Source organism: Amphiura filiformis, chromosome 8 (genome assembly GCF_039555335.1).
Source record: "Amphiura filiformis chromosome 8, Afil_fr2py, whole genome shotgun sequence".
NCBI lineage: Eukaryota > Metazoa > Echinodermata > Ophiuroidea > Amphilepidida > Amphiuridae > Amphiura > Amphiura filiformis.
In genome coordinates, this window is record NC_092635.1 from 45138767 (window position 1) to 45210855 (window position 72089).

Sequence of the window (72089 nt, forward strand, 5' to 3'; positions counted from 1 at the left end):
CAAATATGAATAACAACTAATGTTATTTATCAAAATATCCCTCAATTGGGGATCATACTATGTCACATGCCCCCTTCTCTAAGAATGGAACGGTGTTTCCATCAGTAGATTTGTTCTGGGCAGATTAAAGTTGAAAACGACAAGTTACAAAAAGTCAATGTGTGACATCAAGTTCAGGCGATTATCATTTTCAAGGCATTATTTTAAACATGCAAAGTTCTGTAGAAAATTCTATAACATCAGTGTCAAAATATTCACATAAAAAAAGTACAATTCTGTGTTCACAGTCTGAATGCAGCTGGTCTCATCTGTGGCGTCCATAGCAACCATAGTAAGTTATGCCCTTGTAAATATGGGTCATCCAAAGTTAACTGAACAACTTCTGTGTTCAAAGAAATCCTGTAGTTACAGTCATGGTGTCTTGTTACAAAGACATAAAATATTTCTGGAAATGTCCAAATTTGGCTCTGTTGCCATGGAAATCTGCCTGGTCAAAATGACCTTTGCTCTCGGTTCAGCTACAGTTTGTTGCAATACAAGCTAAATAGATATATGTGTATTAGCATTTTACACATAAACTGGGTTGTAGTACATGTAATCAGGATACGCAAGTTATGTATGTACAAACAATTTGAAGTTGACTGGAACAGTTTTTGTCATTCAGCATGTCCCCATATAGGATATATAATATGGAATATATAGTCATAGTTCATAGTTCATAGTTCTCTGGAGGAAAATCTGGCAGAGATGTTTTTATAAGCAGCATAAATACCGGGCATAAATATAGCTCAGGTAAATCAGCATAGTTCCTAACTGGAACTTAAAGTTATCTCATTCAAATCAGAGTAATGCATTGTTTCTTTTCATGCCTAACGTATAAACGGCATGGCATTAGAATTACCTTCTTCCCCTTGCAAACTGCAAGCAAGTTATCCATTAGTAAATATAATATAACAATCAAATGGTGCTTATTAAATACTCAAATTTAAATTGTGATGTATAAATACACATCACTAATTCTTTAATGTTCAATTTATTTCATCTAGGCAATATTGGTAGCCTCAATGTTGCTTATAGTTTCATTCATCATAGGTAATTTCTTGTTTTATTGTTAATACAGTTATACTGGTTTCCTTGAAACATAATCTTGAGGTTCAATAAACCAAATTCTAAATTAAAACATTACTATGTTTCTTTAATTTTTTTTTTTTTAAATAATTAAAGTCAGTCTGTTACTTTGTTTCTTAATTACTTTCCATTGGAACACTATGTCCAAGATGTTTCATGAGATCAAATTTTTTAATATTGCTCTGAATTTTCTCAAAATTGTCATAACAAACCAGATCGTGATATGAAATTAACATCAAATTTTGCAAACTTCTAGTGCAGTGGTCATTATTTAGTGCAGGTGCAGCAAATCATAAATAGTCGTCCTGACTATTGTGAAAAACAAAACCATCACGTCACCAATAAGTCGAACCTCGACCCTAGTCCTTAGTGATGAAACAGTGTATCCAATTGGAGATACCAAAATGACCATCTTACAAACCTATATCTGAAGCATATCTATGCAATATCTTAACGTATATGTCTAGCTTAAATCATAAGTGGTTTGTGCATTCAATCTTTGCTTCAGCATTTTTAATATTTTGAAATATCCAAACTCACAGGTACGTCCTGCCAAGGTAAAGTAACTGACTTGGGCCTATTTAATATTTTCATTAGATCAGGCATACTTTGGCTTTTTATTCTTATTTTGTTGAGCTGGCGGTTTATAGTGCCCTTATTCTGCTCTAAATTCTTTTGTCATATCATTATAATATATAATTTTGCTTTTTGGTCTAGCTCTTAAAAGTTATTCAATAACATTCCTAGGCAATTTTAACAGCCTGAAATGTTGTTTCTGCATAAATCTTTCTTTCTTTAAAACATTCTTCTTGAGGTTCTATAAATCATTTATACAAAATCCATTGAATGGTCTCATTTTTCTAGAATCGAAGTGAGTTTGTTATTCATTAATGTTTACTTCCAATTGGAACACTGTCCCAATTATTTACTTTGATTTTGCATGAAATCAATGTTATGTTTTCACTCAAAATATCACAACTCGAACCAGATCATGAATTTAGATCAACATCAAATTTTTCATAACTTCTAGAACCGACTTATCTGTGGTCAAAAGTGCCTGTACAGCATCATCACATAGTCGTCTAGACTATAGTGAAAACAACGGAACCAAATCCAAGACCACCATTTGTTCTATGTCTGAAGCATATCTATGCGATATCATGATGTTTACATAAAAATCGCAAGTGGTTTTTGCATTAAATATTTTTGTTTAAACCTCGTCAATTGATATTTAGATATGTCCAAACTAGCAGGTTATACATCCTGCCAAAATTAAACTTACAAAATTAAAAATACTAAAACACAACCGTGTCTTTGTGGCAAATTTTAGTGCCTTTTTTTGCGAATCTTAATATATGCAGGGCAAGTCCTATTGCCTGTGCAGCAAATCTTTAGCGCCTTTGTGGCAACTCTTTAATGCCTTTGTGGCAAATCTTTAATGCCTTTGTGGCAATTTTTTGTGCCTTTGTGGCGAATCTTAATATGCAGGACAAGTCATATTGCCTGTGCAACAAATCTTTATTGCCTTTGTGGCAAATCTTGAATGCCTTTGTGGCAAATCTTTAGTGCCTTTGGGGCAAATTTTAGGGCCTTTGTGGCGAATCTTAATATATGCAGGGCAAGTCATATTGCCTGTGCAACAAATCATTAGTGCCTTTCTGGCAAATCTTTAGTGCCTTTATGGCGAATCTTAATATGCAGGGCAAGTCATATTGCCTGTGCAACAAATCATTAGTGCCTTTGTGGCAAATCTTTGGTGCCTTTTCTAGCTTTTTCTGACAAATCTTTAGTGCCTTTGTGGCAAATCTTAGTGCCTTTGTGTCAAATCTTATGCAGGGCAAGTTATATTACCTGTGCAACAAATCTTTAGTGCATGCCTTTGTGGCAAATCTTTAGTGCCTTTGTGGCAAATTTTAGTACATGCCGGGCAAGTCGTGTTGCCTGCGCAGTACATCTTAAAGTGAAAGTATTACCAGAGGTTACTTAAAACAAACTATCAATTTAAATTTCCTATTTAAATTGCACCATATGTCTGTTACATTATTATTACATATGGACACTTACCCTTAGTTGCTTGGGTCAGTCAGTTCTTCCTCTGCACTTTATCTTCAAAGTATCTTCTTTTCCGTGGCTACTATGTAAGAGAGTCGTAGCACCGAATCTTAATGTTTCTTCTTTTCCATAATTTGTTTTAACTTTTCCGCTGCCTCCATGTGACAAAGTTGTAGCAGCGTAAATGTTTCATCTTTAACATAATATCTTCTTTGGCTTTTCCGCTGCCTCCATGTAACGAAGTGGTGGCGTGGCAGTAATACAAAAGTGCACTCATTCTGATGTAGTTCAATCATTAAGCGTAACTCATTTATTTCTTCATATTGGCTTTATACATTTCGATGGCGTTTAAATATCTTTATCGACCACCTCAGACAGGTGGTCTCTGAGTCCTGATGTAAAGTAGACTAAAGATGGAGAGGATTAAGTCTCTCCATATACATACAATTATGGAAGGAATCATAATTAATCTCATCCAATAGGAATCTTTCTAACAGTAATTGGTACTAAACTTTCCTGACCAATCACAAACTTCCAAGTAGGTTTAGATATCAACTTTCAACCAATCATATGTCTGGTATGATTCAGATCACCAATAAAGTGGGTGGTGTCCCTTGAGATGGTCTAAATCCTGGAAAGGCTTGGCCAAGAAGGGACTAAATTAATAATATTTTGACATGTTATTTCCTTGGCCAAAACCACATTTATGATTATTTAGCCAAATAGTCGGAAAGCAGGATCTATTTGGCCCTTACTTTTGAACATACCATCTGTCGTGGCGGACATGGTCATTTTAGGAATGTATCTCCTCACTTTAATGTGTGAGAAGTTCCACTTTCTCACCCCAGAATTTTAACTCTGTACAAGGGTGAGCTTTTACTTTCTCTTTATATCTTAATATCTGGTGTTATCAATTTGTATACTGTTTAGTATACATTTATAATTAAAACTAAATACCTAAATATGAACATTTTATAAATAGTGAACAAATATGAATAACAACTAATGTTATTTATCAAAATATCCCTCAATTGGGGATCATACTATGTCACAGTGTGATACGCATAACTTTTTGAGTAGTTTAGGATGACTATATTGACGCCCTCTGTTGGTCACCGTTACATTTAGATTAATTACTCATTGCTTTGTCAAAACTACATTAATGTTTTATCCTTGCTTTCTTACCCTGCGGGGCCATTATATATTGGAACTCCATTGGAACTCCATGCAAGTCCTCACTATGAGAGTTTCCGACCTCAGCCCTGCCGGGCTTGCGGCCTCGATGTTTTTGTTGATACTAGGGCCCCAATATCAACAAAAAACATCAAGGCCGCAAGTCCGGCAGGGCCAAGGCTAGAAATATAATGGCCTCGCAGGGCAAGAAAGCAAGAAGTGACCTTAATCATATTAAAGTAGTTTTGAGAAAGCACGTTAGGTTATAGAGTGTTCATTCAAATTAGCCACATCACAAACCACTTTGAGCGTCGCCCGCCTTGGAATTACATAGAAGGTGTGTGTGCTTGCGACCAAATTGGGTTACCTCAAGCACCACTTTGGGCTGTGTAATAGCAATGGTACCAGCAGCAACTGTCGGGTCAGTTACCAATTTAATGGCAGAACCCTTTTGTTCGAAATAATGGTACCACTTTTATGAGTGCGTTACGTAATATATTGTTTCACCATGTTTATGTAACGTCCTTGATCGTCAGAAGATTGATAATAATCTTTATCCATGTTATCAGTGGGATGAGACGGAATCTTACGTTCAACGATAAATATAATCCTAACCAACGTGTCACTGATGTTTCGATACCGTCCACCCACTAGAAAAGATAAATCGGTTTTGTTTTGTTTTTTTGTTTGTTTTTTTGGGTTTTTTTGTTGTTTATTGTTTGTTTGTTCAGTGTTTTTTTGATTACTTGGACAGCTTACAAATTACACACATTTTAGTTTTAAGCTCTCTTATCATAATAATCAAAACAGCAAACACTTTTGCCAGTCCAAGGTGCTTTATAACCGGCGCGTAGCCTGAGGAGGGTTGAAAAAAGGTCGATTACCAAAGTAACAATGTTACGTGAATACCGAAAAAGACCAAATTAGCTCAAGTAATTACAAAATAATTTCGTTTATCGTTTTTTTTTTTTTTTTTTTGTTTTTTTTCTTTTTTACTTGTTTTTCTTGGTTGAAATGAAAATGATAAACGATCATAGTAGGCCTTATATTCGTTGGGGTTAAAAAATAAATTACGAAAAAGGATTGGCCGGTCATATACACGGACCTAAGAAGCCAATTAGCAGTGTTTTCTAATGCTCCTTTCTCTCTTGTTCGTGCTTTGTATACAAAACACTGCTGGTTGGCTTCAACTGAACAAACAAACAATAACCAGGAGGGTGAAAGTTAATAGGAACAATGCCGGAAACTACGTCACGCTATTGTTCGACCTAGGCTACATCATTTTTAACGCATGCGTGTTCGTCAATACAGCTTTAGTCTCCTCCACCTTCGCAACACGGTACGTGGAGTGACTGGAATCACATTGACGGCGGAGGAGAATACTAGCTGGTCAGAGAGTTTAATTCTATCAAGCATATAATACCTGAACAATCACCGTCATTTCATCGATTTACTACAAAATATATTGTATACTCAAAATATAATTTTAAAATTGTAAACCTGTTAACTTATATATTTGTGTACTGAAGTATATTGACACGTAAATAAAATCATGTTGAAGACAAAATGGCCACTAATCCGCCTATTGTCTAGACCTAGGCTACATCTTCCGGTTTGGTTATGTAACCTAGGATGCTTATCCCTTTGTATCCCTGCAATAACATGCAGTCAAGTTAGCTCAATCGATAAGCCGTTCGACTGTGGTGCGATAGGTTGTGGGTTCGACCCTGGCGGTACCTAGTACGCTCTCGTGGAAAAATTGAGTTAGCTTGAAATTCCCCTGGACAAGCAACTTACTGCTAATTTGTCTCGTATTAACCCGTACGAAACTCGGGGAGCTGATCCTGGTCGTGAAGGTTATTTGTGGAATGTCTAGGCTGTGCGCTCTTGAAGTAGCAAAGTCCCTGATTTGTTGTTTAATGGTTTATGGAATGATGTGGTCAGCGACAACCTGTAAAGTGTGCTGAGGCTTGTGGATCAACGTCTAGGCGTTGTGCCTTGCGTAGCGCACTATAAATCACTGCGGGTTGTTTTTATTCAATTGTATAACATTTGTCTGTTCTTTGCCATTGAAAAATAAAACACGAAAAATAAAGAATAAAGGTGGGAAAGCTTCAAGAAAGAGATGAAAGAAATACGTTGGATCTCATTTTTCATGAAAACATTTATTATCTTAATTCATATTACACAACAATAATCGAGTATTAATTACTGCTTTTAAAATCATTTTTTACTGCTAATGTCTTCCCCGTGTCATTTTGGACAAGATTAATTACTCCTGCTTTGTCAAAACTACATTAAGGTTTTCTCCATTAGTTGGAAGTCCTCACTATGGGAGTTTCCGGCCTCAGCCATCTCTCTGTTTCCCTTTTTTCTCCTCTTATTTAATTTGATTTAGTTACACGTTCTAAACTACACCGATATACTCTACATTATAATCCGTATACGAAAAAATATAATTTATTATTTCTTATTTTACAAACTTATAGAGATCTGTAAGTGTAACAATACATCTTTATTTGAATACATAATGCCTATACAACATCTTAAAATAAATATCGAAGGTCTATATTACAATATCAACCTATGGCAGATGCCAAAATAATAGACTGCCCAGCAAACACAAAACATTTTACAGAAAACGATTAAATGTCGGGTTATATAAATGATATAAAAAAAACCGTTTTAATAACATTCAAAAATCATTTTTGAAAAATTGCTGCAAAACATTTTAAACAAAATGTTATTTAAAGGGGCATTTCGTGATCCACAGCCTCATCCCCCCACTTTTCTCAAAAAAAGTTGAGATTTTTATATCACTGGAAACCTCTGGCTACACAATGTTTATGTACAAAATATTTCTTGCAGATTAATTCGTTTTGCAAAGATATCGTGAAATTTGAATTTCGTTCTGGTGCACCAGAACGAAATTACAACGCATTGTCTATGGAGCAGTGTAATACACATAATCATGCATAACTCGCAAACGCAAAATCGGAATCAACTGAAATTTTGGGAATAGGCTTTTTTCGTGGATATGTACTGAAAAATGTCATAAAAAGAGGATGCTAGGATGATAGTAGGATCACGAAACACTCCTTTAAGTGTTAACAAAATATATTTCAAAAATGTTTGCCCAGAATGTTTTATAATAACGTTCTTAAACATTTTCAGGACTTTTATATAACCCCACATTTAAATGCTATTAAACGTTTTTGAATAAACGTTTTAAGAACATTTTTAAGTTTACTGGGTGTGCAATGAAATAAAAGTAACCAAATTTACTTTTTCATAATGACACAATTTTAATATTAACATTTTAAACAAAATAACTGTGGTGCACACCGCAAAAATAAAAGACCGTGTGAAATCAATTAAAATAGGCTTTGTATAATGCGGGATAGTGATTCATCGCTTGACTTGATTGAATTGGAATCAAACGGATCGCTATTCGGCGTTTTGTCAAACTCATAATGATAATATTATGTTTGAAATGGCCAGATTTTCCAAAAAGAAGTGGAATCTTTAATAACACAAGGGGTGAAATTCAAAGAGATGTTATTTTATTGTTGCTTGACAAGAATTTATCTTTATGGGGAACCTTTGTCGTCAAACAGAATAATGCGTCAATATATCGTCCGAAATAGCTGGAACTGACATGACTGCGTCAAACTTCAGCAAATGACATATTACATGTAACACTGTCCGCCGTTTTATAGTGACTCTCCTCTTTTAATCGTATCTACATAAATCTTCATTTCTCAAACAAAGAACTCTTCATCTCAAATTTTAAAAATAAGTAGTAAGTGTATCGGCTCAGCAATGTGATATTCGAGTTGTCGTGTGTCGGATTTTAAACAGCGAATTCACACCTTCCTAAATTGGCTTTTAATTTTGAAACTTATACTCGTAGGTCCTAAATCTTGGCTCTGGATATTGTTACGAGTAGTAAGAATAGTAACATTTTAAAGACTAAAAGTCTTGTCAAATTTGGAAATATCGACTGAACATTCAGCTTTTAGGTTACTGTAATTTTAATACGATTTTGTTAGCGACAATGAGTTTGTAGTTTACAGTTCTGGCAATCTTACTGCCTTGCCCCTTTCGTAAAATTATAGCACATATCATAGTTTACAGTAGGCTTTGCATATAGCAAATCGTCCTTCTAGATTAATATCGTCCTTCTAGATTCCAGAAACTTTTCACAAGTAAATAACATTAGAGTTTAATGCAACCGACTTCATAAGATATGTAAAAATACAAAGATATTACAAAATGTTGCAGTTGACCTTTCACATTTTTATAAGGTTTTAAGAACAACTCCTCAAATTGGGAACACATAAATGCAAGGAATATTCTCTTCGTCTACCGTGACAAATTGTGAAATTGATGGATCGTGCAGATGAGAGCAATGATGTTATAATGTTTTTCAGTAAGATAGTCAGGTGCTTAAGTAATGAAAATGACACATTAACCACTTTAAAAATATTTGAAAATACATTAGGAAGTACTATTAAATTTGATGACCATGGTGACGCTACAGATGGTGCTTGTACAAGTACTTCAGATTTCACACCACCAAATAGTATATATGGTTGTGCGCCCTTGAATTTCACTTCTCAGAAAAACCCATTGATTCTGAATTTAAGCATTAAAATGAGCAGAAATTTGCATAATTTTAGCCAAATTTGGATTGGTCATGATTGGTAATATTAATTCCTGCAAGTGTACCACAGATGGGAGAGATCGAATAACTTTTAATGATTTTAAGCAGCCTTTTCTTTACAGAAACACCGGCATGGTTTTGCCTGAAAAATAGGAAATTCCCAGACATCGTAGACTTTGAGGGCCAGTCGTAAAAAATAATGACGGGCAAGCTATATTTTTCCCAACCAGAGGGATCAGGCAAGGGCTGATTTCAACCATCATAGCTGTCGCTTAAAACTGAGTCGCTCCTGTGAAGAAAAAATGACGTTTTCTTAAGGCAAATTTAGCACATATCTCTATGGGACTCTGATTTGGTGGTGTGAGATCATATGTGTGGGATTTTTTTATCTTAAGTAAAAACCCAATATCAAATAATTTCCTGAAACTTAATTTTACTTTTGAAACAGAAATGACAAAAATGATCTGTCTTTTAAATGAATGGACAGTCTCTGTTTTATGTTATTTATTAATAGATACTTCGTCTTTACTTGGTCCAGTAAACACAAAAACGTTTAAAAAACAACGCGTTATGGTTAGTATGGGCGGCCATGAGGGCCAAAAGGGTCTCAAAATCACACACGGGTCTCAAAAGTACAATAAGGTCTCAAAAACACACAAAGGTCTCAGAAATAAACACACAATAAGGTCTCAAACGTATGATAAGGTCTCAAAAACACATAAAGGTCTCAGAAATAAACACACAATAAGGTCTCAAAAGTATAATAAGGTCTTAAAAACAGAGAAAGGTCTCAGAAACAAACACACAACAAGGTCTCAATAGTACAATAAGGTCTCAAAAATAGAGAAAGGTCTCAAATACAGAGAAAGGTCTCAAAAACTCAAAAACAGAAAAAGGTTTCAAAAACAGAGGAAAGTCTCAAAAACAGAGAAAGGTCTCAAAAACAGAGAAAGGTCTCAAAAACAGAAAGGTCTCAAATACAGAGAAAGGTCTCAAAAACAGAGAAAGGTCTCAAAAACAGAAAAAGGTCTAAGGTCTCAAAAACACGTTATGGTCTCAAAAACACGTTATGGTCTCAAAAACACGTTATGGTCTCAAAACACGTTATGGTCTCAAAAACACGTTATGGTCTCAAAAACACGTTATGGTCTCAAAAACACGTTATGGTCTCAAAACACGTTATGGTCTCAAAAACACGTTACGGTCTCAAAAACACATTATGGTCTCAAAAACACGTTATGGTCTCAAAAACACGTTATGGTCTCAAAAACACATTATGGTCTCAAAAATACGTCAAGGTCTCAAACCAGGTATTACAACCGACCGGTCTCAAATACAGAGAAAGGTCTCAAAAATAGAGAAAGGTCTCATAATCAAAGAAAGGTCACAAAAACAGAGAAAGGTCTCAAAAACAGAGAAAGGTCTCTAAAACAGAAAAGGTCTCAAAAACAGTGAAAGGTCTCACAAACAGAAAAAGGTCTCAAAAACTCAGAGAAAGGTCTCAAAAACAGAGAAAGGTCTCAAATACAGAGAAAGGTCTCAAAAACAGAGAAAGGTCTCAAAAACAGGGAAAGGTCTCAAATACAGAGAAAGGTCTCAAACACAGAATGGTCTCAAAAACAGAGAAAGGTCTCAAAATAGAGAAAGGTCTCAGAGACATATACCTCAGAGACATAGACTGCACATAACGGTCGGTTGACTTTGTAATACCTGATTTGAGACCTAGACGTGTTTTTGAGACATGAACGTGTTTTGACACCCTTTTGGCACACACGGCCGCCCATAGTATTCTCGGCGTTGACCCTTTTGACCCCGGCGGCCGCGCCGTGAGTGCCAAAAGGGTCTCAAAAGTACGTCTTGGTCTCAAAAACACATCTTGGTCTCAAAAACACGTCTAGGTCTCAAATCAGGTATTACAACCGACCGTGTATATGCAGTACCGCATACAGTACTGCAACATCCGCTTGCAGTCCCGCATGGGGAACTGCAATATTTTTGGTGTATTTCCGTATGGGGAACTGCAATATGTTTGGTGTATTTCCGCATGGGGAAATGCAATTTTTGGTACATTTCCGAATTGGATGTATTAATCAAAAGGTTAAGTCAAATGGCTACGTGCTTTGACATGCAGTTAAAAGGGCATTTCGTGATCCACAGCCTCATCCCCCACTTTTCAAAAAAAGGTTGAGATTTTTATACCATTGGGAACTTTTGGCTACATAATGTTTATGTACTAAATATTTCTTGCAGATTAATTCATTTAGCAAAAATATCGTGACATGAAAAATTTGAATTTTGTTCTGGTACCGGTATACCAGATCGAAATTACAACAGTGGCCTATGGAGCAGTGTAATACACATAATCATGCATAACTCGCAAACGCAAAATCGGATTGAAATTTTGTGAATAAGCTTTTTTCGTGGATATCTACTGAAAAATGTCATAAAAAAGGATGTTAGGATCACATGCTAAATTAAGTTACTAAGCTCGTCACAATATAGGCCCTATGATACTTATTGGGTTAGATGGTTTGTTAATATCTACACCACATTTCGCCATACTGCATTTTAGAAACGCTTGCTGTTAGAATAAGAAAATTTTTAATTGTAATTATTGTACATTCTAGGGAAGCGTGGTTACCTTTTAAAATAACCGAGTGAGAGGGTTTTCAAGAAAATATTTTTCCTGTCAAAACTGAAGCATCCTCTGTATAAAAGAAAATATGAATATTAACTGCACATCATATATAACGATTCGTGATACCCAATTGTGGCACATTTGATGTCGTTTTATGAGGCAGAGAATTTTATTTCAATTTTATATACGCCAAAATATTTTTTTAATTGAGCGAGAATGGCGATAGAAAAAACGTTGAAAATTCCATGTATAAATTACATTAGACCCAACCAATGATAACTGTTTCGTTTTTATGGTAATCTAATCTTTTATTTCCTGAAATAAAATTAGGGGTCTAATGTGGATTAATTGTGTAATTGATGAAAACATCGACGTGTATAAAAGAAGCTACAAGAAAAATGGTAGGCCACGCCACATTGATAATCTACGCTTTTAGTATAGGCCTACGGCGAGTTCGTAGCGCACGTGTGAATCAAAATCGATTATACTATTGTGCGTGTATAGCCTCATTCCTATTTCTGTATATAAAACACGCAGTTATCAACAATTGAGCGCTATTAATACACATTAATGTTTTTAAACAAATAAAATTCCAAAATATGGTACGTTTTCTGTATTTGCTTGTCACGTGGTATCTTGAAGTAATGAAGTTGCGATTATATTTTTAAATTTTCATCATGACACCATCAAGCCTTGATAGCCGAGCGGTCTAAGGCGCTGGTGTCGGACTGACGGGGTTTCGGACTGGGGTCTACACAGAGAGCTATACAAGGTTTGAGAAGTGTTCTTAGTCAATTTTGGGGTGCTGATTCAGAATCTATGATTTTTAGGAATAAATTCAGTACAAATAGAATTATTAGCTCTAAATCATAAGTGCTTTATATAAATGACAAGAAGTAATGCTCTTTAGCTGTAAGTTTAGAGGGCTTGTCACAGTTCCCTCAGGCCCGTAGTACGCAGGATTTTTTTGGAGGTGCTGATTTTGAGAAAGTGCACTTTTTTCAGGGGGGGTGATATTGTGAAAAGTGGAATTTTCACCTTTTTTGGCTAAAAATGCGTTAAAAAACCTGATTTTTTTTTGCTTGCTATGCTCACAAAAATGTGATATTTTGGTACTTTGTGTATACTTGTGCAAATTTGGGGGTGAAGGTGTGGTCGCACCCCTCCCCACTCCCCCATGTACAGGCCTGAGTTCCCAAGGTCAAAAGAGCTAAATTTGTTATGATTCTTGTAATTCCTTGTTGATATTCCTTAAATCAATTAAAAAGTGACAGACAAACAACCCAACTTTTAATGTTAATTATGCATATTCAAAATAATACGGGCACTGCTAGTAAAATTGGATAATTTTAAACAACAAATGTATTAATAATTCTAAAAATGTAACACATGCTTTAGGTTTTACAACTTTGTGTATTTTTGTTTGAATCATACATGTATACTGACCACATGTTGGAATACTTGTGTGTGTTTAGAAAAATAAAGTGACTATAAATAAGAATACAATTTGACATGTATCTATGTGTTTGTTTTCATGGTGACTGGTGTAAGGGCTGATCAATATTAGACAAGTTAATTGTTGAGCTTTTTTAATGGCAAGGGGTGAAACAAGAAAAAAAACAAATTTATAAGGAAAACAATTTTAAGCAAAATATGTCAATGTTTTTGAGCTGAAAACAATTCATAAATTGCCTCAAAATATTCTCTTTGTGATGCTTTTTATCTTTCACATTTACCCCTTGCACAAAGAAGACTAAAACAGGTATTGATTTTTGCCAAAAACTGAGGGTTTCAGTGAAGTTTTTTTTTTGATGAGGGGAGGTGCAAGTTGTTTTGAAAATGTCCAAATTAGTGAATGCAATGCTGCTGAATTCAAATAAAACTCAATTTTTGAATAAGATTCATCCTCCACAGTGATATACCAACATGGATATGGGGTGGACCCTGAGTGATCCCATGTTCCAAATACCTGGACAAAATTGATAAATCTTCTCAATAGACCCATTTCATACTAAATTTCTATTCAATTCATTTACACCTCTATAGGCGCCTGAACTTGTCAGGGGTGGTGCAATAAATTGTACCCCCGGGGCCGGGGTGGTGAATTATAGGGGGGGGGGACGCAAAGCAATTTTGGCATGTCAAAGGGGGGAGCATTTTTTGGCAGGTCGAAAGGGCGGGTCAAGTAATTTTGACAGGTCGAAAGTGTGGGGAGGGGGAGCAAGCAATTTTTGGCACATATATTTTGGGCAACGTTTCTATATTACACCCTAAAAGGTGTAGGAAAACGTTAGGAACGTGTTCAAATATGCAACATTTCTTTTCAATCGCATTATATGATAAGACTTTTTAAGTCCAACTTGTAATTTTGTAAGAAATTTGGACAAAACTTTTGGCCAAATCTAACACAAATTGTCTAACACAAATTGTCTTAGTTTTTACAACTTACAACCGCAAGCAATTTGAGAAACATTTTGGCTGCAGTGATGCAAAGTTGGTCTATTTTTCAAAAGAAATTAAGAAAATTTTGAGAACAAAATGACCCATCCATAGGCCTATATACCGAAATTCCCCATGCGGAAATACACCAAAAATAATGCAGTTCCCCATGCGGAACTGCACATCCCGACCTGCATCGCCGCATGCGGAAATGCAAACTGGGATATGTAGTTCCTCATGTGCGTGAGAGTGCGTGACGGAATGTGTAGTTTCGCCTGCTGATGTGTGCAGTATAGTACTGCATGCGGTACTGCACATATAACGGTCGGTTGTAATACCTGGTTTGAGACCTTGACGTATTTTTGAGACCATAATGTGTTTTTGAGACCATAACGTGTTTTTGAGACCATAACGTGTTTTTGAGACCATAATGTGTTTTGAGACCATAACTTGTTTTTGAGACCATAACGTGTTTTGAGACCATAACGTGTTTTTGAGACCATAACGTGTTTTTGAGACCATAACGTGTTTTTGAGACCATAGCGTGTTTTTGAGACCATAATGTGTTTTTGAGACCATAACGTGTTTTTGAGACCATAACGTGTTTTGAGACCATAACGTGTTTTTGAGACCATAACGTGTTTTTGAGACCATAACGTGTTTTTGAGACCATAACGTGTTTTTGAGACCTTAACGTGTTTTTGAGACCTTTTTCTGTTTTTGAGACCTTTCTCTGTTTTTGAGACCTTTCTCTGTTTTTGAGACCTTTCTCTGTTTTTGAGACCTTTCTCTGTATTTGAGACCTTTCTCTGTTTTGAGACCTTTCTCTTTTTGAGACCTTTCTCTGTGTTTGAGACCATTCTCTGTATTTGAGACCTTTCTCTGTTTTTGAGACCTTTCTCTGTTTTTGAGACCTTTCTCTGTTTTTGAGACCTTTCTCTGTATTTGAGACCTTTCTCTGTTTTTGAGACCTTTCTCTGTTTTTGAGACCTTTCTCTGTTTTTGATACCTTTCTCTGTATTTGAGACCTTTCTCTGTAATTGAGACCTTTCTCTGTATTTGAGACCTTTCTCTGTATTTGAGACCTGTCTGTTTTTGAGACCTTTCTCTGTTTTTGAGACCTTTCTCTGTATTTGAGACCTTTCCCTGTTTCTGAGACCTTATTATACTATTGAGACATTGTTGTGTGTTTGTTTCTGAGACCTTTCTCTGTTTTTGACACCGTATTGTGCTATTGAGACATTACTGTGTGTTTATTTCTGAGACCTTTGTGTGTTTTTGAGACCTTATTGTACTTTTGAGACCCTTGTGTAGTTTTGAGACCCTTTTGGCCCTCACGGCCGCCCATAGGTTTGGGTCAAAATGTTTTAATAACATTTAAATGTCGAGTTATACAAATTTTAAAAATATTGTCAAAACGTTATCGTAAAAGATTTTTTGGCAAAGATTTTTGAAAATTATTTTGTCAACACTGAATAACATTATGTTTAGAATGTTTTACATTAGGTTTTCAAAAAATGTTTCCTGAATATTATTTAATCGCTTTTCATATTCTTTATTGCATTCTATGGGAGGGGAGGGTATCATTTGAAAATAATTTGTCAGTGTTCATGTATCTATGAGGAAAAATGACACTCTCTAAAATGTAGACGAGTGAAATTCGTCCACTCTTTTGCATGGATTGCCTACTTTACTTGTAATATGTCCAGCACCAAAATAGACCCTCCCTCGGGTCCATGGAGAACGACTGGTAATGTAGATTACATAGCATTAAAAATCAACCCAAATCAGCGCTCAGTGGACTTTCGCGTTCACTTATAATACGAGTATATTTCTATATTGCTGCATGGTTGACTGTGGTGGGTGTAATTAGTGGCGTCGATTTGTGGATGAAGAGGAATGGGTTTTTGGCATTGAAGAAAATAAGGGGGGTTACAGGACTTTTCATATTTTTTCATAGGGCATTATGTAATTATTTATTGTTACATTATCCAGAGATGGAACCGAACCGAGACTGGGGGCCAGTCTAGCACCAAAATTGCTTCGCTAGCCCAAGATCGCAGCAGTTGGAGAATGCTTGTAGTCGCCTGCTCCACAGCAAACTGATGATCTACAGTGAATTTCACTACTTCTTTCTTTCCAAAGTAAATTTTGCTCTTTCCAGAATGAATTTCACTCTTACTTATTTTGTACTTTTATCATTTTACTCCATTAAGGCGATCACTGCAGGCAATCTAGAGTGTGAGTTATCTCTCTGTCACTCAACCCGGCATTTAAATGTTATTAAAACGTTTTGAATTTTAACATTTTAAGGGGGTACTACACCCCTCGATAAATTTGTGTCTATTTTTGCATTTTTCTAAAAAATAATAACACAGTGGTAACAAAAGTTATGTATATTATTGGGGCAAGGAATCCAATTACTACACTGGAATTTCTGTGACCCAGAACAAGCGGTTTGTTATTTATGATCAGAAATAAGGTACCGCTAGGATGTACCTCGTTTCCTATCATATATACTGAACCGCTTGTCTTGAGTCACTGAAATGTCAGTGTAGTAATTGGATCCCTTGCCCCAATAATATACATAACTTTTGTTACCAGTGTGTAATTATTTTTTGAGAAAAATGCAAAAATAGTCACAAATTTACCACATGGGTGTAGTACCCCCTTAAGAACATTTTTGTGTTTGCTGGGTAAGCATAATTATGTCGCACATTAGAATTGAATTATAGCCGCATACATTCCTTTAATGTTCATTTAATCTTCATTTAATCTTCAAAATAAAATAAAAAGCCTCACGTTTATGCCCAACAGTAATTATAATTTAATTATCAATTAACACCTGTCTACTGTAACGTCATTATTTTGTACTGTTTATGATGTAGGTCACAATTTTATTTACGATAAAAGAAGATGAAACTTAACGTGAAAAGTGCTGATAAAGCATTTGTGACCTGTTACCACGAACCCGACCACGAAATGAGCATAAAGTCGCCACTTGGTAGTTTCGAAACGCCCTGGCTAATGAGTTGGTATTCTTTGTTTCACAGTACACATGTCCAAGCAAGAAGTATGACTGTATGCCCTTTGTGAATGTGGCACAATGTGCCATTCACGAAGGACATGCAGGTGCGCGAAGAAAGAACATCATCTCAGTCAGCCAGAATGTCTCGAAACTACCAACTTTATATTCATTTCGTTGTAGCAGGTCACATATTTGTGCAATCGAAGAATCGTCTGGCGAATTGTAAAAATCTCAAATGTCATAAGAATACATGTACTGGCTTCTCTTCTTAGCCAGAGGATGATTTAACGCGGCTGTGTACTCAAGACGTTGTTTCTTTCGCAAAATTGAGCTTTTTTTATATTTGTTACTTTGTTATGTTTTTTATAAATACAAGGAAAGAAAATCCAGATTTATAAACTCCAACTGCGCTATTTTATGGATTTTATTTCACTATTTCATTCGTGTTTGCAATTATAAAAGAGCGCAAATCTTTGTTGTATCAGCGGGGTGACACGCGCGCAACAACGCATCGCGCTGCGTATCGCGCAATTTGTTAACGCACAGATACGCTACGCATACGCGACGCTTATCTGCATGCGTGGCGAATCCTTTGGAAACACTAATTTCAAGTGGTCAAATGGCTCCGTTTTAGCTGATAAAATGTGGGTTTTTTCAAGTTCTTTTCCTCGATTTGAATATCAAGTTATGAATGGATTTCGCTCAAACTTCTCAACGGGCTGTGGATTTACCCGATGTTCACATAATATAAGGTAGAAAAACGAAAACTGCCGCATTCTCCTGTGAGATTCGATGAAAGGGCAAAATGTGACCACTTTAAACTTTAACGGCCATTATTTCAATGTTCATTTTCTCGGTAAAATGACGATTTAGGTACACGATAACTCAATAGGCGTTTGTGAATTTTAAAAAGTTCAATTTGATGGCTTATATGGTTAATATCTCAAAAACTAAGGCCAATATCAAAAAAATAAAAAAACCGTTTTTGGAATGGAGCCGCAAGATTGAGCTAAAAACAAAATAAAATATTTTGGAAAGAGTGTTTTTTTGTTATGATGTACCTCACAAATATTGCCAAAAACTCACTTTTTTGTGATTTTCTTCATAATTGTTGTTTTTACCCCAAATCTGTATTTATATTAAGATTTATTGATGTCTTGCCTTTATAAAAATGTATACTTTTATATGTCTTGCGCGAATAATTACAAAGTTATTGCACTTTTACTACATGCATGTCTGAGAGTACACAGCCACCTTAAGCACTACCCAGCAAGTCTTGCGGTTAGCATAGCTGTGTGAGTGAACATGACACCATTGCCCGCTCACTGCATAGACGTGCATGGTTAAATTTGAATTTGGACTTAAAAGGGCATTTCGTGATCCACAACCTCATCCCCCACTTTTCTCAAAAAAGTTGAGATTTTTATACCACTGGAAACCTCTGGCTACATAATGTTTATGTACAAAATATTTCTTGCAGAATAATTCGTTTAGCAAAGATATCGTGAAATTTGAATTTCGTTCTGGTGCACCAGAACGAAATTACAACGCATTGTCTATGGAGCAGTGTAATACACATAATCATGCATAACTCGGAAACGCAATATCGGAATGAACTGAAATTTTGGAAATAAGCTTTTTTCGTGGATATGTACTGAAAAATGTCATAAAAAGAGGATGCTAGGATCACGAAATACTCCTTTAAGGTGTGAATTATCCTTTATGCATACATCACTTTAGATCTGAAATTGACCAAGTAAAAATGACACACACACAATTCTAAAACAACATCTTTTGCACAGAATTCAATGGGATTTGAAAAGTAAAGTGGCAGTTGAAACTCTAGTGATAACACTTTTGCAGTGCATGATGGGGCTTCCTTAAATCATCCTCTGCTTCTTAGCCATGTTTTGCGAGATGCATTTACACTCTCTAGGCGTTAGTAACTCCTGTCACGGCACCACTAACAGTTGAGGACATACCACCTCCACTGGATCCAGACGAAGTCGTCAATTCCACACCAACCTTTCCACGATGCCAGCAGAAGTAGAACATCCTCTTATAGGAAGTCCTGTAACGCTTGTTGGTCATGGCGTACAGGATACCGGTGAAGGAGCAATGGGTGTGCGCTAAGACGACGGCGAACACGATGCTTGCAGCGCTGCCTCCGTAGTTGTCCCCCATCAAAAGGATGATCAGAAGGAATAAATAGGCTGCGAAGAAGTACACGGCGATCACCATCACGGAACGAATCACAGCCATCTCACCTTTACTGACACCTGCATACAAGAAATGGAAAAATGAAAATAATGCCATCATATACGATTTCGATCAATTTTAAATTGTGTTATTTTTGCCAAAATGAATAATATTAGTACCGACTGTCGAGAAGGTTTTCTGGTCATTTTAAACCGAAATAACGAGGTGAAAGAAAAGAAAACGCAGAAAAATATAGAGCCCTATGACAATTTATGGGGATTTGACGAATAAACCCCTGCAATCCCCGGAGTTTATTAAAAACTTTTCAATATTACTGTCATTAAACCTCTCCAGACTTTCACATGGTATTTAAATACACCATTGTGTATTACAATCGTGCACAAAATGAACATTAAACATTAATGAAAAAAATGTCGCAGTGAGCAAATCGAACATTATTGCTCCAACTATGCACAAAGCTCCTAATTTTACCTATTTGCTACACATTAATTGTACATTGATTCAGATTTGCTCTTTACTGTCTGCTTTTCAAGGTCATGCATAAAAGCAAGAGGCGTTTTAAACGATCGGTTTCTCTTCATATGGTCATGATGATAAATGTGCATTAGCGAAAAAGACGGTCTAAAGATTTTTTAAACAACTCTTTTCTGGGAAGCTGATTATCTTGCGATTCCATCATTTTTTTTGCTTTTTACCTTTCAATATTGTTAATTAACACACGATAACCAGTATCCATGACAACGAGGATTATATAACGTGACAAACTCCAAAGACTCCGATTTAACATCAGTTGGCCTGATGATGCATCCGAGATAGGATGTGAAATATTGTCACTCATATAACGTAAGTCCAGTAGATCAGATCATAATCTCAGATTCATAGTTATAGTTATACCTGGATGAATGACAATCTTCACAATCGTATCTGAAGACTATAGTATCTGTCCAAGTCCAAGGTCAACATGGTTTCGTATCGGTATACCAGGTGGTTTGTGGTCACTACCCCGATTTTTTATTTTGTCCCCCCCCCCAAACAAGAATGCTGGCTACGCCCCTGCGGAGGATTCAGTGGTGGTTAACAACAAGTACTATTAAAAACTTGGCAATTGTAGCTACAATCCAGGAAAAAAAGGTTGGCACACTTTGCCTGCCTTTTGGTATATTCCCCCCCCCCCGCTCCCCCAATTCAATGTTGGACCAAGCCATGTTGTCAACAGGTCCGTGAGACCCTCCAACATTGAAAGATGGGGAGTGGGGAAGGGTGAGATATAGTGGGGAGTCTGTACTTCACATATATTGCATGCATGTTTCACTCACCTCTCCAATTTTGATAGGGCACACATTTCCATTGTTTAATGCAAGTGTGTCAACTTTTTTTTTCCTGGATTGTCTGAATCAATTCCTAAAATATCCATCTAATTTCATATTTTGGCTTATAAAATAAAAACCGTAAAAGGTATGGCTACCAAATTTTCAGGGAATATTTCGCACATTCATATCAATATATCAAATCCATATTAATAAAAACTATTGTGAAAATAAGGGATAAGTCAAAAGAATATTATATGATTGCCGATTATTTTCGTAGTTTAAAGCTATGATAATTCGTCCAAAAATATGCATCTAAATTCATATTTTGGCTTATAAAATAAAAACCATAATAGGTGTGTGGCCACCAAATTTTTAGGGAGTAATGCTCGCATTCATATCAATTATGTAATTCATATTAATAATATTAAACTATGATATAATGCTATTCAAGATGCATGTATATCAATATATGCTCAACAGACGATATACAGTCAAAAAATCACGCTTTTACGGCATTTGTTTCATTAACTGTATATTTATCTAGGTGTTGGCTAAAATTGTGCTCCATATTTAGTTCAGTTTTTGACCGTGATAAATGACTTCGGGACACAAACGAACGATACACACGTCTGTAAAAGAAAAGAAAGTAATATTATATTAAAATTCTTTACTCTTCAAAGACGTGTATACCGTTCGATTTTGTCCCAATGTCATTTATCCCGGACAAAAACTAAACTAAACGTGGAGCACAATGTCAGCCAACACCTGCTATATGATAAATATACAGTTAATGAAACAAATGCCGTAAAAATGTGATTTTTAGACTGTGTATCGTCTGTAGAGCGTATATTTATATACATGCATCTTGAATAGCATTATATTATAGTTTAAGCCTGTTGAAGATACAGAGCTCTGTAGCGCAATAGTTAGGGCATCTGACACAGGCGCAGGTGCCCGGGTTCGAGGCCCTGAATATATTTATATTTCTTTTTCTTTTCATTATTATTATCATTTTACAATATCCTTCATCATATGATATTTGTCATTCTATTAATCTTTGCCAAAGCTCGTCTTTTTTTCTCTATTTCTACCTTTATTTTACGGCAATGTACAAATATCACTATAATTGCCGCATTGATGATGATTTTTATATAGACATACGTATCGTTGCCCTATGATACGGGTGCAATTATATTAATTTGAAGTAAATAGCTGGTTGAAAATTGCTCATTCAGTTCTTTTTACTTATCATTTGCATCAGAAGTAATTCGATGTAATACTGCATTTAAAAATCATTCTTTCTTTTTTGCTAAAAAGTTCTCAAGTAATTTCAGACCCAAGCCATGACGCAAAACCAGGCATTAGCGATGTTTTAATGCCCACTCCCTAAATAAACAAATGCATTTTTCTAATTTTTTTACTTATCGTAAAGTCCTATCTTTTACATGTTTTTGTGTGAAATATTAAGTTAATACAACATTCCGTTTCAGAGTTATTGAGTAAAAACGGAAAACCGATGCAATATTTAGGATTTGACTCAGACAATCCAGGAAAAAAAGGTTGGCACACTTTGCCTGTCTTTTGGTATATCTCTTCCCCCCGCTCCCCCAATTCAATGTTGGACCAAGCCTTGTTGTCAACAGGTCCGTGAGACCCTCCAACATTATATTGCATGCATGTTGCACTCGCCTCTCCAATTTTGATAGGGCACACATTTCCATTGTTTAGTGCAAGTGTGCCAACTATTTTTTTCCTGGATTGTAGGTCATGCTTACATAATTATTGTCTACGCCATCAAGGCAATTGTGGAACTTAATGAAATTTACCCTGAATGGAATAGAAGTTAATGGATTTGCTTCGTTTAAACAATACATCCTGGTAGCTCCGGGTTATCAGCATTGATACAGATTAATAGTAGCAATGAAGCAAAGATTCAGAGCTTCTGTATGTCAGGGTAGCTATTCAAATTGAATTAAGTAATACTAGTCTCCAACCGGGTACCGGGTGTCGACTGCAGACGATAAGTTCCAAATTTTCTTTAAAAATTGAATTAATGTCAGAATTGTACATTTACATGACCATATGTGGAATCAGCATGAAAAATGCATTCAAATGAGTACAAACCACAGAGTACTACAGAGCGCGTACCACCAGTCAAAGTCTCCGCATCATCCGACAATGAGGGCCGATTGTTCCATGAAATGCGACAGGCGAGACTCCTGCGCAATTACCGCGTACTTTCATGGTCTATCGCGTAATCGCGAAAGCACGCAACGCTCTATCGCGTATACGCGAAGACACGCAGCGCTGGCGTGATTGTTTGACACGCACGATCGAACAATCGGCCCTCATGGATATGCGAGAACTCACCGTATACAATACACGGGGACTTTGACTGATGGTACTTTCTCTGTTTTCTCTCTCCTCTGTGGTACAAACATGCCCAGCATTGGGTAGTTCTTGCTCTTAATATTTGGAGAAAATATCTCAAAACTGTAATGTTAAAGCCCATGGTTAGCACATAAAGCATTATCAAAAAGACAAAGTAATTACAATTTATAGATCTCGATTTATCGTCACCTCTATTTGATTTTCACAAATCGCAGTATTCCCCAATTAATCTGGATACATACGGTAGTTGAAACATAGGCGTGCGCTTTTTGGAATTACGAGTTGCTACTGACGCATTTTAATGCTCACGACTAATAAGACTTTAATGCAAATCGTTTACATAACGCTGGCATTTTGGACATTTTGATTACTTGTCAAAAACTACTTAATTTCGTAAATATGTATTTTGATTAACAAAAGGTAGTATTTCAAATATGACAGCATTTCCATTGCGCAAGATATGCAGAACACATTTTTTTCATTCGTTGAACTGATCGATTTGCCCATTTACTGTTAATATCATAGAGTAATTGTCTAATATTTAAATGTAACGATACTTTTTGTGAGCAGTATATTAAGGTATTGTCATCTTTTACGTATCCTTTATAGTAATGTCATCTTTTAATATAATCTTTCATGGTTATGTCATCTTTCATATAATCTTTCATGGTAATGTCATCTTTCATTGTAATGCCACCTTTCATGGTAAATGCCACATTCTAATGCAACCTTCACATTAACTATCACGCAATTGCTGACCTGATTTCATGTATTTACTCAGTTTGTTGTTATAAGATGTATGGTTTAGAATATGTTATACAAATATACAATAAAGATACATGATTTCGTCAAGAAATTTCAATATACTGGTTTGTGTGTCTTGGTCCTGCTCGATATTAGTAGACCGATATTGGAAATTGCGCTACTATGTAGAGAGAACTGACAATAGCCAAGGTCTAGTTTATAATGTTTTTGTAGCAGAAAACGTACATTGCTGTATTGCTTACAGTGGGTTGACCAATATAACCAATTGTGATTCTTTACTTTTTGATTTGAAAATGAACCAGATTTTGAACTTCAGTGACGAAGCTGAGTTTTAGAGATTAGATACACTATATAAATGACATTGTGAAAAACTGACAATGTCCGATTTGATATCAAATAATTTGTATTTTTTGAAATTTACGATATAATATAAGTTTTATGGCAAATTAAAGATGTTAGGTCTTTTATGAAACTTCATGTACATCTTGTGATGTGCCCTGTGTAATTTAATTTGATCAGTTAATTTTGTTAATTTAAAGCTATTTCATGAGAGAGATGAGAGGATGGGAACCCCTTTCAAGTAATCATGCAAGCGTTTGTGTATAAATACATTTTAGGGGAATCCTGTTTTTATAAGAAAAAAAATTCAATCATATCTATTTTTGGATCTTGGAAATACCCATGAGTCTCAATGTGACCATTGTATTGCATCATGTTGGGAAATCATAGCTGAGAATTTCCAGTTTTACCATATTGGTATATTTAGAGAAGGGACAGTTTCTCTTGGCAGATGTGAGTTAGAAAGGGGTTAGGCTTTCAAATATATTTTATAGTTTATATACCTTCAAAATAGGTACCTGCGAGCCAATCAATTTGCAGAGCCACAAATGTGCTATTAATCCAGCAATATAAAACGAAGGAGATTTTGAGTGCAACAAAGTGCCTTTCTCTTCTCAAATGGAGGGATATATTCTTCTGTCGACTTGCTAAAGTCTGGTTCACGAAACAACTCATCTGTCAATAAAGTGGATCAGTGCAGAAAAAAAGGATGCTTCCCGGAGAAGGTGAGTGAGTGGTGAAAACAGTACCATTTTGGAATTTGTAATCTGTGCAGGGATTATATACGCAAAGGATATATAAACTCAAGTCAACGGTGGACGACTTCGCTGAACAGTAATCTTCGCAGGACAAGTGAATCAAGATGAACATCAGTCGTCCAGAACATTGAGTGCAACAGAACGTTGTAATCAACAACAATCATGACAATCGGAAGAAGGCTGCTGGATATGTAATTGTCCTAAACAGTGCATAATTGATTCTCTAAATGATTTTATGTATTTATGTTCATTTGAAGAATTATTGTTAAATCATACTTTACTTTTCATTAAAGATTCAGATATTGTTAACTTAATCAAACAGTGTAGTTTATTGTGCATTCTGATCTGAAGTAAATTGGGTAAAAAGTGTTTTTTGGCCTTGAGTCATTTACGACTCGTAACAATCTTCAATAGGAAAGGTAATAATTTCCATATGATGGTCGGCTTTTCATCCCAGCTACATACATCTCATTAGATTTGTAAAGTTTATTTCGAGTACTGCTAAATAATTTTGCCATAAAATGTGTATTATGTCGCGAATTTCAAAACAATCAAAATTATTTGATAGCAGAAGGACATTCCTCGTATTCCGAATGCAATTTGGTGCGTCTGATGTGCTATATCCCAAAAAATACCTGGCAAAGGTGGGTGACCGAGCCCTCGAAAGCAATCAACTATAAATAGTACAAATATTAAAATGACCTACCTTTCTCGCCTTTCTTAAGATTTTTGCTGGATGCTCTCACTGTCAAGATAATACGAGTAAATGAGAAGACAATAACCACCAAAGGAATACCCCAGCCAGTAAATACCATAAAGAAGGTGTAGCTAACAGAAGACGTGCTGCTAGGAATACAGAACATCAGGACTGGGTCGTAATAATGAGAACCCCATCCAAATAGTGTCGGGAGTAATATCAAGATCCCAGCAGACCAGATACCCAACAACATCAAGCCAACGGTTGCAGGAGTGTAGATCTTCGCGTAAGCAAGGTGATGGCACACCCGAATGTAGCCATTGAAGCTGGCAGCTGCGATGCTCCAGACAGACACGATGCAAACCGATGCACAAAGAAACGATGACATGTCGCAGAGGGGTTTATTATTAATCAGATACTCTCCGTGAGTGGCGATACCGACGATGATGAAGAGATCTCCTAAAAGTCCGACTAATATGTCAGAAACAGCAGTGTTGACTATAAAGACACTGCCGAGTGAACGAAGCTTCTTGAATATCATAAAAGCAACGACGACAATGATATTGCCACCGAGTCCGATTACAAAGACAGCGACCGTAAACCATAGATAAACCTGCTGGTTGATGAGAGGACCGACAACAGAAGGTGCTGGGGTTGTTACAGCAGCTGGTGTGGATTCAACCGCATGTGTTGTCGACATATTTGTTGAAGTATTATCAGCCATGATTAACGGCAAAAAATATCCTTATGTCAATCACAGATTGAACTCACTCCCTGATGCAGACTATTGCAGCAGACGACAAAATGCTTATGTCACGAAACTCACTCCCTGATGAAGAATACTGCAGCAGACGACAAAATAGTCTGCAAGCTGTAAACTATTAACTTTAAGTCGCGCTAAATATAATAGTCTGTTGCTTGGCAGTGTTGAATATTGACCATTCAAGCAAGATTCTCCACACTTTTTAACATTCAGTAATTGTTTTACTCTGAAACAACTCAAATATGTAGTGACTTACATGAGTCTGCGCATTGGCATAAGATAAATTTACAACAGCTTTGCTTAATAAACACCATATTTGAAAGATGTGGCTTGAAGTTTGTTTGAATGTTTATTTTCAACGATTTACCTATTTTTCCCGTTAAAGCAACAGAAAATCAAAAGCTGGATTTATTTGGTTTTAGTTGAGACTTTAACAAATGAATGTAATACATTTAATAGTTACTTTAAAGATGTGTTTCCTTAAAAGATCTTTTCAATTTTTAAATGAATACTTAGATATACATGTAGGGGTGTTTGTGGGTGTATGGAATGTTTGTATCGCTAGAGAGGAGGATGGTCGGGTGTGTGATGGGGGTGTGTGGGTGCGTGTTTTGATGGGGACTGCAGTTGTTATGCGTTGAAGAAGGTGCTGTGAAGGCATCCATAAACCCGGGCCATAAACAGGAAAGTCTTGCTGTCACTTTTGCTTCTTTCTGTACAGTGTGCTTGTGGTGTATATTTGCGTAAACTTAGAAGAGGTGATTTTGTCCTTGAGTATTTCCAATGGTCATCCCGTAAAAATACGCCTTGAAAGAAGGCTGCATTCATATTTTTGTCACAAATGTGTTGGATTTGAAGCAGAAACAAACATGTATAGCCGACCTTACATCTCATAGCATGTGTCTTTTGTAGTTTAAAACAGTCCCTCATAAATAATGGCAGCAGCTCCCTGCAGGGACTATTTTAGTGGGGTAAAGTCACTGCATGCTGCACGCCGCCGGCAGACAGAGAGTTTCCGGACGGACTTTGCAGTAATTGCTGTAATTAATAGCAAAGCGTTACGATATGTATGGGGGTGGGTGTGTGTGTGTAGTAGGGGGTGTAGGGGTGGATCTAGACCAATTGGGGAGGTGATTACATAAGGATCACCAAATGTGTAAATATGGCCACTAATCAGTCATGGCCTTGCGCTTGCCCCACTAAAGTTGGGAATTTTTGAAAATAAACTGGGTCCAAATTAACATGATTAAATCCATTTTGGTGCACCATGTTTTACACTATTACAGCTTTAAAAAAAAAGTGTACGGGTGTCCAAACCAGAAACCAAAACCGCCACTTTGTTATATCTATAACACTAAAAGGCAATATGGCCGACTTGCTCTAAAATAATCCTAGATCCACGATCAAACCGGCTTTGAGCTTTTGTTGGCAACGGTGGATCTTGGGGACTTCTAAAATGTTTTAAAGACGTTTTAGGCGATTTTGACAACATGTGTGCAAACATTTTCTTCTCCGATTTTCCGTGATTGGGCTCCCGGCTCTTTCCCTTTCAAACCCTTCATCTGCCCCTGATTGTAACCGTGTATCTTGTCTAGTTCGTGGAAAGCGAAGTCGAAGAAGAGGAGTGCAACAGGGGGTCAATAGAAGGTTAAAAAGCTATAAAAAAAGGAGGAAAAGGGAAATAGAAGATGAAGAAAAAGAGACAAAAAGTAAAAAATTGGAATACTTGAAGTGGAAGACGAAAATTATACTTATAGGAAATTTACATAAATGCTTGATTACCATGATTACAATATCATGCATTTTGCGAGATGATCTAGTACCGGTACAGTATAACAAATGAATCGTGAACATGATCTTATTGTTTTGATGTATTAAAATAACAAAATTCATATTGAGTTTTAGCTTCTATTTTTACATGATACATAAATTCTTATGCCCTTAAATTTTGATCAAGGTTCTTCATGTAATGCCTTATAATGTTTTGGAATAAATAATTAAGACTATATAATTTATTTTATCTAAGAGTATTATGGAGAACAGATGAGATAAGTATTCTTTATTGACACGGCATTTCAAGAGCATGATCATGTTCACTTTCATTAATGTAATCACTCAATATATTGATCAAAATAATGATAGTAGTCATATTACATTAGGCTTGTACTTCATGAACTTAAGGGTTTCATTACTTTCATGATGTTTATTCAAAACATAGGTTTTGTTGTTTGTTTAACGGTCAAAAGCGGATAGGGCCCCTCCTCTCTCTAAAAAAGGGAATATTTGTTGTACGATTTTGACTCCCATATTTGCAAAATCTTCTGAATCTAAGAGGTAACCACCTCGGGCTCCCCCAGAATGGTTAATACAGTCGTATTTATCGTAAAATGTGAGCGAGCGAAGCGAACCGGAAAATATTTTCAAGAGTGGTTCACCTGGATCCGCCCTGTTTAAAGAAATGGGCCTACTCACTTAGACCTGAGTGCAAGTCAATGTTTCTCTTCTCTTTTGCCCCTTTTATCTTCTCCTTTTCGCTCTTTTCTAATTTTTGCATCGTTGCCTTCCTTTTCTTTCCCCCTTTCTTGGGGAGGGAGCACCCCATATGCCCGTGCCTGCTCTAAGGTAACGATCTCCAAACTTGTCTATATGCTTCGGTCCCTATGAAATGAGGGTGTTCAAGAAGTTGAAGTGCCGAAAATTTGACAACTTTACCTGAAAGTTGGCATAATAAAGGCTCTACAAGTATCTCGACTACATATTCTACGCACGGATTGTTATTTGTCACTGCACGGATTTTTAATCTCACAGCACGAACGTGCCAGGAGGCACATTAAAATTGCCCCTGACTCCCTGCTCATAATACTACAGAGTAGATGAGAAGATATCCTTACCCATTCCTATGTTATTTTCAAAAACATTTAAGCGTCACACCGAGTAATTTGTATAAACAAATCATTATACACATGATAGACAAACGTTCTAGAATTAACTTGATTCCGCAGGCTTTAAACGACAGTAACTGTATCTCAGTATTTTGAGGGAATATTCTGAAGCATTCTGAATATTTTAAACGGTTCATTCAGACTTACAATTTATGATGGCTACATTATTATATCACGTCTCATCTGAGACGCATCAGCTGACCACAATGCTGTTTGTGGCCAAGATGTTTTTGCAAACTTTATTGACAACTTCTATATTGAGCAGTCGATCAATATCTGCAATATCTGTGCACAGACCAGTGTTGTAGGTCTCGAGACCAGGTCTCGGTCTCGAGACCATCTCGAGACCTGATTTTGCAGGTCTCGGGTCTCGGATGTCAAGGTCTCGGTCTCGGTCTGGTCTCGGTCTCGGTCTCGGACATCAAAAGTCTCGGTCTCGGATGATTTTAAGTTCGAGACCTGTCGAGACCTGAAGAAAAATATAATTTTCTGTTGTTCTTATTTTGTACCAAAATTTCATTGAATGTTGAAAATAATCATTGTATTGAAATACACTCAACTTGAATATGTAGGCCCTACTGTTCATGTTCATAGGCCTACTGCCAATTTTTTAAATTTTGACTGCATATTAAATACAAATAGTTTAAATTATGAGAGAGTAATCATGCGTAAAATTGGCAAAAACATGTTTGCCCTAAAATAGTAATATTATCATTTCCTGTTTTTTAAATTAATTAGTGAGAGTTAATAGGCCTATACTGCATTATTTTGCCATTTTACATAATTATATTATGCCTTGAATTCAAAACAGTTTGTCACTTTCGTTGTTGCTTTTAGTGATTTAAAATAAAATCTACTATAGGTTCAACTTCAGATTGAATCAGAGAATGTCTGGGGCTGATGCAACAGCGAAATTCTTATGTGGAAGTTGAGTTTCATAAAGAGTAAACATAATTGTTAAGAATAAAGATACAGAAATCATATGATGACCTTATGATGAGTTAACAATAAATGGATCAATAAAGTGGTCATGTTCAGGATCAGATGCGAGCTTCCGATATATCAGTTCATGATTAAACAAAGGTCTCGGTCTCGGTCTCGGTCTCGGAACTTAGAGGTCTCGGTCTCGGAAGGGATGGTCTTGGTCTCGGAAGGTTTGGTCTCGGTCTCGGTCTCGGTCTCGGATGGGTAGGTCTCGGTCTCGGTCTCGGTCTCGGACATAGAGGTCTTGACTACAACACTGGCACAGACCCTAGAAAAAGAAAGGCGAAGGCTTTGGGTTTACTATTAATTTCCTTTATCTACTATTTCCATGATTATAGACAGGGAAAAATTGAGCATTTTGTACACATAATTTTATGGTAGTGGCGAACAATGTTATTATTTTGAAGGCTTCTTGCTCGATACAAAAATTGAATTACTTCTTATAGAAATTATTTATAAAATCACCTGTTTTTTTAATGTATCATGGGGATCAAAATAAAATACTAATGTTTTATGTTCTCATGCTGAAAAACGCTTTAAAATCAAATTTCACAATAAAAAGGTCTAATAATTACCTTAACCCCTCAAAAAAATAAAGATTTAGTAGAGTTTAAGAACACGTGCCAATTTGTCACCTTACGACCAAACTGTTTCAAATCAAAGAATCTAATATTTTTCACGCTTTTGAAGGCCTCTGGCGGAATAAACATAGCAAATAATTGATCTGTTTAAAATACTCAATAACATCGCAACTATCAATTTAATCGACCTCAATTTTGACTGGATTTCTCAAAATACGATGTTAAACCTACCATATGTGCATCGAAGGGAGTTCTTTGTTCATATTGAGACCTTTCCGGCGATAATAATTTATGATAACCAGTCGGTTGCAAATCGATGAAAATTTAACATTGTGTTTCAATGTATGGGTAGTCTTCCATCTCGATACAAGCACGTCCATATTTAAATTCACAGACCTAGTATTTTATCGCTGATAGCGAAATGCAACTTTTTATTTATTCAACTTTATTACACTTTTATTCGAACAATAAATTGCTATTCCTTCTGAATACCAGTCAATGCGCGCAGGAGGCCAAATACCTCAAAAAGGTTAACATATTTTTACTAGTATGCCGTCGGTTTATCACAATACCGGTGCAGCTGCTCTATGTGTGAGTGGTTGAGCTTTCGTCAGATGTGTCTCTGACTTCATCAGGACTGTTCTGACGAAAGCTCAACTACTCACACAGACACCGACTGTGCCGGTACTGTGATAACCGACGACGCACTCGTAAAAATACTATAACTTACCTGTCGAAAGAGCCTGTACACTTTCCTCAAAAAAAGCTTTGTTTTTACCGGAACTCGGCCACATGAAAGGCGTATTGATTTAGTAGAGTGCTCCTTATGTAGCGTTGCAAGTTTGTGACGCTAGTACGCGACACCTGTCAGCACCATGGGCATCGCAGATGTTTCATCGTACATGCACATTTTGTGTTACCTCGGTGTTTCACAAGGTTCTGTCTTAGGCCCCCTTATGTTTATTGTTGCCATTAACGAATTCATTCCCATTGTTTGAAGTTCGGATGATTTGGTACCGGTATCCAGTAAGGTGTGTCTATTATTAAACACCCTGAAGCGATAATATCTTTCGAACAGATTACCACTATTGTATTCTTGATTGACGTTCCCGGTACAACTTAATTGGGGCTAGTATTATTTTCAAACCTGTTTCTCATTGTCTGTCGTCTATGGACAATAGCCTCGATACAATAACGTATATAATGTGTGAGTTTCCTATCCTTTTGGTGTTTTTATTTATACAAGTGTGTCGGATCCCAGATTTAAGGGAGCCGTCACTAATTCAACGTCTCAAAAAAAGTTTAAACGCATCTAAATTAAATTCAGTTCGCTTTAAACGTATTATTATTATACTCATTACAAACATACCACTGCACTGAGTGGTATGTTTAAGCTGTAAAGATTACTTAAGGCATTAGTTTTAGTAGTTGCAAATAGCAACACATTATTTAATGCAAAAAGTTGACTTATATCTTAAAAGCTATAAAAGGAATATACTTCAAACAAAATGGGTCAATCGACACAACGTTGCTTGCTCAAATTGGATTAATGGTAGGTCAAAATGCACAAAAATCAATGTATGCGAATCAATGATAAAATATTGAAATGTTCTTCTCTTCCAGGTAGAGTTTTAATATTTGTGACTCCATGAAATCTGAGGCCTCCTGCGAGGTATGAAGCGCTGGAGGGGTGGTGCATCAAAACAATTCTTTTATTCTCATCATTGGTAATGGAAATTACAATGAACACACTAGGAAATGTGGTTCCTTGTTAAAAGAGATGAATTTTATTTCTATATTTCCGGGCATACGGAAATAAAATGGTTTGAGGGTATATTTACCCAAATTTGGTCCTCTATACGGACCTCTTAAAGTCCTTTTAAGAAATTGCCATTTAATATAATATGCCTCTATGCTTACAATTCAAAATCACTCTCAATAGTTCGACGTGTAACTATAGTGATTAAAGAAGTTACTGCTTACTTGATGTTTTAAATTATTACAACATGACTTACATCTAAACATCTCAAAAAAAGTAACTAGTCCCCATTAAATAATGACCATTATTCAAAAACGGGCTATTGTATTTCAAATCTGTAAAATGCGTTGGAAGCAGAATTTATTTCTGCGCATGTTGACACCTCATTTGATATGATAGCCCAGAAAACAATAAAACACCGGTCAATTTAATGAGGTCCAGATTTGAAAGTTGCACTTACATACAAATTTTTACAATAAAAAATCACTCAGATATCATTACACATATTTCCTTCCATTGCACTGAATGCAAAATCAATAGAATTTACTGCAACTTTCAAATCTTGTGCTACATTGATATAAATGTACGCTGTGACTTCAATATTTAGTCAATTGCTACAAAATAAATTCTGCTTCCAACGCATTTTACAGATTTGTAATATAATCACCCGTTTTTGAATAATTGTCATTATTTAAGGGGGGTTAGTTACTTTTTTTGAGATGTTTATTTTCTTCACTGACAAAGGTCAAAACTAATGTACATCAATTCAAAATAATTGATGATAAGGAGGTGTTCTCTGCACTTCATTGTCACACGATTTCATAAAAGTCTTAATGGATGAACCAAGGTTTTGTTCGAATGGAAACCGTAAGTGACGCAAACAGTTTGCTCTCATTTCTTCAGCTTTATTCTGCGTACTAGCCATATGCGTCAACTTAAAATGCCAAGTTTTGAGATATTTTCAAGAGCTATCTTAAGAACCACTGAACCAATACTAGGCTTGTTTGTACTCGTTTTAATGCATTTTGCATACTGGTTACAAATATGATCATGACAATTGGCCATTTTTATATTTTTAAATTAAACAAAAAAAATTGAAACTTGTCGTCTGCAGTCCGACACCTGCGTGGAGAGAGTTAATGGATGGAGCAACGTTTTATGAGATTATGAGAAACAAAATGTTGTTGGATTTAAAAAAATTAAAGCACAACAATCAAAACTGTGTGTGTGCTTTCTAAATTCCTAAGATTAATAATGAATCTATTAGATTGCGATGAGGGACAAATACAAGCCTACATTAAAGATGTGGGAGAAATACAAGCCTACATTAAAAATTCTTAGATTGAAATTGAGCTAATCTGAATTAGATTATCATTGTTAATAATATTGAAATTCAAATCCATTAGATTGAATTTTTAATCTTAATTTTAATTAGTTATTAGGCCCATGTGTCTATTTTAAAGGGGAAATCATTACTTTTAATGATAAAATACAAAAAAAAAATTCTAAAATTTCCCACTTTGAGTAATCCTGCGTGCTACCTTAATCCCGGATTAATTATATTTAAAAATCCAATATTCAGGCCTATTAAAAAGGCTGAAGTTTAAAACATTAAGTTCGTATAATAGAGGCATTTATAAGTTTAAAAATGAAGTTCGTATATTAGAGGCATGCATGTAGGCATATGATCTGACAAGAAACAATTTTGTGGAGTCTATTTTATTTCTCTTTTCTTGAAATTAGTAGTTAATGGTTAATTAACAAGTTTATTTTTCATATCAAATAATGTATTTCATTTATCAACACTAGATCTACAATAAATGTGACCAATGGACTTTAAGTGTGTAGGGGTGCTCGTATAGGCGTACACCATGCCAATGCAAATGTTAATTATTATAAAGGTGTATTAATAAAACAGCCTTTTCGATATTGTTTATATTTATTTATTTATTTATTTATTTATTTATTTATTTATTTATTTATTTATTTATTTATTTATTTATTTATTTATTTCCATTCGTTTTAGTTAAAATTCATTAATTCATTTTGTATCAGTAGGCCTATATGATATTTAATTATTTGATTTATTTTTATTTCTTTGATTTATTTTGATTTATTTGTTTGTGTGTATATTATTTATAAAATTAACCTCTAGACGTTGGGGTTTAAACGTCCGACCGAACTTGCTTTGTGTTAAAATACATACTAATATGTTCCTTTAGTCATAAGGATTCATAAATGTATAGTTTGACCTATAGAGGTGCCGTCGTTCTTTGCGGGCGTTCTTGTTCTTGACTTATTTCCAAATGATCAAAGGTCAAATTTTAGTTTAATGACCCTTTTCTTATAATACCGTAGCTCATTTTCCTAGCAAACCTAGCACTACTAGAACAGCTCTATATGATTTTATGCAGCACAACATTCACATCAGTTTTCATAGTTTTGCAGCTTTGGGCTGGCAACCCCAGTCTTCAATCAACAATCGATGATTGAGTATCGATATTTCATCGATACTACACACAACAAGCACAATGGCGGCTGCGGATATGGGAGATGTGCTCAATTTGCACGATCCAGAAGATGAAGAATTTCAAGTTGACGAAGAGTCGGACCGTAAGATTAATACACTTATGTGAAAATTAAGAATAACTGTATTCTTTACGTGAAAGGAAAATGTCGAATGTAAAGCGGAAGTAATGAATTTATGCCATAGAAAATTTAACGTAATTGGGGAAGGTTTCCGAATTTTAAACCCCTTTCATTTCATGCGTGTGCATAGTTGGATTAGGACTAGCTCGAGATACTCTAGCTAAAATACAGGTTTACATTTACTATCTTACATTATCTTCCTGTATTTCAGCTAGAGCGTCATAGGTAGAGCAACCAGGTTTTTTTGAGAACAATACTCAAGTATGCTAGGTGAATTCAAATTTGCCATCAAACTGCATCATTTTTAATAGGTATCCTAGGTGAATTCAAATTTGCCATCAAATTGCATCGTTTTATATATCAAATTAAAGCCCTTTAGTAAACTAAGCCAAAACTGAAAACCTTTTTTTCATAGCACTTTCCGTAGCAAAAGTTACATCTTGTCAAAGATTGACTTTCATCAAAAAGATTCAGCTAGCAAAATTCCCCAAAACGGCATTTCGGGGTGTTTCTAGATCTTAGTCTCATGGCGATGGCAGCTTTTTTTAATGGAACTGCTATCAAAATCCTCTAAAATTCCATGTGCGACTTGATTATCACCATAAAAATCATATATTTGGGTCAAGTGAAGTATAGAAAACATATTTATGTAGGTTTCCTTCACCCACCTATTCTCGAAAAAATTCAAATTTCTATGTAAATATGCATTGTGTTGGGGCCCCGGTCTCGGCGAATTCGCTGACTAGTAAATGTGTTAACTAAGGTTTGCCTAGGTTACCTAATTTTTAATGATTTTATATATCAAATTCAACAACTCTTCCTATACCTTTGTACAGGAGCCAACCGTTGTTAAACCGTGATGAACCCACACTTTTACTGTAGCGTATGTGATACGCGAATGTGAGCGAGACTACGCGTTACGCGAGAGCGCGTAAAATTCGTCATGCCTGGAACCTTTGTGCGTATGCCAGCTTATAAGTTGAATTCAGTATTTTTCAGGTAGCGGCTAAACATTGCCGTTTTATTCTGTAGTTTTATTGCTGATATCAAGAGAAATCATCGAAGTTTTTGTAAGGCTGAGTGGCAATGATTAACTGACATTCCTTGTAAAATAATCGTGAATTATACAATATTTAGCTTCTTTTCGTTGTTGAAAGGATTCAATCATGTTTCACGTTGTTCATCACCGTTTAACAACTTCGCGTCCGGCGCGTCTGCGTGGTTTACTTACGCTCGGGCTGCTAAAGCTGCCCTCGCGAAGTAAACCACGCAGACGACGCGTCACGCATCGTTGTTAAACGGTGATGAACAACGGTGAAACATGATTGAATCCTAATTAAAGCCCTTGAGTAAACAAAGCCAAAACTGAAAACCTTTTTTTCATAGCACTTTCCGTAGCAAAGTTACATCTTGTCAAAGACTGACTTTCATCAAAAGATTCAGCTAGCAAAATTCCCCAAAACGGCATTTCGGGGTGTTTCTAGATCTTAGTCTCATGGCGATAGCAGCTTTTTTAATGGAACTGCTATCAAAATCCCTCTATAATTCCATAATGCGACTTGATTATCACCATAAAAATCATATATTTGGGTCAAGTGAAGTATAGAAAACATATTTATGTAGGTTTCCTTCACCGACCTATTCTCGAAAAAATTCAAATTTCTATGTAAATATGCATTGTGTTTGGGCCCCGGTCTCGGCGAATTTCGCTGACTAGCAAATGTGTTAACTAAGGTTTGCCTGGGATACCTAAATACTGTTTATGTACAGCGGTCGAATTCGACGGTATCAACTATCGCATCGCAAAATGCGATGCAATTTCTAGGTATCCCAGGCAAACCTTAGTTAACACATTTGCTAGTCAGCGAAATTCGCCGAGACCGGGGCCCAAACACAATGCATATTTACATAGAAATTTGAATTTTTTTTGTCGGTGAAGGAAACCTACATAAATATGTTTTCTATACTTCACTTGACCTAAATATATGATTTTTATGGTGATAATCAAGTCGCATTAACGGAATTTTAGAGGATTTTGATAGTAGTTCCATTAAAAAGCTGCTATCGCCATGAGACTAAGATCTAGAAACACCCCTAAATGCCGCTTTTGGGAATTTTGCTAGCAGAATCTTTTTTGATGAAAGTCAATCTTTGACAAGATGTAACTTTGTTACGGAAAGTGCTATGTATGACAAAAATGTTTTCAGTTTTGGCTTTCTTTACTCAAGGGCTTTAATTTGATATGTAAAATGATGCAGTTTGATGGCAAATTTGAATTCACCTAGCATACCTACAATTTCCATCAACTGCTATGCACTTTTCCAAAATGCATAGCTAAAAGTGCTATACATAAATTTGAGCTAAATTCCACGTCGTATTTACCTCAAAAGTTCCCCAACGCATCACTGTACTGTATTTGTAGGTATCCCAGGCAAACCTTAGTTAACACATTTGCTAGTCAGCGAAATTCGTCGAGACCGGGCCCAAACACAATGCATATTTACATAGAAATTTGAATTTTTTTCGAAAATAGGTCGGTGAAGGAAACCTACATAAATATGTTTTCTATACTTCACTTGACCCAAATATATGATTTTTTATGGTGATAATCAAGTCGCACATGGAATTTTAGAAGGATTTTGATAGCAGTTCCATTAAAAAAAGCTGCTATCGCCAACGCTCTGCAGGGTCTATTGTTCTATTGTTTCCTATTAGAACGCTGACATATTGGAAAATGTTGCCAATCAATATTCATGAGAGTGTACATTCGACGTCCAGTTTGCGAAATTGGGTGAGTTGTGTTTGGTAGGTGTGAAATACAGCTGACTGGGCGTTTTAATTACGTAACGAATAAAGGCATTGACATCGTCGAATGGCTGCCCAGTGCTGTTATGCGCGTTTAGTTATTATATAGGCCTAATAATTATTATTAAATGTATTCATCATTCCTTTCTTTTTCCTTCTCTGTACTTATTCTTTCCTAGACCTCGCTGTCTTTATCACTCCCTCGCTCTCATTGTCCCCTCTCACCCTCCCTCTCTCATTCCCATCATTTTTCTTATATTTCTATTTATCTACTTGTCTTTATTATATCTTTTTATTTCTGCCTTCCTCCAGCCCTCTCCCATTCTCCATATCCCTCCTCCTTCTTCCTCCTCCTCCCCCCCAAGACTTCTTACAGAGGTGAATCTGCCCTCCCCAACCCCTCCCCTCTTTGGGCACGCCACTATACCAATCTCCTTCTTAAAATAAAATTAAATTAAATTACATTAAATTAAAATGGAAATTTCTTAAAAACAACCTTTATAGGCCTATACTTATATTTACATGTATACGTACCGGTATAGCGATTACCATTATAGTGTAATATAGATGGCTCAAAATAAGCTAAGGTGTCATAAAAGTGTAACTCACAATTATTTTTCCAGCTCTTTTCTTTTGGTCTCCAACCAGGTTTAAATTATAGTATGCACATATATCGTTCATAATACTAGGGATGACCACTGATAATACAGTTTCCACTAGAACGATTTTTCATTTACTGTGTGCGTGCACTCACACACGTATTGTCTATGGAGAAAGTGATCGATACAAGAAATCCCAGGCCTGTTAAATGGCGCACCTACTTTTTTTGATCCAAATGTGGGCCTATATCAGGGTGTTTCAAGAAATTCCTGATTCCACCAGAAAACATTAACCAACATTTTTCCTGCTTGGACAGCCAAGAGAGAGGACCTACCTTCATGAAGAGATCAACTTTTTTAATGAAAAATTTAATGAGATGAGAACTACAACAGGTTGAAGTGACACCATTCCGTGCATCAGGTGTTCAAACGCAATTATCTCCGAATTTGGAGTGAATCAGACAAGCAAACTTACATACTCATAAAATTTAACTATTTTTGAAGACAAAATGTGCAGGATGTTAAGAAATTTAAGAATGTTTAAGCCTACCATGGCCCATCTCAAATCTTTTACTTCCCGTGCACTACTCACTACCTAGTCTGTGTTACAGACCGTGTACCTATATCCATAGGGAGAGAAACTACTGGGAACCACACGCGCTCGGAAACCAGAGTGGGCACATGCACACACAGTGTATTGCTCAATGTAGTAAAGATAACCTTTGAGTTGGAGCAAATTTCTCAAAATTGGTAGTGATTAATGTTACCAAACTTATGCCATGATGAAATATAATAATTTTGAAGATAAAATGTGCTGACCTTAAAAGATTGAACAATGTTTAAGACTACCGCTATTCATTTGAAATAATGCACTTATTGTTCATCTCCTCTATGGAGATATTTTCCATGGCGGCCATCTATGATCATGCTTGAGGTTTCACCAAACAAACCATGGGTTTTGAGGTCTTATATTTTTTGTTGTATGTCAACAAAATCGATTAAATTTTCAGGATGATCTTATTTTCATGTTGTTATAAGCAAATATAATGTTCCAGATAACGCTAGTTAATAAATACATTAAGAAAAAGTACCTTAAAGTTGCACTTTCTGTTAGTATTCCTTTTTGGACTTAAACTTTTTAACATGTTCTAGCAGCCCTATATAAAACCGTGACACTCGAAAGGCCATATCTCTGGAATGAAACGTCCGATTAAGATTATTTAAACGCCAAAATGTTTCTTTCATCAATTCCAAGCCAATAAGTTAGGTCTGAATCAATTTAAATGTACTTCAATTTTTAGTGGACATGCCTAATAATACACTAAAAGAAAGATAAGTTATAGACCATTTACTTCACAAATTTAATTTTCTAGCCCTTGCGTACGTTATATTTGACAGACACAATTTTGATGATTTTCTGCAATCAAATAAAAATTTATAAAGTATTACATAAGGTATTTTGTGGTTATTTAGGTGTAGGACCTACAGCAACTGATTGTGGAAAAAATGTGTCCAAATATTACAATAAGGAGGATAAATTGTTATAAATAAAATATGTGTGTCTGTCAAGCCATAACATACATAAGATGTCTGTCAAATGTAACATACAGAATAATAATTTGGCAAAAACAGTAGTTCAAGATGGGAAATTGAATAAAGATCACATGCAGTTTATAAATCACATGTTTTAAAACACTTTTATAAACTCTAAACTATCATCATAATGTGAACATCAAGTGATTTTTAATTTTTTTAAACGTATTGCGTACAATGTATGTTACTTTTGACAGACACATACAAATCTTGCGTACAAACTTATGCATACAAATGTTTGACAGACAACACTTAACAATGGATTGTGTCATCAAAAAGCTTCTCCTCACAAGTGATAGTGCCACAAAGCTAGGTGGAGCTAAATGCTATGTCATGTAGCATAATTAGCTGTATCACCCTAGTTTAGCAGGAATTACAGCACCGTCTTGCGTATGTTACTATTTGACAGACATTTCAAGAAAAATTTTAAAATTGTTATATGTTCAAAAAAGATGGCAGCCACTTACAAATTGATTATAATATGGAGAAATGAAGTTATTTACAATAGATTTACCCTTTAGTTTATGCTTCAAGTCTTTGTTTATAAAAAACTGAGGGACTTCAAAATCAATCAAAAGTTTGACAGACAATAGTAACATATGCAAGGCAAACTTTTAAATCCTTTTTTTGATCTGTTAACTTATAATTCATAATGCCTCTTTCTGTTTTTTTGATTGGTTTACTGCACCATTTTGGGAAACAGGTCACATGAATTTCTATAAGGATCCATAAAAAAATTAAAAGCTGTTGAAAAAAGGCGTCTCTTGGCATGTTACAAATAAAAGTGTAAAAATAGGCATTTTTACAGCTATTTTTTATTTTTTTTATTATTTAGAGTGAAAGGATTTTACTTAAATTGTGTATGCTATGTCTTTAGTACCTAAACTTGCCACTAAACTAGCAAATATTCCATTTCTATAATTATTATTTTTAAAAAAAGATGTCAAAATATATGGCTATGATATGACACCTTAGCATATTTTGAGCCAGATATATGGACTGGACATGGCAGCCTTCATACATTCTAATGTGTAATCGATCACCAAGAGCATTCAATTTATTTAAATGAAACGCCTATCGTCAGGTGGGTGGTAAAGATGATTGCATCGACAGCTAAAGCCTCCTTATAGTCTTCAGACCCACACAAGCACACATTTGTGATACATGAGTACAATGGTACCACTTTACACATGACTGCCCTTACACATGACTGTAGTGTGGTCACTTATTGATACCCGCCTGTTGTGTAGAGCGCGGATGTGATGCCGGGTCAATTACCAATTTAATGGCGGAACCCCTTTCTTGAAACAATGGTACCACTTTTTATGAATAGCCTGTCGCAACTTCTAATCGGCATCAAAAGAACAAAAGATTATATAATCTATTGCGACTCTATTTCTATTAAAAGCTCTTTGGCTATCGCCATGAGACTAAGATCTAGAAACACCCCTAAATGCCGTTTTGGGGAATTTTGTTAGCAGAATCTTTTTGATGAAAGTCAATCTTTGACAAGATGTAACTTTGTTACGGAAAGTGCTATGACAAAAATGTTTTCAGTTTTGGCTTTCTTTACTCTTAGGGCTTTAATTTGATATGTAAAATGATGCAGTTTGATGGCAAATTTGAATTCACCTAGCATACCTAGTATTTGGTTCTTCCCCATGGCAACATTATTTCTTTAATCGATTTGTAGTACAATACAAAAAAGAAGAAAACAATCACTCGGCGTGGTTTTATACGGAGCGCACATTTGAAAAAAAACGTCATGGAACGTGTTTTTTGATCTTGTGAACATGGTGCGAAAAAACGGCTTTAAACAGAGGATTTTCAAATTTATTCTAAAAATGTGTATAAACACACAAGAAAAATCTTAAGCTACATGCAATGCACCAACATTTCACTTGCTGCGATATTTGATTACTGAGAAAACTCTGTTTTAGACAGGTGGTGGCCGCATTGCATTCTCTAAATTCAGTAAATTTTCATCACGTCAACCGTGTAATTGAATGGGATTATTTTGAAATTTTAAAACGCTTGAAATATCACAAACAAATAGGCCTATGTTGATAAATAATATAAATACAAGCTAAAACCGTTGGGGTTCGATGATGAACCCCACAAAACTAACCGACTATATTGGAAAATGCCATACGGCTGGGCGGTTTCACAAGTTGCCGGCTCGATCATGTCATCCGCCGCCTGGTTTTAGAGAACAACTTTATACGTCTTTTATACGTTTTTTATACGTTTCTTCGTGTAACCTTAACATTTTATGCAACTCAAACATTTCAACAAATTCCTTTGCAATTTAATAGTCAATGTATATGAAATTTGTATTCACTTATTTGATCCCCAGATCATATGTAGTTTTACCGGATGTATCCAAGTAACTTGGAATTTCTGATATTAAAGATATTTTATGTGCCATCGCGCCAGTGACCCCCTATGTGTGATCAAACATGGTCGCCAATGAAACACAACAAATTGTCGACATGTGACAGGTCAGATGACCAAACTTGTGTACAGCAGGTTTCTGTCGCATATCGACAATGCACAATTGCACAAGATATGTTGGCGAGCAAATTCAAACCTAGACTTCTCAAATAATGCAGCCTACACTTTTTCTATTGTTTACCATTTCCTGTCATTGACAAACTCACATTATGATTACATATTCTTTATCTTGCAGAGGGGATACATAAACTAAAGGAAAAGGCTAAAAGAAGGAAAGGAAGAGGTTTTGGTGGTGAACGAGGAGGCGGTAAGTATTTATATTTTAGCACAAGTTTTTTGCAAATTTCTAGTATTATGTATACCTTGGAAGGGAAACCCAGGGCTAGAAAAAATGTAAATTTTCTGGGAACGCAATTCATTGAATTGAAAGTTTCCCGCAAGAAGTGGCTGCAGAAATCCAGGAACCCTAACAAAAAATTGAAAAAAAGAAGAAGTTATAGACCCTAAATTACTGCTACTAAAAAGTTTTTTCAAAGCTGAATTTAAGTTGTACATTTTAATTACCTTTGGTTCTATTGAACAGCAGCAATGCACAATAATTCATCGGTGGATTCAGAATGAGATCTATGCATCCCTGATGATGCATTCCCCAGAAAGTTGCCAACCTTGAGCGTGTGTATGGCTGATATTAATGTTAACCACAATTAATTTCTCTTTCCTAATTGAAAACAGAGAGAGAAGGAGGCATCCGTACAGCTGACAATGACTTTGAAGGGATGGATGTTGATACCAGTGACAGTGGACCACAAAGATGTAAGCATATCAATTGCACTAAAGTTGAAAACAGGAAATGATATTTTGTTTAAATTCTAATTTGCTCTGGTGTATGTAATGTAACATATTGCTCTGATGTGTGATTACATGGTTCTTTTTTCCCCTTGGAATCCTATTGCCTACATGTATCATTATCTACTAAGCATGCTAAGCCTCTGTTGCATCATGGGAGGAAATGTCTGAATTTCATTGGCAACATTATGCAGATTCAATTCACGCTTCATCAATTTGGTGAATGAGCTGTGAGAGAGGATTACTCTGTCCTTTGGAGAGGACATTAAGCTGTTGGTTTTGTTTAATGTGCAGAGACGTACCCTTTATGTATCCAGCCAGGAAAAAGAGTAGAGTGCCAATTCCAGACATCCCTATTATCTGTTCTGGTGCTCATAATTCACCTTTCTGGTAAATCCCTTTGCGTATTTACCCCTGATGATTATCATCAATGTCCTCATCTTGACTATGCTCGTTGATCATGAATTAATTGCACAGTAAAGACATGCGCATAGATGGCACTTCATCAGCGATAGGAACTATCACAATGGATCAGTTTGAGTAGCTAAGAATTTCACAAGTTTTAAGCTGTGTTCATTACAAAAGTCAAGTAGTGACTTTATATAATATTTATTTCCATCACAATTTTATTTTATTTATTCTCGTAGCTGTGGAAGGCTGGATCCTATTTGTCACTGGTGTACATGAAGAAGCTTCAGAAGAGGATATCTCAGATAAATTTGCAGACTATGGAGAGATCAAAAATATTCACGTCAATCTGGATAGACGGACAGGATTCCTTAAAGTAAGCTGTTCACTGGTGTAGGGAGGGAGTGTCTATTGGGTGTGGGGATGGAGTATTTAAGGTCTGGGGAGGGCTGTCAATCTGAGGTGAAAATGAAAAAAGATAACATGACTGTAACAAAAATCTGCCTGAAATTGTATCAAATCAAAGTCAGTATTCGACTATTCATACTGTTGGCTAAAGTGGAATTTTAGAACTTAAAAAGAGAAGGCTAAGGGACAGAAAAAAAAACAGCTGTTCAGCTTTCAAGTAGAGTCGGTCGGGCATTGTTTTGGTTTTTTTTGTCGTTTTTCTGTTGGAGGCTAAAATTAACCTAAAATTTCACCAAAATCTGACAAATCTAAAGATATTTTGCAAACATATTTTCTAAACATGTTCAGCCAAAATTAATAAACTGGGCAAAAATGGCTGATTTTACATGATTTTAGCATAATTTAAAAAAAAAAGAAAATGCAAATTCTGGGACATATAATAATGTTGACAAATTATTCTTCAGTTTTGGAATTTGGAGCTAGATTTCAAAAAGTTCAGTAGGAAGTTACATTTTCCACAGCGTAAGAACCAGATTTGAAAGAGCAAAAACATCTTCACACAGGTGTCGACTGCAGACGACAAGTTCACAATTTTCTTTAAAAAAAAATCAGTTTCTGTCAAGTCATTAATTTTAGTTGGATCATCTTGGATTTTTTCTTGTATATATTTCAGGGTTATGCTCTGGTTGAGTATGAAACTTTCCGTGAAGCACAGAAGGCCATGGACACCCTGAATGGCAGTGATTTATTGGGCCAACCCATCAGTGTAGACTGGGCATTTGTAAGAGGACCTCACACCAGAACAGATAGGAGAAGGTATTGTACTCATTACTGTAAAAGATTAAAAGGGGACCAGGGTTGTAGTTACGGTGGGCGGCTCCTGGGACTGATGTTGGCTGCCCGGGACAATAAAAAGATTTTTCCATAAAAGAGCAAATTTTTATTTTTTTCTTGGGGAGGTGATACCCTGGAGCATATTCCCGATCACTCAAGTTTACTTAAAAGATTGTGCTTTTTTTGTGTTAAACTTGGCTATAGTTTGATCAGCTCGTAATCGGCGAGAAATGTTAGGTTTGTACCACTACGCCGAAAAGTAGATCCGGGATGTTAAGAGTACTACTAGTTGACCTTGAATTAATAATTAGTGATGCTTCTGGCAAAAAGTTACAAGACAATTCTCGAAATAAAATATACTTGATATTGATATGCGATGTTATAAGGCCCGCTGATTACGAGCTGATCAAAGTCTAACTACAACCCTTAAAGGGACAAACCTGTGTTCATAGACCAGAGTGCTGTCCATCTTTCAAAGCGATTGGGCCAGACTCCTGCCATGAAATGTTGCTGAAGGGGGATCGCTACACCTCCACAGGGAGTCTCTTGCCTCCCCGACATTGAATAAAGCCAGTACCCATTTGTACACTTGGATGGGGAAGCAATAGGGGTGAAGAGCCTTGCCTAAGTGCTCAACACTTTGGTGCCACAGACTCGAACCGACGACCTCGAGCTACCATGACTGACAAAATTTATGAGGGGTTGATTTGATCTGTTGGTGCTGTAAAGAAAATTACAAAATAATGATAGTTCACCAGCGAAATGCTCCTTGGTGCATGGATCATGTATCTTTTGGAATGATGGTACATGCGGTAGACTTTGTGTGGCGATCATTTTCATCATGGTTCAGGACTCAAAAGCATGATCCAGTTGATGTAGTGATCATCCTGATTGCACATTACTTTACTGGTAGATTGAATTTCAATAAAATTAAAGAAATTTAAATAAATTAAAACATTGGGAGAAATCCTCCCCCTAGAAATTGAAAGAAGAAAATCATTTGGATAGTAGTTTGTTTAGGATTGGTCATTTATGGCAAGCATCCATTATGATGCCTAAGCTGGTCACTGCTCAGACAGTGACTGTAAAGCACACTATTTTTTGCATCACCAATTTTCTTGCAGTTTGAAAAGAACCAACATGTTTGTGGCATGTAATTTTTGTTAAATTCATACATTTTCTTATAAAGCCTATAGGAAAAAAGATATATTTACGAGAATGAAAGTTTTGAGGAATCCATTTCTCTCATGAAATTTGTAAATCTCATGCTGAAATATTCCTGATTCCTAAATCACAACTGTTGGCAGCTCTACTGTGATGACTTGTCCTACCCTACTTGGTGGATATATTTGCTTGATAGTGAGCCCTCTATGTTATGCCTCCTTGTTACAGCTAGTTATCTACCTTCCTCTATTTGGTGCATCAAGTTAGCAATCTTATGCCATTCATTCTGTTGAAATAACTATTATTACTGTCTATTGGTTCAGATCTCAATTCAGATGTTATTTGAATGTGGATTTACCTATCACTTACAGTGAAAGTTATTACTTTCTTATTTGAAATTTATAAATCAGTGGGGCAAATATTTAGGGGCCTTAAATTTAAAAATCATATGATGATGCAGGAGTTTCTGGGGCTCTGTGTTCAGACATTCAGTTACAGAGACTGCAATTAAAGAAAGTACTAACATATTCAATGTACGGGAGCTAGACTAAACACTTCCCATTGATAACAGAAGTAGATCAATGTATATCAAGTGTTTTTTGAAAAAAAATGCAGCAACAATTTAAACCTCTCCCTCTGTAAAGAAACTTGTTTCAATCCTGTGGGCTTCTTTGATCTTTTTTTAGATTGAAAATTTGCTTTTATAATTTGAAGGGTGAATCTCAGCTCTATTAATTCAAGAAATGTTGAAAATTAAATTTACCAACTTAAGAAGTGTCCACACACGCATTACAGACATACACAAATAAGTCGTGCAATTGTTTTTTGTTTTATTAAAATTATATATTCTGGGTACTGGGTAGGGTTATTTCAAACTTGAGAAAGGGAGATGAATTGTATCAGCTCAGTTGTGTAATACTACCTTTAGCAACACTCAGTACTGGGAACTCTAGGATATCAAATTCCTGTATGCTGCCCTCATACATGTTGTAGTATTGTAAATGATACTGTGATATGCAACTTGTCAGTAGAGGGAGCTCTGTAATTTGTTTCACATTATGTAAATCATGTGCATCATTGAGAATCATATGTTACCAGTGAACCAGACAGTCTCAGACACTTCAAGAAGGGGACTTTGCGACAAATTGCTTTCCCAGATATTGATGACAGCATGCTTGAAAAAATAAAGAACATAAAAAGAAATCATGATATATGTTCACTTATAATATGTGATTGTCCAGACAAGTGATGTCTTAAAATAAGGCTGATAAAATTCTACCTAACTCTCTCCATGCGGCTGTCGACTGCAGACAACAAGTTTAAAAAAAATTTTAAATAAAAAATATCCGGAATTATTAATTTTCATGACCAAATTTGGAATCAGCATGAAAAATGCATTAAAATGAGTACAAACAAGCCTAATATTGGTTCAGTGATTCTTAGATAACTCTTAAGCTTTGGTCGGTCGTGGAATCTCAACCAAGCAATTACTTTTCCACAGCCTAACTGGTTTTTGCAGAGGATTCTTCCCAGTTTTACATAAAAACAAAATTTAGAAATTGACTTTAATGAATTTTCAGGAAAAAGTAAGAAATGCACATGCTACCAAAATTTGCAGTTACATGAATTATAATTGTATACATTTGTTTCCTTTGTTTTTATCCTTGCAGGAAAGATCATGGGAAAGATCGCGATCATGACAGAGACAGGGACAGGGACCGCAGACGATAGACAAAGAAGCAGGGACAGAAGACGACTTAGGGGAGGGGGAGCGCAGACAATAGTAGTAACTACATCATGACTTTTTATTTATTCACTGGGCCAATTTGGTCATGAAAGAGCTAAATGTGCCGAAAAGTTTTTAATAGAGAACTCATGACTACCAGCTTTTGTAAAAGTGTAAATTATGTAGAGAACATTTTTTTAGTACTCTGCAGGAAGTGTGTGTGCACATTGTTTAAAACATATTTTGGGATTGGTTCTCACACCTTACAACATGTGCAGCAACACCAAAACCAGACCAGGAAATACAGAAAAACCGCATGTCATCAATTTACCACCACGACGCAAGTGTTTGCCAACACATGCTAGAGGCTGTTACATGCTTCTCCGGTAGGCCTAATTTTGGCTTGTGAAGAGACAGAAAAGCTGCGAACTATAAGCAAACGAACAAACACGTAGGCTACGTTGTTCAGTCAGTCAGGGGGACTACTTAACCAGGTCACGGTGTCCTTTCTTTGAGGGTTTATGGCAAGTGTTTGCAGGTGTTCGGGTGATTGGCGGTATGGTTGGGGCATTGTGCTTTTCTTGTCTACCATGCTCTTATCAGTTGCGCTCATCATTTGATATGAGATGGGCAGATATTGTTCACACAAGTAGATTTTGTCTTTACTCTCTCCACGCGGGTGGGTGTCGACTGCAGACGACAAGTTTTAAAAAAAACTATAAAAATTTTAAAAAATTCACAATTGTACATTTTCATGACCATATTTGGAATTAGCATGAAAAATGCATTAAAATGAGTACAAACAAGCCTAGTATTGATTGAGTGGTTCTTATTAAGATATCTCTTGATATTTTCACGAAAATATCACAAAACTTTTTGATGTTGAAGCCTATGGGTAGCACGCAGAGCATTAAGTTAGTCAGTAAATTTATTATGGTGGTTGGTTTTTTTTCAAGCTTGTGTCACAATGGGATATTGTAATAGTGTTTAAGTATGTACTCAGTGCAGTAAGATAAATTATAGATTTACAAAGATTAAAACAAAGTAATAATATCTTGTAATTCTGCATTACCAACTTACAATCATGCAGTATCTTTGTTAATTAATTTCATATGCTGCCCTGGAGTGAGATTCATTGATATGAAATCTCTTCCACACCCTTACACAAGGCCTGGTAGAGATATTACAATCACTTTTAAGGGTAAAAACAGGGTAAAATGTCCAAGAAGGTCCAATTAGAAATTTTCTAAATTACCCAAAAAATCTTCCCTCCAAAAACATATCCTGTATATGGGCCTGATCTCTACCTCCCATGCAGTATATGTTATGTTGTTGACTTGAAAAGTGCTGTATTTGAACTTGATCTAATACATGTGTTTGAGGCTGCATCTGCTCATCTGCTCTGAAATAAATTTGAGGATACCAAGTTTGTTTTATTCTTGCTTCATTTGCATCAATCAAGTTGAGTCATGCATTCACCTGAGGCATTCACCTAGGGAGCTATTCCAGTTGAACCCCCCCCCCCCCCCCATGGAAGACATGGCCTTAATCTACTACAGAAGGGGTGTGAATTTCAAATGGTGTTACTTGAATGAGTGACTCCATTTGAAATCTACACCCCGTGTTAGAGATTAAGGTCATATCTTACATGGGAGGTGTATGGATTTTAACCGGAATAGCCCAATTAGGGCCAAGGTACTGTAAAAGTGGTATTTTTTATTTTTGGGCGTGAAATTTTTTGAACTTTGCCAAACTAATTTGAATTTGCAATTTTCTTACATAGACCAATACATAAGCGAACATATTTACTGTGTTGAAAATTGAGCATTTTTCAGGATAAGTGTGAAACTTAATGTTCAGCAAAGATTTCCACCTTTACAGCACTTGAGCAAGTCTATTGATCAGATTTTATTAACATTGTATATTGAATTTACCATACAAAATGATGACTCAATGTAAAAGGTTAAGGGTATTAGTAATTAGTAAACAAAAGTCTGAATCATTAAACCTCAGGTAATTTTCCTGTGATGTCATTAAGATTTTCAACTCAATTCTGTCAGGTACAGTTTTACTAAAAAGACTGCTCAAAGCAGATTTTAAGTTGCAAAAGTCCATTATAAAATAAAGAAGGAAAAGTAATGTATCAAATGTTGCACTTGCTTTTAAGGGGTAAAAATGAGAGAAAGAAGACAAAATTGGTCTTGTTATTTGATAATTTGATGTTATGGGTAAAATGCAGGTCTGTAGCCAGGTGGGGTGGGAGCTCAAGCACCCCCATTGTCAAAAAGTTCACTTTTCGTTGTAAAAATGTCCAAGAAGGCTCTAATTAGAAATATTTACAAAGTAACCACTTTTTCATGTTAAACTTTTCAAAATAGCCTCCAAAAGTCAATTTCTAGGTGGGTGAGGTTCGCTTTTTGCTTGCAAACAAATTTTTTTTGGGGGGAAGGGTCTAGATTTTCTTAAATTCCGCACCCATGAAAAAAAAAAATCCTGGCACCAAGCCTGACGAAAGATTTTTCATCCGTTTCCAGGACAAATTCACGAGTCGTGTGAACTGGTTGTGACATTCCTTCCCATCATTCTCTGTTGGCATCACATGACCCCTTTTATCCCGCAGCTGACGAGGTATAGATAGGTGTTTCCATTGATATGTTATGAAGGTAACCCAATGCCATGGGTGACACACATCTCACTGGGGTGGTGTTGGTAATGGTAAATTGAAGGGTAAATCAAGATTTCACATTTTAACACATAAAAGTCAATAGTTAAGAAAAGTTTCAAAGAATTATTACAGTAGGCTGTTCCTGTTGAAATCCACACACCTCTATGGAAGACATGACCTTAATCTCCCACACAGAGGGTGTGAATTTCTAGTGGGGTTACTTGAATGGACTGCACCATTTGCATCCCCTGTGCAGGAGGTTAAGTCATATCTTTCATAGGGGGTGTATGGATTTCAACTGGAATAGCCCAGTTGCTTGATAGTGTGTATATTCAAATTGTGACCCATTCATGCAAACCCCGGAACATGTTTGCAGACTTTTTTTAGATCTATTCCTCAACATGACCTTAAAAAATGTCAAATTTCAGCATATTTGACCAAATAGCATGAGATTGACAATTGGCAATGTTACTACTATGTGTGCCCATGAACATGAGTTTTCATGCGACACTTTAAATAAAAAATTTGTTAATTTTCATCCCAAAACGGTGAGATTTGAACAATTATGCCAAAGCAGGGCCCAACATTTTAGGGTTGAGAAAAAAGTAAGAAAGTAAAAGTTTGCCATGTTCTTTGTTTGTTGGATGGGTCACAATGCTCATGCAGTGGGTTCACTTTTTTTTTACAACATGATGATGTTATTTAGCTGAACTGGGGTATCTACCAGGTTCATCTTACCTACAGGTATATGATGAATAACTATAGTTTTAAGTTGTTTCTCTTATCCATGGCCTGTTTGTGCAAATAACCCAGCAAAATCTTTTGAACATTTTTTAAAACATTTTTCAAAGTTGGTCAAAATGTTTGAATAACATTTTAATATTTGGTTATAAAGATCATGAATATGTTTCCAGACATTGTGTGTCAAAACCAAAACGTTTTTATACTGTTTAGATTACATTAAAATCTATTCCAGTTCCAGTGACACCTCATTAAAACCACTGGTTGGCCTAATCCAACTCAGGACAATATGCATGAGGTGTGTCAGGAGTTGGAACAGATAATAGTTTGTAAAGGAAAGTACATTAGTTCTTATAAATTATGTTCATTAAATCACACAAAGAAAAATTGTCAATCTTGATTCAAACTTTTATTGGATAAAAAATGGTAACTGTAATATGTTGTATGTTTGCCTTTGCCTATTTGTTAAAGTCAGTAAAAGTGTAAATTTTCGCACTTAGCCTTTGTTTTTAAATTCATGTTTCCAATGAAGTTTTCTTAAATTTGAAGGAATATATTTTCACTTTGTTATTTTCGCGGTAGCAGCTTGAACCAGGTAAAGCACGAAAGTAGTGTGAAAATTTCCACTTTTACAATCTCTCAACCTGTGTGTCAGGAGCCTGGATTTGGCAATTTGCTTAAGGGAACAACCCAGAAGTTCAATGAAGCCCTATAAACGAAAGCCCTTTCGTTAGGGATAGGGAGGGAGGGGATCAAAAGTCTGATTACATTTGTAAAGAAATAGTTCGAACATCGGTCAAAGTTGATATTTTTTTAAAGGATTTAATATGATGTAAAATGTCAGTATTTTCTGAAGTACGATATTGACATTTTACAGTGGTTGCTTCAAAATGATTTCAAAAAAATATAGAGTGCAGTACTCGCAACCTGCAACTTGTAAGTTCATTTTTTAAAGCAGCTGTACTGCACTTTGATTCTTTTTTATTTGAAAATCCAGCAATTTCTAATTTTTTATGAAGAAAAATATTTCAAAATAAAATAGAATTATTGTTTCATAAATGTGATCAATATACTAGCAATGTCGCACCCCTCCACAACCCCATCGACCATAGCGACGGTCCTGTGCCTATTGAATACAGGTTGGAATTTTCGATATTTGACACTTAGCCTATGTTAGAGGGTGGTTAGCCTTCTAATGAAAGGACTTTCATTTATAGGGCTTCATCAAACTTTTGGGTTGTTCCCTAAGCCAGTCTCATATGAGCCCAAATAATTGAATGCCTGAGTGGAAGAAGGGCCCAACTCCAAGTTTTTACAAAAATGAGTTAGACCCAGTATTTTATTGCCAGCAGACTGTTCTCCCTTGTATGTGAAAGCCAAAATCCACACTCTAAATAGTCTTCCACGTACACTGAATCATGGTTTTCATGGATGAAAGGACCAATTCCATGGAGTTGAGCCCTTCTTCCACAAATATTGGGTTAAAGTGGAATTTTGTTCATCCATGAAAATTGTTTTTTCAATACAACGAACTTTCTTGCTAACATATCACATGGGCAACTAATGGATAATTATCAAATTTCTGTAGCTATTTATAACACGTCTGCTTACAGAACTGGCACTTACAGTATATTAGTGGAAGAAGGGCCCAACTCCAGCTTGTATTAAGACCTGTAGTACCGTTGCCATGGAAATATCATATTTAATTTCGAATGTATGTATTACTGCATATTCATGTGTTAAAGGTCCCCTGAAGATGACAACATTCTGTCTATAAACCTTTTCCAAATAATAAGTTTTTTCTTAATATCTCAAAAACAGTTTTGATGGAGTTGGGCCCTTCTTCCACTCAGGTATTCAATTATGTCTCGGCACACAATGACCATAATGGCAAATGTTTTGCAATTTGGAAGCTACCTGCTCCACAAGTGTCGATATGGGTTCGAAACAAAACAAGAAATGCCTCGTAGTAAAATATTTTGGAATTTGGCCAGTGTTACAACAATGACTCGAACTTATTGTAGTTACTGAGACAGATTTCCTATTTATTTGATACCCATTTTGTTGGTTGCATGTAATTTGAGAATTCATTCACATTTAAAGGGGTTTTCCACCAGATGTGTTAGTGACACTATTACAGCATATGCTGTGAACTCTGAAGTAATGAAAGAAATCCTGTGTCCATGTGTGGGGAAGATTGCCAAAATATACTTGGCATTGGATTGTAAGTACACTTTGCTCATAGATCCTTAAAAAAAAGTTATGGTTTAGGGCATTTTAGGGTCACGATTATGGTCAGGTTTAAGGCCCAGAGATGCCAGGTCTTTTCTGTTTTGTTATGATGTTTTGGTGTTTTTTTTTTGTTTTTTTGTGGGGTTTTTTTGTGTGTGTGTGTGGTTTTTGTTGGGGGGGGTGTAGAGTCCCTGGCCCTAGAGCCAAGTGCTACAATCATTTGGAGTTGATTAACAAAAATTGGGGGAAAATCACTGGTCAAACAAATCTAAAATGGACCACGGCCATGAGGCGCTGTGACATCAGATTTATGTAAAAATGCTCACTTGTTTTTGGACAACTTCTATAGTATGTGGTTTTTTTAGTGATTATTAATTTTTAGAACTAATTCTTTTTTATTTTGACCAAATTCCCCCAATTTTTTTTCCAAAACTGAAAATTTTTCGACCATTTTGGTGATTATTTCTGAAAAAAAAAAAATTACTGGGTTTCTACATCTTTATATCTATTTTTTTAACATTAATTGGAAATTTTTTTGTTATGTTGTAAAAAAAAAAAAAAATCAACATGATTTTTTCCCAAATTTAGCATGTTTGCAAATAATCTGACATAACAGTTGTTATGAGGCCCAAAAGCTTCCATATTACAGGGTGACACCAACCTTACAAAAGGTCCACCTTCAATTGACATGTTCATTTGGAATGTAGGTCAAATTCAAATTCTTAAGAAAAATATATCATCACATAGCATGCTATTTATGGATTTTGAACTAGAAAATGCAATTTATTTTTTTGTTTCACTTGAAGATGTGCCAAGCTCTATGAGATGATTTTGATTGAAATAATGCAAAACTGCAGTAAAAAGTATTTACACTGTCATACGTCATACTGAATTTGCCCCACCGTGTGTTAAATCAATTGATTGGTGGCATTTTAACAACAAATGACAAAAAACAAGTATTTATACATTTTTGGAAAGTGATAAATTAAGTGTAGGATCCCCTCAAAGAGACAAATATTCCATTCACACTTTCGATTTTGATACCTGTTGAATAAAAACGTGAAAGACAGTGGAGAATCCACTCATAGACAGGTATGTTATTATTTAAGGGCTCGGATGGCGACGTTTTCACATATTTTTTGTGGGACCTTAGAGCCCATCAGACATCGAATTGCAATCTGAATATCAAATAAGCTTGAATTTTTGAAATTCGCAGTATACAAATGGCAAATTATTAAAAATGAATATTTATGACATTTAACAGTCCTCAAAGTAAAATTTACAAATCTAATGATATTTACTTAAAGTATATGTAGCTGGGAGAAAAAGCCGACGATCATTTGAAAATTTTGACTTTTCGTATTAAAGATATACATTTTTTCACCAAAAAGACATACAAAATGTAGGTCTTATTGAAAACGAATGTGTATCTTCAATACGAAAGGTCAAAATTTTCAAATGATTGTCGGCTTTTCCTCCCAGCTGCATATACTTTAAGTACATATCATTAGATTTATAAATTTTACTTCGAGAACTGTTAAAATATGAAAAATATAAAATATATAAATTTTTAATAATTTGCCATAAAATGTGTAATATCGCCAATTTCAAAAAGTCAAAATTATTTGATGTCAGAAGGACATTCCTCGTATTCAGAATGCAATTCGATATGTCTGATGTGCTCTCATGTCCCACAAAAATACTGTGCAAACGTTGCTATCCGAGCCCTTAAAGTAGGGATAACCATCAAAATTTCATGTTGACCCTATTGCTACAAAAGATTGTTTTCTGAGTAGAACTAATCAACAGAAGTATTTTGGTGGTTAAATGGTCAAAATCGGTCAAAAACTTTTCGAATTATGAATTATCAAAGTTTCCCATTCTGACCGGTCATTGGAACGAAATAAAATGACAAGGTCCAAAAATAGCAGTTGGGAGCAAAATTGGCATAAGCATATATTTACCTTTATATATTTCTTTATTTTAACATATTTGCAAACATGAAACAAGCATATTGTGAAAGTATCGAAGGGGTTTCTTATGAAATGGCACTTAACTAGTCACTGGCATAACTTATTTTTTCAAACCAAGGCATTGAAATCATGCATTTAGAGGACATTTGCCAAAAATCATCCAAGATAGCTGATATGGCACAAAATCAAAATTGCACTAAGTAGGTGAACTTTTTTTTTCACAACCAAGAATTTCAATGTTATTGGGTTTAATATGACCAATTAGTAGGTGTATGTAAACAAAATCTTAAGTTTTGAAGGTCATTGACTCATTCACAACAATAGAGATTATCCTCATCATGCTCATGTGTATTCCTGTAGTATTCCTCATTCAAACCAAAGTAGCACTCAATACATTATGAGTATCTTTGTTCAAACCAATTCAATGCTTGACCTCGGAGTTACCTGCATGACTATCGCGGGCTATTTTGAAACAGTTATGGTTGCGCATTCAGGTACTTCTTTTGAAAGTCCTAAACAAGGTATAGCCAGCAGCAAGTTGTAGATGTTATAGGCCTAAATATAAGAAAACGTTTAGGGTTAAGATCAGGTGAACAATACATCGAATGAGCACGAAACTTCACATTTATGTTCAGAAAGGTGTCTTCTTAACATGATTTGAAAGGAATATAAAAATTCCAAAGGGAAGCTGGTGATTTAATTTGTAACTCGAGATCTACTTGTTCAATTTTTAACCTTTTTACAGAGGGTATGATAGAGGTATTACTGGCAACTCTGCCAAATTACAGCTCAGTAGGCCACGTTTTTCACCTGATCTTACTGATTTGAATATTTTGTGCCATTCTTGAGCAGTGCTAAACTCAGTCACTGGCAATTAAGCTCACTGTGGCGATGGACCAATTTTGACTCGCACTTACAGAAAAACAAAATAAGTTATGTTGCTGTAATTTGCAAGATAGTTACAAAATATAATTGGCAGTAACTTCCCCAAATTTTACAGAAAAATATTGAAAAATAAAAGAATGAGATCAATTTAGAAATGTATGTGCAAGCAGTGCACAGTTGAGCTCCCTGCATGTCTATGGGAGTGTTCTAATCAAGTTGATGGTTCATTGGTCATCCCTACTTAAAGCAAGTCGTTGTGTTTACGCTCTTCAAACTCACCTTCGGTTCCTAAATTAGATTTTAAGCTAGGTAATTTGTTGCCTCATACGACCATGCATAAACAAACTTTCAGTTATTGTAAGGATAGTTCATGTGTATTGCTTGTCTAATTTGCTTCTTGCTTTTGACTTGACAATAACTGTATTTGACTTTTTTCCCACAAAATGTAGGTCAGGCAAAGTAGCGACGCTGCGCCTTTTAAAGGCATTTGCGTATCAAGCCCGGATAATATAAAGACAATAATAGCCGGAAAGTATACCCCATTACTACTTGTAAACATGTAATAGTGAGCCGTTTCCAGCCATTCCCCAAGCCCAGTCCCCAAGCCACTTTTCCCCCAAATGATATTGTAAACGCATACTTCTCCTCTCGGTGTTCATTTGGTGGTCTCTGTCGAGTCGCTATACCAGCGACCTTAGACCTGATTCTAGAAATCTTGTATTACAAAATTGTAGTTTTATTCCTTTGTTTATTAGGTAATTGCTTCGAGTCCTATCTTCATCCTTTGTTCATAGTAGAATATAATATCTCACCTGCAATTAGGCATATTTTGTTATATCATCAGTGATCACTTAACTCATCCCAACCACTTTAGATCCATCCTCCTTGCATCTTGTCCATCGTGATTCTTCATCATTGGTAGTGATGATCGCGGTATAAAAGTATGTCAGGTAAAAGAGACTTTAAACTAGGACTTGGGTCAATTCCTTGTTACTTACCCGCGTCTTGTGCCACATCGTCCTACTTCATCGCTACAAATTAGCTAGTCAATTGATTGATAAAAAAAACCTATAATCGCTATTTATTTTAGAACGAACCAGGTTAGGAAATGATAACATTTTCACAGCGACAGATGAACACGGTGTTCATTTGCTTATACCTTCAACAACCCTAAGCACATTTAATGAATCACTCAAAGTATAATAGTCCCATTTAGTTTAGCCCACAGCGAATAGGTTTCCATTTACTGTTTAGATACAACGTATTACTCGTTATCTCACATTATTAACAATGACATTTTCAAAATAATGTTACGACTGCCACATCCGCTTCTGTCCATAAGAATGGGATAGATAGAAACTAGGGCGTGTTTGGAACTCTTACATTTTTGATGGATATTATAATGTCAATGTTTTCGGGACTTCAGTCATAAGTCATAACACAGCAAATGGTACTATTTGTCCAATGAGAAGTCGGCTGGTCCAAAATATTGCCTTATGTTACACAGATACGTTGCGTAGTGGAACTGCGAACATTAAGTTTGTAGGCTTTATAAAGTTTCGGTATATATATACTACGCACAAAAGATTCCAAACCCTTTAAATAAAGGCAACTTGTCTTAATATCTTAGAGACACCTAAATCAATGGATGGATAATTTTGTTCCGCGTATTTTGATACCTCATTCGGCACGATGCAACTGTATTTACACAAGTTATACCAAGTCGGAAAAAGAGCATTTCAGGTGCGCTTACATTATGACGTCATGATGATATGTTGGTACTTATTTTGGTACCGCTCTCCCCGTGGCTCATCTGGTAAAGGCAGGGCAGATGACCCATGATAAAAGACCTCGTTACAGTCGGTTCCGATCAGGGTAACAAGCCCGATTGTTGGCTACACTTGAGTATCCTGTAAAAATTGCCCCGACCAGTTATCTACGGCGACCCCCTTCGTTCACCAGGTCACTTATACCTGGCCGAAGATTCGTCAGCGTATCTCCTAGATTTCAGCTGTTAATGCCTAGATATGCTCGACATAAAAAGAAAATCCTGTGGTACAAAATGAAAGAAATTGGTATAGAACGTTAGAAACCCATAATTTAGTTGTTACAACTATCCCTTTCGTTAGGAAAATAAAAACGTAGCAAGACCTTACAGACCTTCTGTAGTTACCATTTTCCCGCTAAAACCTGTAAGTATAAGAATGATCCACCAATTATCCAAAGTCATTTGGCGACTTATTTGAGTAAATAAATGCAGCTATTGCGAGCATCTGTTACAGATGCTTATTTTGCTCTGTGTGCTAGCCATAGGCTTAAAAAATTCCAAGTTTTCAGATATTTTCTCAATATATCAAGAGCTATCTTAAGAACACGCTGAAGAACCACTCATTACCAATACTAGGCTTGTTTGTACTCATTTTAATGTATTTTTCATACTGATTCCAAATATGGTAATGAACATGGTTAAATCTGAAATTTTTTAAAAAATAAAAAATTCTTCAACTTGTCGTCTGCAGTCAACACCCGTGTGAAGAGGGTTAAGATTTGTCACTTTACGTTCTATTGCTATTTTTGTCACTTCGAAATGCTGATGTACTAAATTGGGTTTGATACATATTTACACCGACATACTTACAGATCAAGCCGAAGGGTTATATTTTGTTTTCATATTTCTGGATTGCCATATTTCTGGATTACCATAATAATAATTTCTCTTGCTTTCCGTGGGGTAATGTTGTTATCAAACCAAATAGAAACAAAATATTTGCATTGATAATATAATAATTCAAAGATCTTGTATGAGTAACATACAGCATAATAGTTGGTGATGCTACACGAGAGGCCGGGTCCACATTAAAACGCATTAATGGGATGCGTTTGAATGTGATCTCCTATTGTGCGAGCAGACGGCATCATGTCATGAGTGTTCTACACGAGCACGGCATCGCGCTATGAGTGTTATAACCTTTGATGCTGATTAGACTGTTTCATCCTCTATAGTATGAAGCCCTCTTCAAAAATCTTCCATTTCTGTCTGTCTTGCGCATCCCTTGCCCAAGTGGTGCCTCTATTATGCTATTAAGTCGTCTCGCCATCTTCGTCTTTGCATTTCTCTTCTACGCTTTCCTGTTCTTGGTTGCCACTCGGTGACTCTTTTTGTCCATCTATTGTCATTTTGTCTTGCCACATGTCCTGTCCATCTCCATTTCGCTTCATCAATCCTTTCCATGATGTCTTTGATTTCAGTTTTACTTCTTATGTCACCGTTCCTAGTTCTATCTCGTAAGATTATGTTTAGCATGCGTCTTTCCATGGCTCGCTGTGTCGTGATGAGTTTTTGTTCCAGATCTTTAGTTGTTGAAGTTGAACATGTTTCAGCACCGTAAGTCATGGTGGGTAACACACATTGATCGTACATACGCCTCCTCAATGTCATTGGTAGCTTTTTATCGCAAAAGATGTCTTTGTATCTGCCAAAGCAACACCACAACAGCCAGCTTTGATTCTCAGTAAGACTTCGTCTCTTATGTTGTCTTCCATCTTGACTGTCTTGCCCAGATACTTGTAACTATCTGCTTTCTCTATCGGTTCATTGTCAATTTCAATGGGCTCTCTAGTGTCAAAGTTTTTCAGTCCAATTTTCTTGCTCTCAGTATTCAAACTATTAAGCTGGACTTCCAAGTCTTTACCTGATGGTGATGTAAGGGCTACATCATCTGCAAACCTCAGGTCGGTTAACCATTCTCCATCGATGTTAATACCCCTTTCTTCCAAATTTAGATGTTTGAAAATTTGTTCCATGGCAGCTGTGAATATTTTTGGAGAGATTGTGTCCCCTTGCCGTATTCCCCTCTGTATGTGGATAGGCTTGGAGACATCCTTATCTACGTGGATTGTAGCTGAAGCGTTTATGTAAATGTCTTCTGAGATCTTAACGTACCCTACGTTAACCAGTTAACTCCAATCCTTCTTAAGGCTGCAAATAAGTCACTATGTTCCACCGAATCAAAAACTTTCTCATAATTTATGTAGCCTGCCTATACAAAGCTTCAGCTGATACTCATTTGCTTTCTCAATCAGTTGGTTCAAAGCATGCAGATGATCAGTTGTTGAAAAGCCCTCTCTAAAGCCTGCTGCTAGGTTGATTTCATCCCAGATTCTCTTGATTCTATTCTGAATGATTCGTGTGAAAATGTTATTTGCATGTGATAGCAGACTAATTGGTCGGTAGTTTTTGATATCATCTTTATCTCCTTTCTTATGTAGAAGAATAATCTTGGCTTCCTTCCAGGCTGCAGATATCTTCTTTTCTGTCAATATTTGGTTGTATTAAGTGTTGATTTCTGTATCTCCGATCTTATACACGTCACTGGATATACCATCAGTGTCAGGTGCATTGTTGTCTTTCATTTGTTTTACTGCTATCTCTACTTAACAGTTACATTTGGTATGTCTGTTTGATCTGGAGACAAGAAGTTTGGTTTACTTTGGTTAGAATGAGAGCTATATATGTCTTGGTAGAACTCTGCACAGATGTTAAGTATTTCTTCTCTACTAGATGTAGGAATACCATTTTTGTCTTTCATCTGGCTGATTCTAGCTTTCTTACTGTTCCTTTTGGAGATCTGTTTTGGTCCTTTGCCAATTTCTAGGATGGACTCAATTTGTTCTCTTCGTTTTCTTCTACTTCTCTGACGCCTCTTCTTTCGTACTGCCTTTACAGTTTCCTTGTATTCTGCTTTCTGAGTAGTAGTTTTGTCTATGATTTCAATAGCAACATCATGCTACAAACCAAACTAAAAATTTGATTTTTCCCGCCTTGTAATATCTAGATTGGCACAGGTTAGTTACAGGCTAAAATCGTGTTCTGTAATTGTAATTGATGACTGAAATTGGTTTAATAATGTAAGGGATTATAACAACATTATGTCAGATCATACGTTGCACATTAATGTCATTACCCAATGCCTTCGTCATTAATTGCACTGACACTCATATCGACTTCCACACATAGTAGACGTTGTGCAGCCTATTGTTTGCGCGCTATTTTAAGCAATCAAAAACATGGTATTATTTGGCCCATCGTCAAAGGCCCACTTTTGTTATCTACGTTTTGGGTTTTATTCTTATCCCTATTAAGGTCGGGTACATTATCAATTTCTTGAGCAGAACATATTTTCCTTTCCAATGATACAAAGCTCATCGTGATTGTTCAGTTATTTTTGCCGCGTTTGGTTTATCAACAAATCCATTGCAAGTATTTGGTCAATTCCAGCCAAACCGGGACACAATTCTCTCTGGGGGCCATTTTGAAAATGTTTTTCTTTTCAATTCTAGACTTACCAAATGAGACGATCATATCTAGTGAATCATCAGGTGGAAGTGCCATCGGATTGAAAAATAACTTTTCTTGCTAGACCAAATAAAGTGTTAAATGCGCATATGCATGTTACCCACGAATTCAAGCCTTTTTCACCTGTTGTACGCCATAAAATTTCACTTTCTTTACTATCTTTCAATATTTTATGTGTGACTCATATACACTAGAAATCGGTGAAGACTTTGAACGTAAAATAGAATTTTATTACATATATCTACAGAGTAACGACTACCTATTCTGGAAGGTCTGTTCTTTGAATTTTTATACGCTCTCCCTTTTGGGATTGAGCACTTTATTCAAAAGATAGTCTAACTTGAGTAAAATGTTGTTAATACGCTCCTGTTTTGCAGTTGAGCACTTTCTGACTATCTCCGATAGACAGACTGACTCTGAATAGTCTTTGGCTGTGTTGACACCATGGAATGTATATTCTTTCACATTCCCAAGTGATGGTAGTCCACCCAAAGCATTTCATCGTGTCGTCTGACGATTGCCTTTTAGGCATGAAACTCAGAGTAACGACTACCTATTCTGGAAGGTCTGTTCTTTGAATTTTTATACGCTCTCCCTTTTGGGATTGAGCACTTTATTCAAAAGATAGTCTAACTTGAGTAAAATGTTGTTATATCTACAAAGAAATATTTTGGTTATTACCAATTTTAAGAAAGAACCAGGTGTACAGTTAAGGTTGTGTCAATTCTTCGAACTCTTTCCAAAGTGGCTGTCATTTAACATTACAGTATTATTTCGAAAGATTATAATAAATGCTTCATATAAATATAAAGTTAGATTTTGTATCTCGTCGCAGGATGAGGATCTCGGATGGATTCGTGGGTAACAGCGTCAGGAAAATAGCAATTCATATTAATTTTTTTAAATAAAAATAAAAAATACTTTTCCGTATGTCAATAATTCAGGCTGCAATGGCACTAAAATGAATTTTAATCAAAATACAAACTACATGGAATATTTAGAATGGATCATTATGGCATTTTGGGTATAAAAAATTTGAGAATAATGAAGTTGCCAAATTCAAATAGACAGAGCAAACAGTTTTATATTATTATTTTAGTAAAATCATTCCATATTTTCATGCAGCAATGTTCTATTAACTCGTGTTTGACAGTTCCTATGAACTAAAACACTATCAATACATTGTTAACTATAATTTAATTAGGGATTCGTGGGTAACCAAAATGTTCGTGGGTAACACATATTTGAAGGTATGTATTGGTAAGCGGCAAAATAGAAAATATTACAGAAGGTTGGAAACCATCATGCGGTTATTCCTCCATTGTATTTCAATGATTCCCGTTTCTCTAACCAATTGCATTTACCCAAAAAATGGTAATTTAGGATAATCAATCAAAACTTCATGATACAGCTTCAGTATACCTTTAAGAGGACGCTATTAAACAGGACTGTTTTGGAACCTATTTCGCATGTTTTCAAAATGTTAAGATGCATAAGAAACATATAATTTACGAGTAAATTCTTGGATTCGTGGGTAACGCCGAATTCGTGGGTAAAGCTATAAGTACCGTTTGGGGTTTGCGTTTCTTAGGTGCATAAACTGTAAGTACTGTAAAATTATAGCATACCCATGGCTTGAATATGTGCTGATTTAAACTTAAAATAAACAATCTCCTTGTTTTTCAAGGTTATCATCTATTCGGGATTCGTGGGTAACAAAAGTTTAAACCGTCGTAGATTATTTTTTAAAGCGGTGAACTTATTTTTACGATTTACAATTTTAAGCGCTTGTCAAACTAAATTCAGTGTCCAAAGTCATTAAATGTTAATTTAAGTTATGGCACTTATATTTGCTGGACTCGTGGGTAACAGTTGATACGTGGGTAACGTCAAATTTGATTTTATGGAATTTTATGGGTAAAACGTATTTGCATAAAATAATCACTTGGACCTCAGAATTATAGAACGAAACTTCGTTTCATGATATAGTCATTTATGGCATATTCACTTAACATTTTTCAGAACGATCATTTTATTTTTGATACGCGGGTAACAAAATTATTAGCCAAATTGACTTAATGGCCTCTAGAGTCCACAAACTTTGGTGGAATTCAATCGTTTTACATATGATGAGAGATCATGCAAACGTCTTTCTAACGGTAATAATTTCATTTTGATTGAAGGACATTCAATGACATATATGGTGCTTTATCTTTGAATTCGTGGGTAACGCCAATTCATTTAAGCCATCATAACTTGTCCCCTGGTATGACTTGCTAGTAAAGGCCTATATGCACAAAGAGAGCACATTGGACGTGACATGATATGCTCCATCAATAACGTGATTTCCTTTATTAATGGCATTTTAAAGTGGAAAGTTAACATAGAGAGAATTTTGTCCAGCGTTCGCTGGAATTGACCATTTACAAATTTCGCAGTTATTATTTTGGGTCACGTAGTATTCTTCGACACAGTATTGTTTGATACCCAATATCAATACGTAGATATATACGAATAACACAGACTTGGTTCTGTGCAAGACAATAGCCAAGGTAGCTCACGCACTAATTTGATTTAATAATGACCTTGTGAGCAACCAGGTACGCAATTGTCACGGATTATACGCCGCAGAAGTAGTGATGTAACAGGATTAATTACCATAGCGATAGGTTAAATCAATGTTTGAATGTATTGCCCTGCACTACAAGTAGGCTGTACTCATCACCTGTCATGCCTGTGTATGTGTGCAATCATGTATTTTTCAAAGACACTAATCGTGCAGGTGCGAGTGAACCGAAAATGGACTCGGCATAATGCATATACTGTGAAAATTCCATAGAATTAAATTCCAGGTATTTATGCATATTCTTTATTAAGCAATGGTGCCGCAGAGTTACAGTGTACGCCTAGTGCAGGGCAATACATTTAAAATAGTTTTCGCCTATCGCTATGGTAATTAATCCTGTTACATCACTACTTCTACGGCGAATGAGTTTTGCAGTGCATAGTGAGAACAATAAATGGTTGACTTTCGGGCAAACTTGGGAATTAATATGGATTTGGATTTTTCTATGTCAGCACGTCTCGAATTAGAGATAAGATACTAGTGAGAAATCGTGTTTAAGTTTCTTTATTATGTTGTCAAAGTTGGCAAATAAAGGGTTACAAAACCACTGATATCCTATTTATAGCACAGCCTCTATTTTCGACATAAATCGGTCCCTGGAAATCGGCAAACGATATGTATGTTTGAACTGTAGCTATAGAGCTTAATATAAGAACGATTCTAGTTTTAAATACTAGTAGCTTACCAAAACTGAAACAAAATAATTGCAAATTTCGTCGAAGGCTATTGTAACGTCATCAGAAATGATGATTGCAATGGCCGAGGTCCACACCTTTAATGTAAATGTATTATGTAATAATTCCTTTTGTACTTTTGTTTGTTTCTATTCCAGCCGTTGGCGGACAGGTAGCCAATGAAGCCTCGTCATGTAAGGAGATTTGTGCTCACGTGTCTTAACTCCGCAAATTACGCACACAGCTTTATTCTGAAAACGCTGAAGTTTGTCAAATTGCGTCTTTATTGGGACAAGTGTGCAAAATTCTGCAATTTCACTGCAAAAATTGATAAAAATAAGCCTAAAACTGGGCCAAGATGCACATAGAACATAGAACCTTTGGTCAATGTTGCCAGGGGGCTTACCCCCTTCTCCTGGTGGGTACACCTCTGGTCTGCACTGCACAAACCTCTTTCCTCTAACAGCACTTGGAAGGTTCAACAAACCACCCTAAATATATCAGAGGTTAGAGGTGGATCAAACCTCTAAGTTTCTCTTGGAGTGTCAAACTGCTTAGTGCTTCCACACGGGCGAAACCCCTGACAGACCCTGCAAGGATCTGGTATTACTTTTGGACACTTTTGCAAAGCATCTTAATTTTGACGTATGTGCTTTGGGTCATATTGACATGATAGCTTAGAAACTATCGTTATTAAAATAAATCAAAACTAATGTCATTGATAAATAAATTCTTACCTTGACGTTGTCAAAGCCATATCGTTTGACGAAGGTCTACATGCCCGTATGAAGATTTCAGTCAGATGTAATGATTTAGTTACCGTCTACAAAGCTTGCAGGTATCAATAGCTTAAACCTGAAGTACTATGAAACACTTCTGTTGCTATATTGTTCTACAGTGAAAAGTGCAGGCTTTAAATTATTTATCACAACATTGTTCCTGCAGGCGGTACAGATGAGTAAAGCATCACATCGGAAAGTATTCCTGATATTCTACATCAATAATGTTGCATTGACAACTGCAAAGTAGTTATTGATGATTTTGTCAGAAGAATATCGGTAGGCAAAGTGTTTTGATTAATATTGTTTAATGAATCGGGACAGTTGATTTATTCATAATTTCTTCGTATTTCTTCTCTTATTCTGTTTTTCCCTACTTCTACCTGTTTTTCTTCTTCTTCTTTGTTTTTCTTCTTCTTCTCTGTCGGCGTTTCTCCTTCGTCTTTGTCGTCTTCTTTCTGCATGTGGTTCAGGATTTCGGCATATTCAGGCTTCTTAATTAAGGTAATTGTTCATATTCATAAAACATATTAAAATATCAAATAAAATATCAAATAAACATCAAAGTAGTTGGGATAAACCTGTGTTCGGAATAAAAAAAAACACAATATTAATCGAAACACTGACATAATACTGACAATATCATCAATGCATTCTTACTTTGAAGTTGTCAATGCAACATTATTTGATGTAGGACGTCTACACGTATCAGGAATACTTTCAGATGTGTTGCTTAAGTTATCTGTATCGCCTGCAGGAACAATATTGTGATCAGTAATTTAAAGCCTGCACTTTTCACTGCAGAACAATGTAGAAACAGAAGTATTTCATAGTACTTCAGGATTAGACCATTGATACCTGCGTTCATACGTTCGTGTAGACTTTCGTCCAACGATATGGCATTGGCAACGTCAAGATAAGAATTTATTTATCAATGCCATTAGTTTTGATTTATTTTAAGGATTTGATGCTTTGGTCAATAGATGTGGGAGGTACAGTACCACTGTAGGAACCATAAAAACAGTGACATAAAAATTACATTGATTTCTAAATATAAACAAATACATAAAAATATTTTTCATTATTGAGTTAGTATCATAGTGTTTTGGGTTTTAATAACAATTATTTTGTCTCCTCAAACTTCATTAACCCTATATCTACGAAGGGGCGCCCTGAGGCATGTAAGGTTTTTCATCCGTCATTAGAAAAACGAGCGTCTTTACGCCCAAACGACTTAAGCTAATCGTAGATCCTTTGCGCTCATTTCAGTAATGCAATTCTTACCCCCAGCTCCTTACCCGGGATAGGACCGACCATCAAAAATTACCATGGAGGCTAGGGGTTGGTGGGGCTCACCCTATGTTTCTACAGTAAAATCCGTGATTTTGATTTTGCTCTTTTACAATTATTCCAAGAGATACTGACTTTTTACTTGTTTGAAATTGTCATTTCCTTTCATATGTAGGAGAAAATTCCTTGAAAATCCCATGCTCGTAGAATTTTTAGCAGAAAAATCATTTTATAGCCAGAGTTCAAGTTATGAGTTTTCTTCAATCGATCCTCCTGCATGCGATATGCATAGGAATAGACACTTAATTGTCTATTCTTTCGTAATCTCGGTGGACAGGGAAATAATGATAGGATTATTAGGCCAACTCAACTACTCTTTCAAATGTAGATTGACTTTGTTCTCTGTTCGTGAATAATTGCATGTGACGTTTATAATTGAAAATTGGGGACGGGTTGGAACACCCACAATCGAACCCCATCCCCTTCGTAGTCCAGTCCGTGTTACAAATATGCCTCAGTACTCAGTAGTTATAGGGTTAAGAGTCTAGTTGGTTGTTGGTCAAGAGTTTATAGACTAATTTTTTTTTCGATCACGGTAATTTTAGTTTTAGGAAGTATTTGTGAATCGGTACCTTTCGTTTTGATATATTATTGGCCTTAGCTGAAGAACCGCAAAACCTATAGAATAAATGGCTAATACTGCAAAAATATGGCTCCCGCCATTGCCACTCGCCTTAGCGTAGTGAAGCGTGATATTTTTTATCGGTGTCTACCGTTTTGTGTGCGATTCCTTAAGGCCATCCATACATTGACTAATCTTAGCAGCTACTTGAACTTCAGATAAAATCTCCCCTAAATGACTTCCAGAATCGCATTTATTGTGTATTCAAAAACTTGTATTTTGCTTACACGCCCGAAATCATACAGATTGATTAAACTAAAAAACCATAATCATGATAATGCACTGCAAAGTCTGCAAGTAGCTGGATAAAATCTTGGCGTAAAAACATACATCAACGTTGTATAAAAGTACCATATGATCTGTTAGGTAATTCTGCATGTGCATATTTTTGGCAACATTTTGTCCTTTATACTTTTTGTGGCTAGCTTGTTTGATGTTGTTGTTGTTGTTGTTGTTGTTGTTGTTGTTGTTGTCGTTGTCGTCGACGTTGTTATCGTCTGTATTTGGTTCCTTCTTCATTAGGTCATAAAAAAATATTTTTTGGTTCTAGTCCCCTCCCTCCTCAATTTCTGGAATTTGTCAGCTTGTTGGTTTTTTGTTTGTTTGTTTGTTTTGTTCCCGGGGTTTTGTTTTGTTTTGTTTCAGATTGTTTAATTAAAGGATCACTTTCAAGTCTTTTCGTGGTACCCCAGCAAACACAAAAACGTTTTCAAAACGTTTTAAATAAGTTATATTTTGGGTTTTGGTTTAGGTTAAAACGTTTTAATAACATTAAAATGTCGGGTTATATAAAGGTCATGAAATCGTTTTAAAACGTTTTGTATAAAAACACACTACAACAATATTTTTAAAATGTTTTCGAAATGTCATTGTAAACTATTTTTGCAAACATGTTTGGCCAAATATTTTGTCAACACTTAAATAACATTATGTTAAAATATTTGCACCCAGCAAAAACAGAAATGTTCTTAAAATGTTTTTTCAAAACGTTTTAATAACATTTAAATGTCGGGTTATATAAAGGTCGTGAAAACATTTTAAAAACGTTATTGTAAATATTTTGGGAAAACATTTTTTGCAAAATATTTTTTCAACCCCAAAATAACATTCTGTTTAGAATGATTTTTACCAAGTTTTCAAAAACGTTTTTGGAATGTTATTAAAACGTTTTTATACCCTTTATATAACCCAACATTTACATGTTTTCTGTAAAACATTTGTGTTTGCTGTGCAGTAAATTACCAAAAAATGTTATTTAATGTTATGAAAACGTTTTATACCAATAATGTACCCTTTATATGTGACCGTTGTATAGCACGAATGAGCCGTAAATGTCCTCAATTGTATTCTGAGATACAGGGTAAAATGGGCATGAAGGTTGTATTCATAGGTACCTCAATTTGGTGCTACGTGTACCTCATTTAATGAGATACACGTAGCACCAAATTGAAATACCTATGAATATGACCTTCATGCCCATTTTACACTGTAACTCAGAATACAATTGAGGACATTTACGGCTCATTCGTGCTGTACGGTCACATATAACCCGACATTTAAACGTTTTCTGACAACCTTTTATAACCTTTTGCGAATGATGTCGAAAACGTTTTGTGTTTGCTGGTACTCTATGGGGTTTATCCCTCAGAATCTCACATTTGAAAAAAAGGACCTCCTCCTTTCCTCGAGCACTGTTGAAAAAGACTGAAAACCAGTGGCCACTGCTAAAAACTACTAACAATGCTAATTTGACATTGAAGAAAAATAAACAAGCAAAAACCTCCCTTCCTCATCAGTTCATGAAAATCCTCAGGACGAGAACCAAAACTTTAGTTTTTATATGGCCTTCATAATTATTCGTTGCGTATTGGGCATTAAACTTCCTTTCCTTCTTCTTAGACTTCTTAAACAAGTCCTCTTCCAACATGTTCAATATTTCAATTCCTCGTTTATATTGACAAAGTTGTAGATGATTCTAAAACATCAATCAAAATAATAGTGGAAAGTTTCTTATCGTATTTATTTATAGCATACAGTCATCCCCCGCTTATGTTTATTGCCTTTTTCCTCGACAATATTTACGATGTGTTAGTAAATTTTCTCCACATTTGTCAAAAAACATATGGGGAATCAAAAAAAGGAAATGAATAAATATATAAGTCATAAATCATTTCAAAAATTTTTTGGATGGGCGATTCTTACGTTTCATATTTGTGATGCGATCAAGCAAAATCAGTCGGAACTCGGAAATATTAAATTTTCAGTTTCTTATAGGATAGTAAAACGCATTTACAAAACTGGATTTTGCAGAAAACCCCATTGAAATTGAACAACCAGTTCCAAAGATATGAGCAATTAAAGAGTTTCCAAAACAAGAGGAAACAAAAGGAAATATTTCCTTTGTATGGCTATATCTCAAAATCAATATTTCCGAGTTCCGACTGATTTTGCTTGATCGCATCACATTTGACACCACGATAGTGTTAGCCGTGTAAGGTAATGCGTTTTAGGTTAGCAACTATTTTAAACTGTTGCGATTGGGTAGTTCACAGCATTTTGCGAATGGTAGTGAGCTTTGGCAAAAATTGCATTTATCAATTCATAGCCAATGTGTAGAAGAATTCAAATATCACAGATATACTTTTGCAGGTCCTGTGGTTCTTGAGTTATATTGTAAAGAGGGCTGAAACAACAACACTTTTGTAAAAGGTACATAACTCATTAACAACAATAAATCAAGCAAGTTTTCAAAGTATAAGATTTGTAGAATGAACTTTTGCAAAACATCAAAGTGTTATTTTTCAATAATACATTGATTTAGATAATGAAAATCAATTTTTTTGGTTGCTTCGACCAACAATACCTAGTCTACCCTTAAAACCAGGAATAACGATTGTATTAATGTGAGTAAACATCTGCATTTTATTTGGGATTGTAAAATCAACACCTCAACTCACAAATAATTATCATTTGTTTTACTTATTTTAATGTTTTGTAAGATAAAAAAATAAAATTCTTGTATATCGGCACTTTGTTCTTATCAATTAATAAATTAATTTTAATTACTAAATCTTGTTTAGTATTCGCTGCACGTCACAATCAATGAATAATATAAACTCAATACTGATATATTTGACGTTTTCTTCTTCAATGGCAACATTGAACAACATTCACTAATATTTTTCAAAGAAAGAAAAAAAGGACTCGCCAAAAAGAACAGAAATCCAGAAGAACTTTGATGAACCTTGCATAAACAATAACATGCAATTGCATTCCGCCTCAGGCTTGTGGTACTACTCATGCAAAATCTCCATCAACTACAACATTTAACAGCTGAGAATTTGTTCTACTTGCCTGTTTAAAGGGCTTTGGTCTACTTACCCCCTTCCCCAGTAACTCCATTACCTAGTTACCCCTTCTCCTGTCATGCGTATCGACTCGCTATAACGGTTGGCTGGTATTCACTGAGATCATGGTATGCACGGACATAGCAAACACTGGGGGGTAAAAACCTCTTGCTAAAACCAGGACGAAGTTCATAATACGTTGGGTCTGACCCTGTAGAAACAGTCCTGTGTCCACGGGCTGTTTTCTTATTGAATCTGCTAAAAAAGCCGGTCGCGGTCAAAAACCTTGCGTGATGCGTTTGTTGATGCCTTTTTATTTGAGGTAAATAGGTTGGATACCAGTTCAAAGTAAACCTTATTATTTTATTAGTTTTGCTGCTGGTTTCAATACAACACCATCCCCGATTGATCCTTGTTGACTTAAAGGTATTAACGTTTTTCGTGTCGTTAAAAATGAAATCCGGGTTTTTTTTTAAAGAAAGCAACGACTCTTAACACTTTTGTGCAATAAAATTGTATTAAGAGGATGGAATGGTTAAAGTTTTCCAGCAGTCTACAATAAGTAGGGTTACGTTTACCATGTTTACCTTCCCAGTTTAAAGCTTGGAGGTATTTCTTAGTAAACTGCAGATGTGTTGTCTTTGTTGTTTTAAGTCATTTCCTTCCGTACATTTGGAGTAACTCTGATGGCCTACACAACTCTATTCAGACCTGGAGTTG

At 35.7% G+C, this 72089-nt stretch overlaps 3 protein-coding genes across 3 annotated transcripts; 1 reads left to right on the forward strand and 2 right to left on the reverse strand.

Annotated features, from left to right (window-relative positions):
• Positions 1–18831: 18831 nt before the first annotated feature.
• On the reverse strand, positions 18832–26477 carry LOC140159106 (melatonin receptor type 1B-B-like). The gene is made up of 2 exons (XM_072182457.1): positions 25614–26477; positions 18832–19403 (listed from the first exon to the last, which is right to left on the reverse strand). Exons 1-2 carry the CDS (start codon positions 26326–26328, stop codon positions 19057–19059), a joined length of 1062 nt encoding a protein of 353 aa, XP_072038558.1. The 5' UTR covers positions 26329–26477; the 3' UTR covers positions 18832–19056.
• An 8621-nt stretch (positions 26478–35098) lies between these two features.
• On the forward strand, positions 35099–51961 carry LOC140159107 (RNA-binding protein 8A-like). The gene is made up of 6 exons (XM_072182458.1): positions 35099–35246; positions 42969–43040; positions 43466–43546; positions 44227–44363; positions 45069–45211; positions 48064–51961. The coding sequence occupies exons 1-6, from the start codon at positions 35165–35167 to the stop codon at positions 48122–48124; spliced, it is 576 nt and encodes a 191-aa protein (XP_072038559.1). The 5' UTR covers positions 35099–35164; the 3' UTR covers positions 48125–51961.
• An 8089-nt stretch (positions 51962–60050) lies between these two features.
• LOC140159575 (uncharacterized) lies at positions 60051–60419 on the reverse strand. Its single transcript, XM_072183067.1, has one exon. The coding sequence runs from the start codon at positions 60417–60419 to the stop codon at positions 60051–60053; it is 369 nt and encodes a 122-aa protein (XP_072039168.1).
• Positions 60420–72089: the final 11670 nt, after the last annotated feature.

Bases quoted from the DNA above. Each gene is read 5' to 3' on its own strand.
- LOC140159106 (XM_072182457.1), bottom strand. From the start codon at position 26,328: ATGGCTGATAATACTTCAACAAATATGTCGACAACACATGCGGTTGAA. The intron at 19,404-25,613 runs GTAGGTCATTTT...TCTTGTATGCAG, and splicing joins TCTTAAGAAAGGCGAGAAAG to GTGTCAGTAAAGGTGAGATG.
- LOC140159107 (XM_072182458.1), top strand. From the start codon at position 35,165: ATGGCGGCTGCGGATATGGGAGATGTGCTCAATTTGCACGATCCAGAA. The intron at 35,247-42,968 runs GTAAGATTAATA...TTTATCTTGCAG, and splicing joins AGTTGACGAAGAGTCGGACC to AGGGGATACATAAACTAAAG. The intron at 43,547-44,226 runs GTAAGCATATCA...TTATTCTCGTAG, and splicing joins TGACAGTGGACCACAAAGAT to CTGTGGAAGGCTGGATCCTA.
- LOC140159575 (XM_072183067.1), bottom strand. From the start codon at position 60,419: ATGGAACAAATTTTCAAACATCTAAATTTGGAAGAAAGGGGTATTAAC.